The sequence below is a fragment of the Varanus komodoensis genome, unplaced genomic scaffold (assembly GCF_004798865.1).
Source record: "Varanus komodoensis strain SLA01 unplaced genomic scaffold, ASM479886v1 scaffold4, whole genome shotgun sequence".
In the NCBI taxonomy this organism is placed as follows: Eukaryota; Metazoa; Chordata; class Lepidosauria; order Squamata; family Varanidae; genus Varanus; species Varanus komodoensis.
The window spans coordinates 20,238,071-20,303,271 of record NW_025335941.1 but is presented as its reverse complement, the minus strand read 5'-3'; the positions used below and the strand labels follow the sequence as shown (position 1 = coordinate 20,303,271).

General features: G+C 39.6%; 2 protein-coding genes across 2 annotated transcripts in view; one reads left to right on the top strand and one right to left on the bottom strand.

Annotated features, from left to right (window-relative positions):
* The first annotated feature begins 4,676 nt into the window (after window positions 1–4,676).
* On the top strand, window positions 4,677–35,679 carry CHODL (chondrolectin). The gene is made up of 7 exons (XM_044441753.1): window positions 4,677–4,773; window positions 28,187–28,499; window positions 30,684–30,841; window positions 31,515–31,562; window positions 31,955–32,041; window positions 32,535–32,637; window positions 35,595–35,679. Exons 1-7 carry the CDS (start codon window positions 4,677–4,679, stop codon window positions 35,677–35,679), a joined length of 891 nt encoding a protein of 296 aa, XP_044297688.1.
* A 6,822-nt stretch (window positions 35,680–42,501) lies between these two features.
* Window positions 42,502–65,201, bottom strand: part of TMPRSS15 (transmembrane serine protease 15) — a 66,887-nt gene continuing 44,187 nt past the window's right edge. Inside the window, exons 15-26 of the mRNA XM_044441752.1 lie at window positions 63,894–63,983; window positions 62,352–62,477; window positions 60,457–60,597; window positions 59,708–59,818; window positions 56,768–56,900; window positions 54,339–54,434; window positions 52,711–52,760; window positions 50,710–50,884; window positions 46,577–46,758; window positions 46,259–46,354; window positions 43,260–43,399; window positions 42,502–42,657 (exon numbers count right to left, since the gene is read on the bottom strand). Coding sequence (XP_044297687.1) covers window positions 42,502–42,657; window positions 43,260–43,399; window positions 46,259–46,354; window positions 46,577–46,758; window positions 50,710–50,884; window positions 52,711–52,760; window positions 54,339–54,434; window positions 56,768–56,900; window positions 59,708–59,818; window positions 60,457–60,597; window positions 62,352–62,477; window positions 63,894–63,983 — 1,496 coding nt within the window. The remainder of the gene's footprint in view (window positions 42,658–43,259; window positions 43,400–46,258; window positions 46,355–46,576; window positions 46,759–50,709; window positions 50,885–52,710; window positions 52,761–54,338; window positions 54,435–56,767; window positions 56,901–59,707; window positions 59,819–60,456; window positions 60,598–62,351; window positions 62,478–63,893; window positions 63,984–65,201) is intronic.

The window sequence follows — 65,201 nt, the reverse complement described above, 5'->3', positions numbered from 1 at the left end:
AATTGTAACTTCAAAATGCTTTTCATTCACCATAACTCCCTAGGTTTGATACCATGAGTAAGCAACCTTTTCTCTGATGAGCTCTCCATTTCTTTGCTGTTTGGGATCATGTGGATGGTTGGCAGGGTCAGAACCAAAACAATCCTTTTCTCTTTCTGCTGCTTTTCTCTTTCAGGCATCTCTTTCCTTCCTGTCCATCAGGCTGAAGGGATATATTAATCTTTCCAGAGGTCTGAACTGATTAAACTCAAAGGACTTTTGAAATTCAGTTGAAGTTGCACATGGTCTTAGAGTTGGACATGTTCTTAGACTTGTCCACCTTTGACCCAATAATAATAGACCTCTATTTCAATCCAGCATGCATGGACATTGTAAGAGAAAGGCCCTGGATCTTTAGAGCTGCCCAGGTGCCTTTATACAAGTCTCCTGAGCAAAATAGCCTTGCAGTTACCAATGACCTTAAGACTCACTGCATAAGCAGACTTCTAGGGAATGTGGCACGAAGGTGCTAGCCTTTTAATGTAGAAGGGAGTCTGTCACCTTGCCTTCTATAGTCAGTTGGTTATTTTCATTAAGTCTAGAGTTCAGCATTTTCTAAGAGTACCACTATTACCTGGCTTTCTCAGAGGCTGTGTTTGCACTACACAAGCAACCCTGCACAGTTATCATATTTTCTGTCTGTGTTTCTGTGTTTATCATAATTGACCTGACATACAATCAAATAGTTTTTATGTTATCCTGATTTCCATCCTTTCTGCTCAAACTTCCCAGTGTTGCTAAGTATCCCATCAGTCACAGTGCCTGGAATTCAATCCCAAGGCCATGTTTCCCTGCCTATGTTGCCTTCCTCTTCCTCAATGGTCAACACATAGAGGTTGGATGGCTAGAGCAGCTCCTGCAGTTGCCACTCTTTCCAGTGGGCTCTGTGGTTGCAAACTGGACTGTTGAAACTACAGTTCTGGGTCCAGACAGCATGACAACCATACTCTTATTCATATTGTCTCTTACATACACATGTACATGCACACATGTTATAGCCTGAGGCTGCTGGCTTAGACTAATTATTTCTAATTCTGACCTATGCAGATTTATGCAATGTTTCATCTTATGGACCTAAGGCCTGGCTCTTTTAGGTACTTAGCACCTCCATTGCCATCATAGCATTTCTTACGCTTTATCCTTTGCCTGATAGAGCTGTGGACTTCCAGTGATCAAAGTGCCAGTGGTTGACTGCTGTGTAATGACTGGGTTCTCACAATCACTGTAGCACAGTGATATGCAAGGTCTGTTTAACCATTACATAGCCTACCCTCACTGGGTTCAGACAACCTGATAAACCAGACTACCAACTTGCTGTAGATTGAATATTCATTATGGCCATTGGCTTGCACAGCTCCCAGTGTAGATAGATAAGTCATTGTAGGCCATAGCATATAGTGTAAGGGCTATTTAAGGCTACCTGTGTGTACACTTACTTGAGAGTAAACCTCACAGAAAACAGTGAGGATAATTACTAAGTAAACATTCACAGGACTGGACTAATTGTGCTGCTTTCTCCTTAGTCAGGCCTGTACAAATGGAAAGGAAACTTTATGCTAATACTTTGTTTTTAGATTGTTAATCATGCAAAGATTGCCAGACAGGGACTGAGCAGCCTCTGTGTAATTACTTGGTTGGCTTTTTGGCTTATCTTAAAAGTACCATCCTGTGGATTGGTGAGAAATGCAGCCATGGCAATGAGGTTAACAAAGATTTCAGCTCCCCAGTGATTGTATTAGACCTCTTTATTCTCCCGTGGCTGCTCATAAAAGGCAGCTATATCATTATCTCAATCTACCCATGGAACTATAAAGAGTAAGCCAGCATTTTATCTATTTCTTTTCAAAGTCTCCTAATAGGAGGATATGTTAATATGCATCTGAAACAGAAAATGCATCTGAGGTTTAAATGAGTCACAATAGCAGATGCCCTGGATGGTGGACATTTCAGGTGACTAATCTTGTAGTAACAATAACTCATTCAGGTCAATGTGTTGTTGTTCATCATTTAATTTCTGTTGGACTTAATAGTCTCTATACTGGTTTTAGGTGACATGAGCACTATACAGTGAAAGGGTGCAACTGTAAATGCAGGATACAGGAGGATGAAAGAGCAGATTTCATCAAGAGTGAAGGAATGATGTCCTCTTGCCAGCCAGTACCCACCCAGGTAGAGTTCATACTCTCTTCTGTCACTGAATGGGACCTCCACTTGCGTTTGCCTGAATGCAGATAAAACACATTTGTGAATAGGACCAGCTGCATGATCAGAATCCCTTATAAAGATATGGGAAGGGTTCTACTGATGTTCAAGCAATTATGAACAAAATCCACTGCAGCCTTCCTCACTCAAGGCAGCTTGGGGATGCTAAGTGCAGCTTCATCCTCCTTATGTGTGTTGCTTGCACACTGTGCAAGCATCAAGGCAGCATCATATGCTGAACGAGCAGGCATGCCCACAGAATGGCTCACAGCAGATGTGGAGAAGCTTGTTTTCTGTAGTGGGCCACATTCCCTCTGGAATGATATGTGAGGGACCATGCACCAACAGTGGGTGAAGTTAAAGCCCAACACAGTCAGTTAGTGGTTGACTCCCTGTGTGTTTCTCACTTGATGGTGCCTCAATCAGATATGAACAGATAGCTTGTGGTGGGTGAAAGACACCTGTGCCCCTCGGGCTGCAGGTTGCCCACCTGTGCTTTAAAGATGTAGAATTCTGCATCTGGATTTGAAATGATTGAAATATAATGCAGGCTACTTTATAAAGTGGAAGATGCTTCATTAATGCAGCAAAGTGCAGTCTTCGTTAATGCAACAGCATGGATAAAAGAGTAAACTTGAATAGTTGCATAAAAGGGTATGTGAAAGAAAAGGGGAAAATTAGGTAGAAATAGGAAGCATTGCTTATAGAAAGATAATCTATAAACAGGGAGTGGCTCCTCAGCATAAGAACAGTTCAGCAATGGAACAGATTTCCAGCAGTGACCTGGAAAATCTTGGGTTCAAATCTCACATTAGCTTAAAACTCTCTTTGTGGTCTTGGTCAGTCTCTCAGCATCCTGCCTCAGTCTCTCATCAGCAGTAATAAAATGAGACAAACTTACAGATGTGTTAAAATTTATGTGAACACTTAACTTCAGTGCCTGACACTGCCTAATCATGGAAGCTAAGCAGGGTCAGGTCTGGTTAGAATTTGGATGGGAGACATGAGTCCTGTGTTCAGCAAGCGGTTGTACCCAATGGCCTTTCCAACTGTATAATTCTATGGATTTTTTTGTATAATGACATGTAGAAGGGAATATTCCTCGACCTGGTGCCCTCCAGTTATTTTGGACATAAATTCCCATCAGTCCAAGCCAGCATGGTCAGTGGTTAGGCATGCTAAGTTGTAGTCCAGGATACCTTCAGGGCACCAGGATGGGGAAGGTCAGTTCAGATGAGGTACTGAAGTAGTGGGTAGAAGGTAGATCTCCCAAAATTTTGGACTCCAACCCCCAAAAGCCTCTGCCAGCACTGCCAAAGGTCAGGAATGCCAGGAACTGAAATCCAAAGCATTTTCAGATTCAGTTTCTGCAGGCCTCCTATTTGCTGAATACCATTGTTCTAATCTAAGTCAATCTAAGGGCAAGGAGAGGCCAAAGCTGGCTTGTTCTTCCCCGCTTTCACAGAGCAGGGAGAGAATCTATTCCTACTCACTAGGTGGTACAAGAAAGGCACTCAGGGATATTCTTAATCATTACCATGGCATGTTGCACTCTGGATTTCAGTGTGAGCTTTGCTCCAGCGAAAGGCAGGGGAGCCTAGCAAGATAACCGAATAAGCCCATAAAATTAATCGAGAGCAGGCTTGCGGGAGGAGGGCAGGTACCACACGGTTTGCGGAGGTATCCCCTTTGATCTGGGTGGTGGGAGAAGGGGCTCGGGGCAGCTTCCTTCTGCAAGATCTCTTTTGGCAATGTCGTCCCCTTTTAATCACCTCTGCAGCAACGCTGGAAAGGGAACCACTCCGGGGTGGGCTGTAGTTGCGCGCGCGCTGAATCCTCTGCTTTCAGACACCCCATCCCAGCCCTCTCCCATCCCAAAGCTGCGGCGCGGCGTCTCAGCCTAGGAATCAATAGCGTGGCTTTGGCTTTTCCTAAGCCAAGACGTCGGGGGGACGGGAGCCTATAAAATCAGCAGCAACGTGCAGCTCATTCCTTCTCTGTTCGGCACCGTCGCCGGGCGCAGGCAGGGCAAGGCAAGCAGAGACCCGCGGAGCGGAGCGGAGCCGCCCCCGCCTCCCCGCCTGCCCACGCCTCTTCGGAGCGGACTGGCCTTCTCTCGACCTCAGAGCTGGAGAGGTCCGAGCCGAGAGCGCCCTCCTCGCGCGGCTCCCTCCAGCGCAGGGGCATGAGTGCAGCGGCTGCGGCCAGGGAAAAGGCAGGCGCTGGGGGCCGTCGCGGTGTCTGCCGCTGCCTGGCACTTTGAGGGCGCCCGCGGCTCAGGGGCGAGCGCGCTTTGGAGACGCGTCCGCGGAGGACTGGGCGCCGCGCGCGGGGCAGCGGGAAGGAGGAGGAGGAGGAGGAGGAGAAGCCGGTGCGCGCCCGCCCGTCCACCCCCGCCGCCTTCTGCTGCTCTTGGGACTCTGCGAGCGCCGGCGATGCTGCCTTCCCCGAGCAGAGGGTGCCCCGTGCCGCTGCTGCTGGGCGCCTGGGCGCTCTGGGCGCACAGCTGCCTCTCCCAGCGGGTCCTCAGCGGTGAGTAAAGGAAAGCGGAGCGAACTTGAGCCCAACTTCACTCATCCCGCAGTCGAGTGTTCCGCATTGCCCGGGTCGCTCTTCTTGATTGCTTCACGCGACTCAAAGCCATTTCTTAATACCGTGGGATGTCCCTCCCTGCTTTCCAAGTTGTCGCTTCGCGCACCTGTTAGGGGCTTGGGTGCTGGGCTTTCACTGCTTTCTAATCACAAAGGTGGCTCCCCTCTGTCTTAATTCCAATCGGGCATGGACTGTGTTCGTCCAGAGGCGAAGCCGAATGCCTTTTGTGCACTCTTTCCTCTTGATTTACTTAACATGTAAATGGCTATGCCATTCCAGGCAAATTTCAGAGAGTTGTTTTTGGGGCTCAGATACTAGCCACAGGTAGATCAGCCTCCCAGTAAACATGCACAAAATTCCAGCTTCAGCCTTGAAAATTCCCCGGTCTTCCAACTCCTCTCTCCTCACTATTGCATTAATAGCATTGGTTCCCTTTGTTCAGTTGTTTCACCAAAAATGCCATTTTTTTATGTCAATATATTTTGCTCTCACTTGTCCCCCGTCTAGATAGCATTGTTCCCTTGATTTAAAGCTCATGAGCAAAGAAGTATGTTTTTCTGTCACTATGGTGGGTGTATTAAAATACCAAATTGATTGTTTTAAAATGGGATGAATATCTTTAACCTCAATACAATTGATAATAGCTAGAGAGTGGGAAAGAGATTGGCATTTGCCAAGTTTTTCTAGTTTAGACTGATGTGTTCTTATCATATTCATCATGCGTACTTTGTGACAGAGAAAATCGAGTTATTCCTTTTCCCATGGAAATGATCTCATGGCAGCACCAGCACTGCAGAAACTTCTGATTTGAAAAAGTGCTATCAGGTACAGAACATCCCCTGAACAGTGTATAGTAGTAGCATAATGTTCTTGGCTTGAACTTTCACAATTTCTCTCTCTTTCTAATTCTCCCCTTTCTCCCATGCAATGGAAACAACATGAATTATAGTTCAGAAGCAAAATGCTTCTGTTGCTATGTGTGGGGCTCTAAATATGATTCTCCAACTTTGAATAACTAATAGAAGTGGAGTGAAGAAAGCTCGTGGAGATCAAGTTTAGACACAATAGGCAAGGAGGGGTCACTACAGTGAGCTACATAGAGAATTCCTCTGAATAAGCACAATATGTATTTTTGTCCAGTGAGTATCCAGATGTGAAATACAGCAGCTATGGCACACTGGAGGTATTTTCTCTAGCATCTTTCTCTAATGTCTTCATCATAAGTCATGTGCACCTGATCTCTGGGTTATGAAGTGTATAAACAGAAAGGGATTGAATCCAACTCACTCCCCAGGTTCCCTATTCTGGAAGTTTCAGTAGCATTTACTTTTATTTTCTGCAGTAGTTTTGGTGGACTGTAACAGTGGGTAATTGCAGAACTAGAAAACATTCACCAGCATATTCTGCTTTGCAGCTTCTTTACCTAATTCTCATCTAGTCTTTTCTTGAAGATTTGTGTGCAAGGAAAGAAATACCAACACTTCCCAGTGAAGCTTGTTAAAGGGCTGTATCCAGTGATAGTCCTACTTAGAACACTCATTGAAATATATGGAACTTATGTTAGATTCACATTTAGAAAGTTCTATCCCTGTCTCCACTAACCCAACTTTGGTGTTCCTTAAGCTGGATTTCACATTACGACTGCAGATCATTAGAGATGTCAACTGCCTAACTGAGAGAGTTAAAAGGCATATTAGTTTCCAAACACATTTTTGAAACATATTTTATTACATTACTGTGGTTCCCCAACAGGACTCTACTCATATGGCTATGGGAAAGGGGTTTCCTGTGGGTGTCAGGAAAAGGTCTTCTTCCACCTCTCTTATGGAGCTTGATAGATTGCCATGACTAGGGAGGATATGTTAGACTAATGCAAAAGCAAGCCAAGAAAATGGTCTTTTGCTAAGAACAAGTCTAGCATTACACTGACAGTGCTGAATCTCTTTTTCCCTGGTGAATAAGCTCCATGAGTTGGAGCCATTACAGAGTGGGTTTCTCCATCCATGCCTGGAAATTACATAAAGGAAGCAAGAGGAGTTCAGAAGCCAGATGTGGTTCTTGGTGGTGGCAATAATACCTAGTTCTCTGTAAATGGACTGGAGGGCTTCACAATTGCAGCTACCTGACATTTCTAAAATAACATGAGTACTTATTTGAAATTGAATGCAAGGTGTGCTGGTTTGCTGTTTATTTTGCTTGGAAACTGGTGTACACACACACAATCCCCATTCAGTGTACTCAAGGTGAAAAACTTCTGCATTATATATATACTGTTCATCATGTTTGGATTCAGACAACAGGACAACCCAGACTCAAGGGTCAAGAATGAGCTGAGTGTGGGTTGTCTTGTTGTCTGAACCATGGCCTGTTAACCATGAAAACCCATAGAAAGGACCTATGGTTTATGGTTGGGTTGTGAATTGTGGGTTGTACACCATGTTTTGCTAAATTCACCTAGCTTCAGACAATATAACCCACATTTCATCAACAATGCATAGCTCAATGACAATCTACACCTAACCCATGTTCCACCCTTGAATGTGGTTTACTGAGTTGTCTGAACCCAGTTACTGTGTACATCCAGGGCACTGGACTTCAGGGTTGGGGGTCAAATTCAACCTACCTGGGGTTCAGCTATCAGAAATTCCATAGATGGCGACAGTGTTCCCCACAGGACCAGCTGTTAGCACTCCACTGCTAACTCTTTCTTAGTTTCAGCCTTTGTACAACCCCATTTTAAAAGATGCCAGTGTGTCCCCTAATAATAGTGATTGCCTTTGATATCTCCCCCTCCACTTACACACTTTGCTTCCTCTACCAATCAAAGAGTAACATCCAGCTATATTTCTCATCTCTGGAGTTCTGTACAATTTTGCTGCTGTACATCAAGCACAAATAGTTCAGCAGTCCCTTAAAGACTAGCAAATATATCTGTGACATGAGCTTTGATAGGCTCCACTGAGATTGTAAAGGAAAACGTCGACTATGTTTCAGTTTTTCATACTTAGAATGGAGTCCCAGAACAAGTGCACAAGAACCAAAAACTCTGAGTGTGGAAAAAGCAGGACATCCCCCCGCTCCTTTTTTAAATGGAAATCCTTCCTGGGAGCCTCTTTCAGGAACGACAGTCCTGGTGCTTCACAGCTATTGGTCACATGGAGCACAAAACCTAATGTTTTACAGATATTTGTGTCAGTGCCAGGATCAGCACTACTGGGCACCTGCCAACAACAGAGGGGCTGTCATTGCTCCTTAAGAAACCTCTGGCTCTGTTCCCATTTACTGTTTCTACCATCTCCTAATAGGTAAGCAGTGACAAGAATGAAGGAACAGCAACCACCCCTTCTAGACCCTGATATAGAGGAAGAAAACAAGTAAATAGGCAGTGGTGAAAATGGAAAGAAAGGGAACCCACTCAGGGAGAGGGATCCACTGAAGACATGTTTCTCAAGAATCCTTTAAAGTCTGGAGCCAGTACTGGTACCAGTGGATGTGATGGGGTTCCATGCAAGAATCAGAAAACAGAATCTCTCTGGTAGGCATCCTGTCCAAAAATAATTAGATTATGCAACCTTAAGAGAGAGGTGATTAACCTCATTTGCAAATGCAGCTTGACAGTTTTCACTTAGAGATGGTGTCCATCTCATGAAGGTTCTCCCGTACGGAGAGTCTAGATCTATTGCCTATATGCAACCTATTGCCTTTCAGAGGTTTTGAACTATGACTGGTAATGATGGGAGTTGTAGTCCAAAATATCTTGGAAGTGGCAGGTTATCTAATGATAGTGATAGTAATAGTAATAATAGCAATAATAGATGACCGTTTTGGAAGCTGGCTTTTTGCCTATAACAAAAACATGGAGATGCTCTGGTGGCCATTCAGGGATGTGGAGAAAGGCACTACCAGTATGATGATAACATCTAACTATGCTTCTCATCTCTATCTGATTCAGGTGGTACTTGGTGTTTGCATTTAGTACTGATGTACTAAATGAGGGACAATAACCTGAAGCTCAATTCAGCCAAGTTGGAAGTGCTGAGGGTGGGTGATCTGGTTTGTCAGGGGCATGTTCAGCCATGAGGTGCACTCCCCTGTCTGATCAGTTACAATCCTGAGCAATCCTACTGATTTATATAGCTTTGTCTGTATAGGTGCAAACAGCACATAGTAAGACTGAGGTGCCAGCAGCAGCCCCTCCTTAAAAGAGATGATACATGATTAAGCATGCATCCAGATTTGTTTTATGTGAAGACTCAGTGGAAAAATGGCAATACGGCTCTGCTGCTTTCCTACTAACCAGGAACAGCCCTATGGAGTTCTGAAAATATTGATTGACTGGAATTCCATTTAAAAGCATAATTCAAAGTGTTTGTGCTTACCTTTAAAGCAGGGATAGGCAACCATGTTTACTTCCTGAGCTTCTCTTCAGGTTACACTCCATGGGGTACCTGAACAATTTTAGTGGTTTTTCCTCTGAATTTCAGAAGCAAATGGCTGTGGCATGTATAATAGGTAATAGTTAGCTTGTTCTGGACTTCAGAACAAGCTAACTATTCAGAACAAATTCAGGCTGACCAACTGAATGTTTTGGTGTGCTAAAACTGGATTTTTGAAAAGGCATTGATTTTTATCCAGCCAGATAAATGGGATGACAAAGGTTGCACATGGTCCATGGGCCACCTGTTATCCATCCCTGCTGTAAAGACCTTCATGGCTTGGGACTTGGGTATCTCAAGGATGGCTTACTTCAACGTGCACTTGCTTGTGTGATCAGTCATGGTCAGAGACCCTTCTGCAGGTGCCAAAGTTATCCGAAGGTACATGGGTATCGCCTTTCAGTTGTGGTACTTTACTTATGGAATGTGTGTTCCTAGAGCTATTCAGCTGGTGCTGACTCTGATGTCTTTTTGGCTCCAGGCAAAGGGTTTTTTAAAACTTTCCCAATTTAACAACAACAACAACATCAAAGATGCCTATGCTGGTCCACAAGGGAATAACGTCTGAATCAACAGTTAGGTAATATCTTTATTAGGACTTACTGATATCCCACAAAATTGTGTCTGAGTTCTCAGAACTCTTCGTGAGGCTACCTTGCCTGACTAATGTTCTGGAGAACTTGAAAGCTTATACACTTTTATGGAAATTCCATCATTCCTAATAATGTTATTGATCAACTGTGGATTAATTATTCCACACATTGGACTCAGGTAACTATTTCCACCATTCTTTGTTTCCTGTCCAGTGCACAGTCAATAGGATCTTCATTACTGTGTCTAAATAAATGTTCTCTGAAATAGTGAAAAAGCAGCTCCAAGTTCAACAGGAGCCAGTAATAAGAATTCATGTGAGAAATGCAATCAAGTGGATCAAGCTAGGCTAAGATCTCATAAAGAGGCATAATTCTACCAGTTGCTTTAGAAAACAATAGCCTATGCTTTTAATTTTTTAAAATCTCAAGCACGGAACTGTGTGCCATTTAGGATAGCTGCATATCTGAAGATGTCTCATTCTTGGAAACCTGATTCCAAGCCAGTTTCAGAGAGTTTTTTCCAATGATAAGGAAAAGCAGGAGGTTTGAAATTACTATCTTGACAGCAGCTGGAGTAGAAGTCACCTGGTTACTGTTCTCTCCCACTATGGTGGGTTTTATTGTATTTCTATGTAAGTTACAGACATTATTTCTAGATTTATATCTATAAATGTAACTTAGCATATGCAGCTTGTATGTCATTCTCCTGTAGAACCAGCCTTGAATAATGAGGGTGAAAGGTCTGTGGGTGCCATAAATGAAACCCAGGTATTGCAAGCTCCTTCCATCTCAGAAGGATAAAATATGTGACTCTATTCTATCTTGTTCCTTTTGGCAACACATAAGCAGTCACCCTAGATGAATTACATTCTTTTCTCATTATAAATTAGCTTCTCTATGCACAATTTTTCATTAGGATCAAAGAGGAATGAGCAACTTGATCCACATTTTCCCTTCATTATCTGTGCAATCATAAGGGCAACAAAAGAAGAAAAAAGAATTTTCAGGATCCTGATAACAGTGAAACCATCACAGCAGTAATGCTGCCTCCAGGATTTTGCAGGCCGCTGGGCTTGTCGTGGCACCCTCAATGGCATCCCTAACCTGCAAGAATTGATACATGCAAACTGAAGTGTTCAAAGCTGCATCTCATCTGCTTGGATACCATATACAAAATGGAAGTAATAGCATTGTTATGATGATGGGCCTTCTAATTATCTAGGGAAATGCACAAACACTCCATCCTGTGGAGCCAGCCATGAATGATGAAGATGAAACTGATCAGAACTGCAAGTTCTATAAATGAGTCTTGGGAATTACAAATTCCATATCTCTCAGCAGAACAAACTATTCTCCTCTTTGTCCTGCCCTGCTCTTTCCACCTTCTCATGATGATTGAGGAAAGATTACAGTATTTTTACATTCTTCCATGCCTTGTTTAATTTCTTCCTAAGTGCTCTGTAACTATTTTACACATTGCAATGGTGTTATGAGCCATAATTTGGAAATGAGCACATTATACCTGGATTGTTTTACACAATCATACTGAGTTATTGTCTGTGCTCACTGTTTATAATGTAGTAGGTAGCTTGAGCTGGCAGAAGAATAGTCTTTAACAAAAAGTGCAAAGGAAGGGTCAGGAAAAACTGCTGAGTGTCACATAATCCACATTGCTGTCCCCATGACTTCATAAAGTACATAAAGTGATGATAATGCAGCTTGCAAAAATGCAATTACTTTAAGTATCTGCTGGGCAGAAAAGTGGGGAACTACTCTTATCACTAGCCACTTAACAACCAATGTATTAATCAAAGACGTTATGCCTCAATGACTACTGTTTGTTTTCCATCTACTTTTTGCCTATATATTGGTGACATTTCCCTTGATTGTGTCTATCATTCAATGACATAAGATATCCAAAGACTGAAAATAAGTCAGTGGTTTTATATATACTGCTTTGGTGAATGGATAAACAATGGACATGCAGGACTTTATCCTGAAGAATGTGCTGACTTGCCTTGTACCATAGAGAAGGGGGAGTAACTCTCTCAATTTTGCTTACAGCTAGCAAGACCTCAGTGGTGGGGAAGTGAAGTTATGGCAGTTCATTATGATTCTATTGCCTTTTCTTGGGGCCTTATCCTGCAGTCTTCTACATTCCAGTGTATGTCACTGAAGCTGGGTGCTTGGGACAGAACAGGGATTGCATTAGTGCATTGCTCGTCTAGCTGTCTATCAGTCTCCTTTCTTGAGCTAGCCAAAGTGATCTTGGGGTTGGGGCTGGGATTTCCATGGCTTGTTGTGCTGGGGAACTTTATAATACAGGCTGGCAACGCCTTTTTGGCTGTGGCTGAAAACTTCATGACCAGCATGGGTCTGTCCTAGTGAGTATATGGCCCCAATAATTTAACAGGGTAACTGTTTAGGGCTGATTATGATGATCTGGAGGTGACTTTCTGGGACTTGGCCTCTGAAGTAGCAGGAGGCCAATTAAGATAATCTTTCCCAGGAAGATTGATCACTACAGAGGGTTTTCTGATGGAGCTTGTGAATTCTCTTGTTATCTCAGCAGGTGATTCTCTTAAAGTCAGAGCTGGAGTAAGACGACTTGCTGCCTGAGGTAAAGACCTTGATGGTGCCCCCTCCAATTCTATGTATAAAGGTCTGTCTCAGAAGAAAACCATTTTGGTGAATCCAAGAGTACCAATAGGTCATTCTTCCCCAACTCTCTCTCAGCATAGGGCCTCATAAAGTTGCTTCCATGCCAAACCTTGGCCTAAACCTCAAAGGAATTGGTTGCAGACAATCCAGATAATATTTAAATTCAAAAATAAATGAATAATCACTCTCATCCAAGAAGACCTGGAGCTGCTGCCTACACCTGCTTAAGAACTTTGTCCAGGAAGAGAATACTTTTTACCAGCCTAAAATTATTGAGATCTTCTGTGTCCTGAAAGGAATTTTTCAGGAGTGGCCTCACCACCACCTGTATCAAGTGGCATCAGAAGATTCCTTGTAAAGAAGCATTAATCCCTTTCCAGACCCAGCTGGCTGTCCTTCTCTATTAGCTTTTATTAGCCAAAATATTCAAGGATCCACTATGGACGTGATTACATGGGTCTCTCCAAGTACCTTGTCAGAATCCTTGAGCTGTACTAACTGGAACTCATCCAAGAAAACTTGACCAGGCTGTGCTCTGGGAATTGTGCCTGATTTCAACTGTGATAACATTGGAGAGGAACTTCCAGCAGATGCAAGACATTTTGTCCTGAAAGTGTCTAGAAAATGTCTCTAAGATGTTCATAGGGCCAACACATAGTTGGCTCTGGACAACCCTAGGGAGGTCCCCTCTCCAACAAAAGAAAGGAGGCAATCAGGTATTATTTCTTTGCTGCTCTCAGTGCCCCCAAATGTATTTAACCATAGGCACATACCAGACTGCATCCACTAGGAGTTTTCCTGCATCTTCACTCAAGCTGTCTCCATTGATCTCATCACTGGGATGTACCACAGAGCCATCTAAATGATACTACAGAAAAGGTGCAATTGTGTCAACTGCCTGGGCCATCTCTGTATCACAAACATTGACAGGGATTCACTAACCAAATCAACTGGAACACACCAAAAGCCCTCTGAAAATCTTCTGTATCCATCATCCTGCTGGGGTAGATCATCTGACTAGGTCCCCCAACCCTGCAAAAGGAAAAAAGTCACCATTAATTTAATTCTCAGCAGACAGTGATTTGACCAGGACAAGGGGAGCATTTCTGAGACATTATCTTCAGATTGTATCTCCAGGTGATGGAAGTGTGTGCGTGGATATGCTGTGCCACATGTATTGGGACAATGACATACTGGGACAGTCCTATGCATGTCATAGAGTCCATGAAACCCTGAGTGCCCCAGATAGGGCTCCCTGGATATTAATGTCCCCCAAGATCAGCAGCCTGAAGGACCTCAACATCACAATCAAAACAACCTCTGTCACCTCGGGTAGGAGGACTGTTGGGTCATAGGTCGGATACTCTACCAGCAGAAACATCAATGCATTCTACTGGCCTAGCATGAAATGCAAACACTCTAGACTAATATTCAGATGGAGAGAAAGCACCATTTTGAGAACGTTTGCTAATTGAACTGTTTATAAAAACTTTAAATAAATAAAAAAATAAAATTGTAATAATTCCTCTAGACCACAGCAATCCCCTCCCCCACCAGCTCCTCAGTCCTTCCTGATGCTGTACCAAGTACCATGATGGGCAGAGTTAGGAGATGTTAACTCCTTCCTGTTCACTCACCAAGGTCACAATCATGCATGCCAGATTGCACAACTCATCTACTATTAAGTCATGGATGATGAAGTTCTTATTGTGCACCAATAGTGGCACTTAAAAGTAGCATCTGGAGACCTGAGGAGAGGCTAATAGGGTAACCTCCAAACCCGCAGTTGAAGAGCGGGCTGGAACACAGCACAGTCATTAACTGCCTGAGCTGCATTTCAGTTACCTATCTAACCCTCCACCAAGTGCCATGTTTCCGACTATTCATCCCTAAAATAACTGGTTCCCCATCAGCCCCACCTGATTCCATAATGTCCCTCTGTGGCTCTTATATGGGTCCTATGAAAGACGGGCAAGCCACCCACCTCCAAATTCTAGAAAATGACAAACAGGCAGACACAAAATCTTCCTTCTCTGCTGTACCATTGTCATTCTTGGCTTATAAATGTTACCTGCACAGAGAGGGGATGGGATGGGTGCATAATGGTAATTGTGAATATATCTTTACTGCAATGTACAATTCCATCTTGCCTAGGAGGTGGTGGAAAGACCGTGGTCAGAGCAGAGCAGAGCAGAGCAGAGCAGAACAAGAAGGTGATACTAGGAATTTCTGTGTGACAGTGTGAGTTTCTGGAAGTAGTATGCTCCTGATTTGAGTTGTGACTAAAGCAACTGTCTTGCTTTTGGTAGAATTCCCTTTCATTTATCACATTTGTATCATGCCCTTCATTCAAGATGCTCAGAGCAATTTCCTTGGGACTATTAGAGCCTATCTCTCAAAAGATCACTGAGAAAGATTAGGCTGAAAGACAATCATTTTCTCAAAGTCATTTTTTATCTATTAAGCTTGACTTGACCTCATGTCTCCAAAATTCAATAATACAATCACTAAGCCTCACAGATTAATTCTGGGTGTGATCTACTGGTTTCCCATTTGCTTTTGATCCAATCAATTTCTTCAAAAGATTGAACAAACTTCCCTGAGGAGCAAGCTTAGAGATAAATACCTTTTCAAGTTTTTACAGAAGATCAGATTGGTTGGGATGGAGCCTGGGCTTCCATCTGCCCACTGCACAATATGCAAAATGTGGCTCTCAAAGTAATATCCCTTGCAATAGTTTGGCTTTCTGCATTCAGGTCATATATTTTGGAAAACCATAGGTACTTGATTAAAACAAAAACTACTTCTAAGAAGCTCTACAAGAAAGAAAAGCAAAACAAAAATTTGACTCCAATACTCAACATGCAGATAATACATCCCATTACACGAAACAGTTAACATAACAGTAAACATTATACTGTTTAGGAACTTGGTCCCTGTCAAGCAACATTGACATAGATTTCCCAGGATGACAGCAAAATCTACTGAATAATGAAAGAAAAATGTTTTATCTGAATCCACTCCCAGACCTCTGCTGTTTGTCAGAACCTTCTCACACTGCTGAATAGGGGGTCTTTTGAAGCATGTGAAGTTTGACAGCATTGCTTGGAATATTCTACAGCTTGTGATCCATGAAATCTGATTTATTTATAAAGTGGTATAGCTAAGTAACCTTGGACACTACACTTAATGGCCTCATATGCCAGTAACTAGATCCCCAGTTTCTGCATTGCTTCAATAACGAAGCATATATTTATTTGGGAGTAAGTACTATTTTGTTATAGATAAGGAAAAGAACATAAGAAAAGCCAGGCTGCATCAGACCAAGGGTCCATCCAGTCTCATATTCTGCTTACATAGTGGCCCATCTATGAGTGCAATGCCAGCCTCCTGGCCAGTTTCCCCAGCAACTGGTGAACATTGTTGCTGATATTGGGGATGGCATCCAGGCATCAGGACTAGAAGTGGTCCATAGGGAAACTGGGCTCCAAGGGTGTCCTTGAGCTACTTTATCCATAGGCCCATAGTCCAAATCCTCATGGATTTGTCTAAACCTAATAAAATGAACATCTATAATCATGTGGATGTTTGGTCAGCAACCCCTGATTATAAAATGTTTTTATAAAGAAGTGGTGGCGAGCACCCTCTGTCCCAGCCTGCCTAGATGTTAATCTTGTCTGCCACTGACCCCATTGCCATATCAACATAATTCTTTGGGTGATTATTTGAGACCTTCTTGGGCCTTTTGGCCCTAGACTTTGTCCCCTATCTTCTGCACTGTGTTTAGAGACAACCAACCTAGAGGACAAGTAGGCTGTTCATTCTTGATGCTAAGCCAACAGGGAGTGCATGAACAGAGCTGCTGAAACGGAGTTCAGCTGCAGCCATCACGCTGTTGTTTGCATTGCTTGAAGTCAAGTGAGTACGGCCCACTAGATAACCGGAGGGAGCGCTGTTAAACTCAGTCATCCTTTTCAAAGCCATCTTCACAAACATAGTAAATACGACAGAGAGCAACCTAATCAGCTCTCTTCCCCGGGAATGAGGCAGAATTCTGCATAAAAACAGCAGTGCAGTGATGCTGTTTCAGGTACTTGTTTACTAGTGGGTCCTAACCTCAGGTGGTAAATTAGGGTCTTCCTTATTTTTCAGATCTTATTTGTTTATTGATTGTCACATGTGTATCTCATGTTTCTTCCGAGGAGCTCAAGAAGACTTTAAATAGGTCTTCACAACAATCTCGTGCTATATTTTGGGATGATAGTCTTATTCTATGAACTTTTTGGCTAAGTGAAAATTTTCCTGTTTCATGGTCAGCAGCACCTATAACTCTTTCAGATGTGTATCTTCCTGCTTTCATTTGTGAAACAAGGATACAGTAAGGGGGTTTACATTCACTAGAATATTCCAAGGCTAGAATCTATGTATGGTGACAAATACAGAGTCCTTGTAAGCATCTTTATTCTACATAGAAGACTCTAAGCATACACAAACCTCTGAGAATGCACAAAGAGAGATGTTGAACCCTCTCTGTGTCCCCCCTTTCCTCAGCGCTTTGCTTATGATCCCTTTGGGGCCTGTCTCCGGAAGGAGGAGCACTGGAACCGGGTGCACCTGCATTCTGCATGTTGAGCCCCTAATTGGGCCAGCCTGAGGCTGTGATGACACGCCCTCAGGTCCACCTCTGCAGAAGGCTGACTTTCTTCATCTGAGAGACTGCCCATTTCCCAATATCCTCCCTCAAGATGTTTGGTCCTTCATCTCCTTCATTCCCACTAGTGGGGAAACTGGGCCCCAAGGGTGTCCTTGAGCTACTTTATCCAGTGCAGGCTCAGACTGGTACTGAGAGCTTGGGTCTGCAGGTGCAGGCCTGTCCAGTACAACAACAATTTTGTTATCAGAGTTTGCGCTCTGAGCATCCTCTGCTTTAGCCAGCTCCCTGTCATCCTCACACTCTGAGCTATCAGTCCCTCCAAAATGGTCAGCTTCTCATGTGTGCCTGGGAGTCTGTAGGGGAGAGATAGTGATTATGGTACAATGCTATGCATTCACCTTGAGTTCCAGGCTCAGAGACAGAAGTCATCTCATATTGCATGGCTTGTCTCTAGATTGGCCTTCATCAATCTGATGTTGGGCAACAACTTCCGCAGCCAACTTACCCCAGCCAGCCATGCTGGTAGTTGTAGACTAGTACTGTATCTGGAAAACATCTGCTTAAAGAAGGCTGTTCCAGATCTTTGTGAGACCTCAGAGGCACTCTGGGAGTATCCTCAAGAGATTTCCCTTTAGATAGATCTCTGGCTGCCTTCCAATACTAATCTCCATTTACAAAGTCCATGAGATCAAAGGGGTGGGAAAAGGCATCTATTACAGAAACAACTAAATGAGGTCTCAGCCTTTCATTTTATAGCATCTGAAAATATATGGAGTAGAACTAATGCCAAAGGATTCCACTTAGAGGGAGAAGTAAAGCTGTCAGAGTTTTAATAGTTTGGCGTACAATTGCCATCAGGAAATACTGTAATGCATAGATTATTTTCCTTGATAAAGGTATACCACTTAAGCCAACAAGTAAAACATTTCATTTCATTTGCTCCTTCAGCGTATCTATTTGCTGGTTAAAAAAAAAGTTTAGGTAATTTAGGTAATTAGGCTTGCATATTTCTTCTAGAAATTGGTGAATGAATGCTAAAATACTGATGATCAATTTTCACCAGTCAGATGTGCAAATGATCCTAATGTGCATTAAGATGTAGGGAAAAAAAATCACTTCTGTAAGAGATAGCTTAGTGGAAATTAAAAATTGACCTTTGGATGGCCAGTTCAGATAATCAAAAAAGAGAAAATGCTTCACCAAAAAGACAACACAGAACTGAATTAAAATACATGTACTAATGTATAGGTATTTATGCAAACTTAGAAATAGTTACAATAATTTTAAGAGAAATGCAGTATATCTCACTGTAATATGGAATACCGAGCATGTGACCAGTGTGCCTCTCACTCTATTGTCTAGGTTGTTGTTGATGGGTAGCTTCAAGGCCCCTGTTCCCCATTCTTAGGGCTCTTTAACTTTAGGCTGGCTGGGTTTGGCCCTTCAGGGACGTAAGAATGCTCATGCTGGATAAGACCAAAGTCTTTCTAGTCCAGCATTCTGTTTACACAGTAGCCAACCAGAGGCCTATGGAAAGCCACAAGGGTTGTAGAACGTAAGTGCATGGCATGAATGCAATGGCATGTTCCTACCCATGTTCCTTTGCAACTGCTGTACATGGCATATTGTCTCTGATACATGAGGCAGCATGGGGCCACCAGGACCTGGAGCTATCAATACCCTTCTTTTGTATAAAGTTGTCCAATCCCCTTTTAAAGACATCCAAATTGATGGTCTTCACTGTATTTTATGGAAGTGAATTCCATAGATTAATTAGGGTCTCTGTGAAGTAGTCTTTCTTTTTATCTCCCTTCAGTCTCTTATCAGACAGTTTTATGAGATTACACCATGCTCTAGTATTGCAAGAGAAGGAGAAAAATATCTTTGCATCCACTTTCTCAACACTGTGCAGAACTTTTTGTATTTCTATCATGTATCCTCTTATTTTCTTTTTTTTCTAAGCTAAAGATTCCTAGCTGTAATAACCTTTTCTTATAAACCTTTGCTTTACCGCCCTGATCATTTAGCACTTCTTCCAGCTCTACAAATTAATGCACTTTCTTCCAACTCCATACTATCCTTTTTTTAGGTATGGTAACCAGAACACTACACAGTATTCTAAGTTTGGTCACCATAAAGTTATATAAAGGCAGTATGCTGTTGGCAGCTTTATTTTTGATACTTTTCTTAGATAACACAGAATTTGCCTTTTGGGCCAACATTTTCACTGAGTTGTCAACCCTAAGATCTATTTCTTGTTTAGTCACTGCTAGGCCACATTCCATCAACTAAAACTTGAAGCTGGGATTATCCCCCGCCCCCCGGCATGCATCAGTTTACACATGCTTACTTTGAACTGCATTTTGATGTCCTTTTCTTCATGATTACTGATAAAAAATAGATTGATGTCACCAGCAAACTTGATTAATGCACTGCTCATCTCTGACCCCAGATCATTCATGAATAAGTTAAAGGCACTGTTACCAAGACAAATACCTATGGGACCCCATTCTTTATATCCATCCATTAGACAAATCTACCAGCCTTTCAGGGAGAGGAATGTCCATTGTAAAGTAGGATACCTGGCTATCCTAGTTGGTAATTCCATCCACACTGCAAATTAGACACTTTATTTATTTATTTATTTATTTATTTTTCAATTTATCTCCTGCCTTTTTCCCGCAAAGGGCTCAAGGCAGCTTGCATCATTCTCCTCCTCCATCTTATCCCCACAACAACAACCCTGTGAGGTAGGTTGGGCTGAAAGTCTGTGACTGGCCCAAAGCCACCCAGTTGGCTCCATGGCTGAGCGGGGACTAGAACCCAGATCGTCTGAGTCCTCGACCCATGCTCTTAACCACTACACCACACTGGCTCTCCAATCTGATGCCCTCATATCTGATGCCCTCCAGATGTGTTGGGTGAATGGGTCATGCTGCAAGTTGTAGTACAAACCAACTTCAAGTCAATGTCATCTCCAGGACAGAACCATCAGGCATCTTTGACTGCAACACTGAGGCCAAGACTGACGGAAATGAGGAAAAATCAAAGGCTACTCAGGGGATGGTTGGATACTGGCAAAGTGAGGCAGTACTAGAGGTAAAAACAGAGTTAGGAGTAAGCAAAGGAGGAATAGGACTAGAGGCAAAGACACACAAGAACACAAGATAGCCACCACAAAGATGCAAAACTGAGCAGAAATGGGAGGTCTTTTCTGGGCTTCCTTTGGTTCCCAACTGTCTAAGTAGACTGCTGCTAATCCTATGAATGTTTGCAAGGTAGAGCAGGTTGCCTCCTAATTTCAGGGGAAGCCGCAGCTCTTTGCAGACTGAACAGATTGTGGCAATAGGCCATCAGGCTGGGAAATGTCTACAGTTCACACACGGATGCTGGTCTTCATCAAGTGGAATTTGAGGCCTGATCTACTCATGCAAAAGAATGAGACAGGAGAATGAACAGCACCATGACATGCTAGAGATACTTTAAAGCAATGCTTCTTCATGTAGTCACTTTGTAGGTCTAAGTTATTTTTGCTGAGGCAAAGAAATTGTCTTTATGAGACTTTGGCCCTGGCCTGATAACAAGGAAGAGAAAAGTTTTGCTACTTGGTAAGAGTCTGAGAAGGAAATAATTAGATATCACAGCAGATGGTGAAGCCATAACAAACTGCGTAGACATAGCATTGGTTCTGAGGTGATGCTGAGGCAGAACATGTTTAGGAAACCATGGGAAGACCATGCAAGACTTACAGAGACTTCCTTTCTTAAACTTTAAGAAAGTTAAACTTTCTTCTGACAAAATGTGAGTTAATATTAAAAGGATTGCATGGTTCTGGGGAGGCTTTTTTATTGATTCCCATGTGATCCACAACCCTGGGAAACTGTGGGGATTAAAATGCTATGATGCTTGGAATGGGTTAGCTTGATTTAAGTAGCTGGAGCTGGTGGGAGTTTAGGATGATGGAACCTGCTATATAGTACAGTGTAACTTTATTTACTTGGTCTCAGTTCTTTATGGCCTCTATTTTCAGTATCTTTGTTTAAAACTGTTATTTATTGTTTTTATTCTTTCTTTATCCTCTGTTCGTATGCACTTGACAGTTTTCATCTTATTTTCCTATGCAGTTATTGACTCATATAATTATTTATCTATTGTTCTTGTATAGGCCATTGCATATCAGTAAACTACTTCCCTATGTCAGATACAATTGTGCCTGTAGCCTTTGTTACTGGCTTAACATTATCCATTATTTGAGCCTAAACATTGACACATTTGCTGGGAGCCATAAGACTCATGACTGATGCATTTAAGAGAATCTTTATGTCTGGATGTTTGGTGGGACATTCTTGTCCTTAAATTCTAGACACTGAATGTTTAACTATGGTATTTGTATTCTTAGAAAATATATTGTCAAGAAGCATAGCACATAGTTAAACTGGTTCAATTCCTTATTTTGCCTACCCAAATCAGATTGCCATCCATCCATGGTGACCCGCAAAGAACTTCATAAATGTTTTGTTGACTGCTCAAGGCTGAAAAAAATGGGGCCATTACCAGGCTACTATACATGGCTTTTGTTTACCTCTGTGAGTTACATATTGAGTTATATATGGGCTTGTGCAGCCCAGCATAGGATAACCAAAGCAAGAAGGCTGATAGAGCAGTCTAAATGGCAAAAGAGGAAGATGGGACTTGGCAGAAAGAAAGCTATTAATTTCTATTTGTTTCTTTTACTAATGAATATAATTATGAAATTATGCTGCACTAGAGTTTTTGAAGAGACATAATGTAATGTGATTCTTTCTAAAATGCAGATTAATCCCATCAAAGGGACAAAGGAGACGATGCTGCAGTAAAACATCAATAGTACTTAATGCAATTCATCACAAGATTGGCTTCTGAATGAGATCAAAGTTCCGACAAGATGATAGGATAGGATGATTGCTAATCATATGGTACATATGGATGGGTCAAATGTGGCTATAGAGATCTGTTCTTTCTATTTATCGGCTCACTGCTGCATTTTCTGTTGCACATTATTAGCACTCATGTTGAAATTGTGTGTGACAGTTGAGTAGTCTGGGCCACTTGTAGGGGAGAGAAAACAGATGTAATTCTCTACCTCACCAAAGATATCAGCAAAGTTGTTATTACCCCTTTCAACAACTGAGAAGCCCCTGTAAGACTGGATAAGAAAGTCCCTATTATTTAGTATTTTAAGTGTGTCCATTATTTTTAAATGTCATTAGTCCTATTCCCTTCCTATTCTCCATTTTCTCTCTCATTTCTCTACCCTTCCAGTAATTCTCATGAAGCCACTTTCATTTGATTTCAAAACTCATTGACTTTTGTCAAGCGCATTCTTTACTTGGAGGGTGAGCCAATAAAATTAGTTTGGTAGGAAGAGGCATCAAAGGCCATTTTTAGGTAAAAAAAGATTCAGTTCATGGAACCTTAATATACTGGACTGGTTCATGCATAGCACTATTGAAATCTGCCTTGCCTGAGAGCATGCTCACACATCATGGTGACCTATGGATTAAACAACACATTGGATGTTGGGATTGGGCCCACTGCCTTCAATGTGCCTACTATTACAACCTACAACCTACTACAACCTACAATCAGCAACCTTCAATTGGCTTTTTTTTTTTTTTTTTGGTATGCAAACTCATATTATACAGTTTTTTTATGTACAACCCAGCAATTAACACAACAACAAGCCATGGCTTAACTACTAGGCTGTGATGTCCTCAAGCAATCTAGTGGTCCATGTTCACATGTCATGATAACCAACCTCTAAAGAAGCTAGTCATGGATTACCAAATAAAAGCAGAACTGTTTGTGCACTGCAGTCAATGTGTTCCATTTCTCTCACTTGTCTCTGACAGTCCAGCTTATCATGTAGACTGGGTCATTCATTCCCAAAAATGGCTTGTTAACTGTCTTCAGGCCAGAACGAGAAGCCATGATTGGTTATAGACTTGCAAAACCTGGCTGGTTTAAACCATGTTATCATGATGTCTGAACCTAGAACTGAGGCTTATCCTAGGTTTATTTGTGTTGCTGCCTGCCCCAAACAGTGGTCAGCAGGATCAGTTCAAAAGCAAAACTGCTCAGAGGGGTAGGGAAGGAAGCAATCCAGAATTAGGGATAATAATATGGAGTTTATTAGCCTGTCCTTAAAACAATTTTTGACTAAAGCAACAAACCATAGCTAATATGAACAATTCACTAGCATTATGTGCAAATGTAGCCACTATGACTAAATGCTACAGTGTGCAGGGAGGAAATAGTTTGAAGGAACAGCTCCTGACTGTTCCTACTTCTTTGAGTCATCCCTTTTACTCTCATTGACCTTTAAACAATGGTTTTTATAAACAACCATATATCCCTGGCTTCAGGAGGAGCCCTCTGATTATCTGATCAGTTAATTAACAGACTGTGCTGTAAGGAAACTATTTGTATGCCGCTACAAAGAGTCTTGTGGTCTTGTTAAAGTTGGACCAATTAGTAGTGACAGCCTGTTTGGACTAGAGTCCAGTTCATCAGATGCATGAAGTATTATCCCAGCAAGTCTAGCTGACCACCTACCTCCCTTTCCATTCATCCTTCTTTTTACATGCATGAAAGCATAAATGTGGAGAGCAAAACAGCAAAGAAATAGCAAAAATGTGATCTGTGAAAATGTATATGCAAAGCATAAGTTAAGCAACTGAATATTCACAATAGCAGTAAGTAGTGCTAATGCCATAATATAACTTTTGTTATGTTAATTAACACCTGTAGTGGGGCAGAGAAAAAACATTATCAAATCAAGCACGAATGGAATCAAACATTTTGTCTTGTTTTCATTCAGCTGAAATCTCTCTTTGAATTTCTTCTGTGGTGAATAGTAGCTTTCATGTCAGTAGTAGAGTGACCAAGTTTCTGAATATTGTCATTTCTGTTGAGCCCATTAACTTTTTTCCATAGAGACTGAGCTGATTGCTGGTGATCAGCTCCAGCCAGCAGGGCCAATGTTTGCAGCTGATGGGAGCTGTAATTTAACATCTGGAGGGCCACAAGTGTTTCATTCGTTGTTTAGTTGCACCTTTGGTCTTTCTGCTACTGTTTCTGTACTCCTTGCAACCTCTTGTGCTGACATCAACAGATTATGGTAGTACAGGGCTAGAGTGTCTATATGATGCTCTTATCAAATAAGTATTGTGCATGCTTATGCAAGAATAAATGCCTCTGAGTTCATCAGAACATACCCCCTAAGACGAGGGTTTAGGATTAAAGCTGAAGTTATATGGCCTATTAACATAAAATAGTAAAATGAGGTAGCTGCTAGTGGTCACAATTCATACTGGAAAATATTTGAAAGAGGCAAATAATGCTGCAAGTAATGCTTTATAGGAGTAGGAAGGCTGCAGTCTCGGCTTGTATCCTATCACATTTATTTGATGATTCCCATTTCATCACACGTATCCAACATCTTCTTCCAAACAGTGAGGAAGGTGGGGATACATGGGGATATCTCAGTTAAACCTCACACTAACCCTGTGAGATGGATCTAGGTGATAGATAGCCACTCACTCCAGTCCAGGCAGGTGATCTTCATGAGTGAGTATGGATTTGAACCCAAATATGGCTTTGATTTAATGGGGAAATAGTGAGGGTTGTTGGTATAACATGTATGGCACTCTGCGCAGACAACAAAGTGCATTAGACTCTTAATCACCTTAATTCCCAATCCTGTGGGGTAACTAGAATGGAGTGGTAGGAAGTTTTAAATAAATAAAATAAATCTGAATAAAGGATACAGAGATCTGAGCATAGCTCTTTTCAGATGCCGCCTCCATATATAGGCATAGGCCATGTATCTGTGGAGGAGAGAAAGCACAAGTTCATGATCTACTTCCATATTTATATATTTCTATGATGCTTTCATACCACTTAATATAATGAAATTTCTGTGGCTCTCATCAAAATGCATATATAAAACAATATAAAGTGATAAATGCTTAAACCAGTATAAAAATACAATAATACAATGGGAAAGTATCATAAGGGAGCCTGTGTAATGAAATGCATTTCCAAGAAGTGCTATATTATCACACCTGCTTCTTAATGGCATCAGAAATTATTTAAATATGGGGTGGGGGTGGGAATAGGAGAATATCACAGCACTGGTGGTCAAGTAACAGTTTAGGAAAGAGCCTTTGAAGAGTTCTGACATTAGTTCAGGATATTTAATTTACGTGATGACAGAGACTTTTTCTTTGCAGTGTTGGAATGAGTTTTTATACAATTCGTTTATGAAACCAGGCAAGGAAGAAATGCATGCCTGCCTTCATTCACTGTTTCATGCTTCTGCTATGGTATTTGCTGACATTTCACACATAATGCGGCTGAAAGGAAACTTTCTGATCTAAATTATGTTTTCATGGGAAAATAGGGGGTGGAATTAAAAAGATGATGAACTTGTACAGGCTGAGTTCACATCTGAGTTTGCCATACATTTCATGTTTTCCTTAAGTAGTTTGGATCACCTTATTTCTGTACTCTAAACTGTATTATGTATTAGGTTAAAAATACCCTTATATAGCTATCATCTGCATCTGTGTCTTCTATGTGCATCAGAGAAATATGAGCAAACATATTTGCAGAAGAGTTGGAAACTCTAAACACAATTAAGTAAATTAAATTATATTTATATCCCAATTTTCCACATGAAAATAAATAAATGAAAAACAGATTCAGCAACCCAACTATTTAAACTAAGACTAGGTAACTGGTGGCCATCCAAGATGTTTTGGCCTGCAACTCCCTTTGGTCATAGCCAGCATTTTCACTGATGTGGGCTGATAGGTGTTGCTGCCCAAAAGATCTGGAAGGCCACAAGTTGCCTATGCCAGACTTAAACAATGTAGCATAATTGGGAAAACAACAACAAGAAAGTGAAGCAGAGGTGGCAGGAGAACAATTCCAGAACCAAAACAGCAGCAGCAACGACCTAATTATTCTTGCCATTAGACAGCCCTTTACTCTGTTTCTTGCCAGATAAAAACAGAACTTTCAGATGAACCTCTTCAGATGAACATAGAGACTAAACAGCCTTATAAATGCATCAGGCACTTAGGGCTATCGAAGTAAGAGCTACCACTGTGAATAAACCCCAAATGTTCAGGGTGATTTCAAAATGGAGAATGAAATGAAATGTGATAATAATTAATTAATGTGCATCACATCTGACCAAAGCTGGAGGCACAGTGGGCCCCTTCAGGACATTTCTGACACTTCCCAAGGTGAAAGAGGCTTCCTTCCAAAGAAAGAGACAGAAACCAGACCTTAGCCTAGACCCTCAAGGGGCTTTGTTTGCACTGTCCTTCTGGAACTTTGCAGATTTCTTGCCTGTAGGCATCATGATGGTGTGTGCTGTTTTTTGTACAAATTACCCTGAATATAAGGGAGGGAAGATGGAAATGAATCATGCACAGCTCAGATGTAAGGCCTACATACCTTTCCACAAGAAGTGCTTTACCTATCCTACTGAAACTTTTCAGTTTTCTTTCTTAGAGATGCTCTTTTTTGGAGTGGGGGAGACTTTCTGAAGAATGGTTTACATAAAAGCACATGCTGGTTTAGATACACTCAAAATGTACAGGCTCCTTTTGGAAAGATGCCATGAACTTACATGACACAGTGGCCATAGGAATTATAACCATCCCTGCACATTTATCCAGTTCTACAAGAGCTATTTTTTAAAGATACAGGCAGTTGGGGTGTGTGTGTATGTACCACTGGTATTTATTATTATTTTTTAAATTCCCATGTTCATCAATGGGAGACACAAAGAATGGTTTCTGAATTTCAGCATGGGTTCTGTACCCAAGTCGAAGTAGATGGCATCTGAATCAGTCTGAGCAGAATCAGACCATTTTCTGATGTACTGAATAAGGGTCCAAGTTGACTCTCTTCCATTAAGCATTTGTTGACTTTAGTTACTTAAACAGACTGGATAAATTTACGTTCATATTCAGGCCATGACAGAGAAGGCGAATTTTAGACACCATAAATAAATTTCCTAGAACGGTTGGTCATAGAACCAACCAGCAGGGAGGCAACCTTGAGCTTAATATTTATTGGTGGTTTTGTAACTAGTATGAGATGCAAGATGTACATAGTTACTTATTTTTTTAAAGTTTTTAAAGCCACTTTTCAGGGAAACATTTCCAAGGCAGAATATGTACCAAGCATAGCATAACACACACGCACACACACACACACACACACACACACACACACACACGGTAGGAGACACTGAGCACAGTGCTATCTAATGTTATTTATAGGTAAGCAGTCCAAGAAAGTCCAATATAGTCGCTTAGGACTCCAAACCACAGTAACAGAAATTAATCTTTCCACAACTTGTTTCACTGGTCCTCTCCAAAAGTCAAAACATAGTCAAAGTAAAGGAGCCTCATGTAGATCCCATGATTTTAATTTCCCCTTCTCCTGTGTACCAGTTGTATCTTGTAGTCTTCACTCATAGAATAACCAGTGACCACAACAGCTATTCTAAGGTCAGCATTAACTTTCTTGCTCTTGTCTGGAGGTTTAGACAATTCACAGAGGTTTTCAAATGGTTTAACTTCCATGTGGCTTATCTCTGATAGCATAGATGGTAAAAATGAGTTAGGAGGATGAAGGTAAACCCAGTGTCATACATATACTCTTTGTCATGAATTAGACTTCTAGTCCAATCTCTCTCTGCTTTTAGGAATGAGATTAAGGCAAATCTTAATTTGGCTATTTAAATTTTTGATATAATTTGTGAATTTGATTTAAGGTGCAATCCCATGCATGTTTTCCATCTGAACTTTAATAGGATTGGGATCTTAATATTTCTTGTGTCTTTTGTTCTTGTTCCTATATATGTTTTCCGAATTTCTCAGAAGTGCCTTGGGTGCAGCAGAAAAATGTAATGAGCAAGTACAGACTATTATGTTTTTGTTTTTAAGGTCAAAAGATATGCTATGGTGATTCAACACATCCCTGCTACAAGATAGCCTATTTCCAAGATATGTCCAGGCGTGTGGGTTTCCAGGAAGCTCTCCATGCCTGTGAGATGGATGGTGGAGTACTCCTAAGCCTTGAAAGTGAAACAGAGCAGAAGCTAATAGAAAGTATGCTGCAGAATCTCACAAAATCAGGCCCTGGAATTTCTGATGGCGATTTCTGGATTGGGCTATGGAGACGTGGCGATGGACAAACTACATCAAGTGCCTGCCCTGACCTTTACCAATGGATAGATGAAAGCAGTTCACTCTTCAGGTAAATGTTTGTGACCGTTTCTCAAAGGCTTCTATTGAAAACAAAGGTTCTTTGCAGGAGGACAAAACAGGTCTAAATATTTATTTATTTATTTTAGGTATTTTTACCCCAATCAATAAGTTCGGGTCTCTGGATGGCTTACAAGTCAAAATCCAATAAATATATATAATACAAAATAATACAAAATATAATAAATAAATGCAGCCATGTCTGCCTTACAGCCCCCAAACCACTCAGAACTTTCTGTTGTGCTGATGTCTTTCCGCCTTGCTTTCTTGAGAAACCTCATCTAACCTGAGCCCTGATTAAGAACCAATTCATAGCAGAATCCTGCAACCCAGGATACAGCATCCACAAGATCAATGGCTTGTATCGGTGCAAGTTGTAGCTGAATAGGTAGAACTATTTAAGTCTGCACCTTCTTTCTCCTCTAGATTTTATCCTCCCTTTGCTCCACTGGTCAAAGCGTCATTTCCCTTTCTTTATGTTGTTTCCCAAAATTCTTCCTCTCTTCTCTTCTGTCTTGTTTACCTGTAGCCCATTCTTGTTGCTGTGTCATGAGATGCCCCTCAAATAGTAGAAATATGTTTGCTGGAAACACATGTTCATGGACACAGGCGCTAGGGATGGGTTACTCACTGCATAATAAATAGTGTTGCTTTTGTTTCCCTCATACAGACCTTGAAGAATGTGTCCCAGTTGCCCCAAATCCTGCACTGTCACATGCTAGGATTTTTAAACAGTATCTGTAGAGACAGTTGTCAGTTCGGCATGACTTCATTCTTCTTCATCATTGTGTTGTCATAATCATAGTCATTATAACCTCTTCATTGAGGTTTCCAGTGGAAAGGTAGCAAATAAAACAAAAAGGAACAACACAATAGTGTATTAAAATTTAAACTCAGTGACTCGGTAATCACACTGCACACAAGACCTCTTAAGCAAAGAACTTCTCTATCCTGTTATCTGATGTCCGTTTAAAATGCTGGCAAGAACTGAGACCTTCATCAGAGGAAGCATCAAGCCTCTGGGCCCCCAAACTCTCTCTCTCTCTAGCTCAAAACATCTACAGGAAACACTGTTTGGATCCTGGGGCAGTTCTCAATAACATTATCCTCACAGTAATTTCTGCCCTCTTCAGTAACTATGCCACAACAATTGAAGCTTTCAAGGTTTCTGAAACTGCTATTTCAGATGAATTGAGACAGGCTTCATGGAAGCTTTAAAAGAGTACATTTGGCCTATCCTGAGCAATTCTGGTTAACATTACTATGACTGGAGCTACCTTGCCTGACTTTGAGAATTCTTTGGCAGGAGAAAAGGGAACTTTAATGTCGTTATATGGGATTTCATGTATTTAAAACATTCCCATTTTTCTCTTTATCAAATCAGATTCCAGAGTTCTCTGCAACAGTCTAATGTAATGTTGAACTGCAATAGTAAAAGACAGCAAGTAATTTTTTTGAGGTTTATAAGAGCTGAGCAGGGCTGTCAAAGACAGGATGTTTGTTCATAGGGTTGCCATACAGAAGATGTTATGGCACATGACAATTTATTTTGAGGCATACTGTTGCATTATACAAATTCAAATGCCTTGGTAAATAAGAATGTCTCAAACTGGCACTGAAAAGATGGTAAAGTAGGCAGCAGACTTGCCTGTTTCAGAGTACACTGCAAAGCTGTGGTACAGTCACCAAGAAGGCCATCTCCTTGGGACGACATAAGGTATTTCAAGCAAGGAAGGCACTTGGACTAGGCCCTCAGAGGAAGATCCTAAGTCATGACCAACTTAATGTTGGAAGTGATACTCCTTCAGGTAGATGGGTCCCAAGAATCTAAAAATTTAAAGGAGAATTGGATTCAGAAAGACATAGGGAGCCAGTGCATTTCTTCTAAGTTTGGAGTGATAGGAACACATCTAACGCTTCCAGTTAAAATTGTGACAGCAAAATTTTGGCACTACTTGAAACTTCCAAATTATCTTCAAGGGCAGCTCCATGTATAATGCACAGCAGTAATCTGTAGCCAGTATCTCTTTGTATCTCTTCCACAAACTGGGTTCAGCAGACAAACTAGCAGAAGATATGTCATGCAACCAGTGCCATCAGACTTCTAGTGCTAAAGCTTACAAGTTAGCAATCCTCTTTGCTAATATGTTTTTGTTATATTTGGACTTTGTAATAGAAATTGGTATACAGATGAGCCTTCCTGTGGGAGCGAAGCTTGTGTTGTGATGTATCATCAGCCAACTGCAAATCCTGGTTTGGGAGGGCCTTATCTTTACCAGTGGAATGATGACAGATGCAATATGAAGCACAATTTCATCTGCAAGTTTCAACCAGGTAGGGAATTCCGAAGCCAAGCTGCACATGAAATGTATGATTTTGGCTTTATTTTTAAGATTATCTTGGGTTGTCAGTGACCTATCTATTACATCTTTCCAGAGGTGAAACAAATATAACAATTCTTGGGATTCAAAACTGAGGAGGAATTCTATACATCCCACCATGAATAAGTCCTTGCTTCTAAATACCATGACTCTGTCCATCCATCATCTGTTGCAAAACTGCAATGAGTACATTGCTGTGACAAATCTTTGAGCAGCCTAGTTACAAAAAGAATCCTAGGCAGAGCTTCTGTTGAGCTGCAGAATAGTTGTGTACATTCTCATTGGTTGGGCATCTCGTGAATGGAGGTTAGGATGAAAATATGTAACAACAGTGTGATCCTATAGAAGCTTACCTTGAAGTAAGTACCATTGTAATCAGTGGCGCTAACAGGGAATAGAATTCCAAACCTAATTAAGTACCATTTAGGTGGAGGAACTTTAAATTGTCGGTCATATGTTGAGGACACAGTCACATCCTGTCATACATAATGGTTCACTTTCAGTTTAGCTTAAAGTATCTGAACATTCATTTTAAAACTGAACATTGTCTAGATTTTTATCCATGGTCACACTGAAAAATCATATAAGTGGTCTATTTTTTCATTATTGGCTGATTTATTTAACAGATGACATCCTAGAAAAAGAATTAGGAGACAGAACAGATCCACATTATGGTAAGAAACCTCTAGATTGAGTAACAGTGGTAAAGCAATATAATCTGATTAATCATTTTGAAAACCCAAACAGTCGTATAGATGAAAAAAGCAGACTTGTGGTGGAATAACTGACTGATGACTCCTGGAGAGAGTAGTGTTTACACTGTATGTTTTGCTAAGTATATGAAATGGGTATGTTTTAAAACATAGTAGTTTGTAATTCCTAACCCAGATGTGATTGCAACTTTACAATAAAATCCTATAGACAAATATTTCATCCACACTTATTCCATTTTAAAACTGTTTAAGTGTGGGGTCTTCATTGTCCTTTCAAAGTGTAATAATGTTACCAGAAGCTATAGCTCAGAAAATAGATTTCATTTTATTAAAATATGTAATTGCTTTCTCAGAAGTCCAAGCAACGGTTCCATCTGGGAAGCCTCATGATTCAAGCAAGCCAGAAGATCATTTGCCAGTGGTTGTTACTGAAACGGGTGGTAATGTATATGATGCTAATATCTGAGCAGTATTTAAGCATAAAGCATAGGTTATATAGACATGCAATAACATTTTTTAAAGCTTTCAGGGAAGCTTTTCTATTTTGAAAAACCTTCTCATTGAAGCTTTGAAGTAATCTTAGGATTCCCGGAAATACAGCTTAAAAATCAAAACCAATGAAGACTGAACAATTAGGTACCTCTTGTGCTTTAAGATTTCATGGTCTTGAGCCCTCTTGATCACATAGAACAGAAAGAGGTTCTAGGCACCAATTGTGCTGGTGGTGTTTAATACAGAGACAGGCAACTTTTGTCTGTCCAGATAACTGGGCCTGTAAGTCCCCTGAGTCCTCTCTTTTGCCTGTGCTGGCTAGATCTAGTGGCTATTGTAAACTAGAACATCTGGAGGGCCATGCTGAGAGAATTTATATATACCATTTTAATGAGATGAAACTGGAACTCTCTTGTTTCAACAAAATGATTTTTTTTGTAGGTTTAATTCCCAATCTAATTTATGTTGTTATACCAACTATACCACTGCTGTTGTTGATATTAGTGGCTTTTGGGACATGCTGTTTCCAGATGTTGCATAAAAGGTAAATATTATACTTGGAGAAGCATAAACCTTGAAACTTAGGTTTGTGGGTGTTAGGTACTGTAGCATGTTCCATTCATACTCACTTATTCATATTCAGATCCATTCCACATGCAATGCAATGCTATTCACCTCTGACCTGTAACATTATCACAGTGTAATGCACCAAACCAACAGAAGGACACATGTAATTATGCATATACCTAAAAATTCACCATGTGCTCAGTAATCCTAGCATGTTAATTAGCCATGGTACCTCTCCTAAATAAATTAACATTACTTTTATGCTAGTATAAATATGTTCTTGCTTTTTGGTACATTAACACTGCTAGTAAAATGTCACCCCAGCCAAATACTTAAACAAGAAAACTTTGCAGTATAAAAATGGATGCATTGTTTTTTTCTAACCTTTTCCCACATCTAAATATTTCCTTTCAAAGTTTTACTTAAAAGATCCAAGGCAGTCAATGACTTACTCAGCTTTAAAAATTGGCTACTTTCAGTTACTGAAAGGACTGGAGGAAAGACTGTTTCCCAGGGCCAGATCTGTTGATTCACCTACATATATGTTCTTAGAATATTATGGTTACTGCTTCCTCTGGTCCACAAGTAATGACTGTTTAGGCATGAAAGCTACTGCCACCCACCCTCAAGGAGTAGCAACATCAGGATATAACTAAAGGTGACCTCATGTTGAGTTCCTCTTTCACCTCCCCTGTCCCATTACTGGCCAAATGTGCCATTTCTCCAGTTCCTTTGCCAGATCGGCATTAGGCCATGTTGGGAAGCTAAGGTGGTGAGACACAGAAATGTTCAGCTCAAAGTTACAAGAAGGAAAGGAAATGACCCAAGGCTTCCATTTCAGTAGCAGGCTCATGTCAGGTATGACATCTGGCTGTACTCTATGGGAAGAAAAGGTATATTGCTTCTGCTCCTGTAGGGAGCATAACTTTTGACAGAAGCACTGACAACTAAGGCAAGGCATGAGAAGTGTCCAGATGAAATGAACATACCACCCAAAGCCAAGCATTTCTCCTGTGCATTATGGCAAATCAACAACAGCTTGTTCATGCTTAGCGGCTTTCCGTTTCCTTTCTTCTAGGGAAGCAAGGAGAAACTGCTTCAATGAGTCATCTCCATTATCATCTGAATGCCTTGCAGAACATTTAGATTCTAACTTGGTATATTTCTCAGTTTTTAAGATTGCAAGCTACAGTTCCTGAAAACTTTCCCAAATACCTAGAGTTCTCCCCAAACACTTTGCAGAGGGACAGAATCTCCTCATTTGGTATCATTTGGTTTCTTTGTGAAGTTATGACAACCTGTATAAGCTCTAGACATACAGTTCAAAATGCCCTATTTTCTGCTCTAAGTTTTAAATCACCTGATAGCTGCCAGCATCACCACACACATTCTGGATAACCCACACATTTCTCTGGCCATGCTGCTGAAATTTTAAATGTTAGAACAGTGCCTTGGAACTTAAGCCACAGAGAAGCAGCTTCTATACCACTGATGTAGGGCTCCAAGTTAGCTGCAAAATGCATTTACATTACAGGATTGGTTCCTAGGTTTAGGGTAGTGGAATGAGGAATCGAAGGCATTTTTCATTTTTTTAATGGCCATGAGTGTGCTCATGATTTGATGTTTATTATTTTATAATTACATTAATTCTAATAAACTTTGGATCATGGTAGGAATCAATAAATGGATGTCCACAGGTAAATTTAATAAAGAGGGAGTTAAGCACTCCATTATCCAATGAGGCAATTAGACATATACTTATTTTTTCAATAACTCAATATAAATAAATTAATATTGTATAAACTATACTAAATCTCCAGTTTCCTCAAGTATATATTTCTGAATCATTAGCCCCCATTAGTAATGTTAGAGGTTCAGAGATAGTCTTACTATACAAGTAGAACTGACATGCCAGCTACATTCATTGCTCAGGTCATGGTGATTCTCTTTTCCCATAGTCTTAAAAGTACTATGACTGAGAAGAATGAAGTCTAACTTCATAGTGCAGGGATTTATAACTTGCCCACACTACTCGGTCATCTCTCAAGATAATTTACAGAGGGATAGAATATCTTCACCTGTATCGGTTTATTTTCAAGTGAAGACCTTGAAGATATGACAATAGCTTTGAAGATACAGTTCAAAGTGCACTGTGTTACTGCTGTAATGTCGGAAGGGTTCTTACACTGTGGATGAGCCCATTTGGGCTATTCTTCAATGCCCAATTGTCTCCAGCTGCACCCCACATGTCCTGGATGGGTAACAATTGCCTGGCAGGAGTTTACACTGTAGTCCTGTATTGGCCTCCATCTTCTTTACCATTTGTTCTGCCAGCTAAAGCTGATGAGAGTTGTGACTCTCCAGATGCTTTTGCCTGCAAGTTGCCGACCCTTGCCTTAGTGAGATGGCGCACAGAATCTAAGGGTGCTTCTAGATGAGACATACATACATCATGAAGTCGCCTTGCCTTATCCATAGGATTTTGCAGGTGCATTCAGACTTCGTTATCTTCAGTGCGTAAGCCCACTGCCACGTTTTCCAAATCTTCTTCCATCTTTTTTTCTTTTAAAAATATGTAAAGTTACAAAAGATGGAATATAGTCACTCAATGTGTTTTGATTGGTAGTGTTAGGGACCCTCCGTCTGAAAGTGTCCATGTCATTGGGTGTCTAGGGTGGACACAGCCTTCCTTTATCAATGTTTCTTTTAGGAAATATATGATCTTAGGTCTGAGACCAGTTTTTATCTACTAAGTGCACCATCATTAATGGAAAGCTAAATGAGAAAATTTAGAGAATACTGAATAATTTTATTTTATTAGTTATATTGCATCATCCATCAGCCATTATATAATTCATGAATGTATGAAGAAATGTATAATGCTGTAAATGAGTATATACAGTTATGCATACATAGACCTTTTTAATTTTCCAGTAAAGGAAGAACAAAAACCAGTCCGGACCAATCTACACTATGGATTTCTAAGAGCCAGAGGAAAGACAGTAGCATGGAGGTATAAAAATATGACAGAAATGAAAGCAGGAATGACACTTTTTCATTCAGGATTTATTATAATGTCATGTCAGATATTAGCTTGGAATGGCTTGAGTTGAAATGGCAATGGATCAGCAAAATGAACTGGAAGCTCCCCCTTGAGGCAATTGTTCAGATCATTTTTATATGCAATGTTTGATTTTTAATTCAGTAGCAAGACATGGCACTCTAAAAGAAAAACAAAGAATGCATTTATTTTGCTAAGGAAATGACTCCGCTACAGATAGTAATGTGATGGACAGAGCATTTGGAATATATATATGTGAGAAATGTCTATTGTATGTGTCAGTTCTAGAACAACTCTTTCTAGTTTGTTACCTTTTTTCTTGTTAGTTTCTCATACATTGTACTATTTCTCATTAATTGATGTCTTGTAAATTCAGTTAATATAAATTTGCAGTGTAACAAAATAATTTATCTTTGCATAAAATTGATAAAATATTAATTGTAGATGTGTTTCTTTGTGTTAGGAAGTGTTTTGACTTCTGCTCTAACTTTGGTCCACATTAGTAAAGACATCTGACAATACTGTGTTATTCTTCTGTAAAACTAAACATCAAAAACCTGAGGAAACCAAGAGATGCACTGTAAATAATACACATTTCTATCAAGTGAGTTTATTTTGATGATGATTTGTTTAGAATCAAAACAAATCATTCTGGCGAGGGCAAATGATAGGGGATTTCTCTTCCACTGTTGCCATCACCTATGGGAAAACCGTTCCTTCACGTATGAGGTTTCTTACTTATAGATACAGTTTATATTTCAGGAACCAAGGAATCACCTGTCTCTATAACCCAGAGTTCCACAAGTTGGTCTTTTTCTGTTACCATTAGTTCTGTTAGAATGTTCTAAAGCTTCCTAGTACTTGGCATAGGCTTGAGATGGGCACTAATGCTAGACACTATCTGAGCAATCAAACATATAATTTATTAAAGGTCCATAAATGGTACCACTATTTACTCTGGGCATTTCAAAAACCTGCTTAGTAGCAATTTATTAGGACTCAAGAGACACCATTGCTCTTATCCGAATACCCTTACAACAAAGTCAATCTTCAGGATACTGTCTTCCTCTAACATCAAAGCTTCTTCCATTGTATTGCTAGTCTCTTGGATGGTTCATCTAGGTTTTTACTTCCTGTTTGTATAAACTTCCCCTGACAAGCTCTTGGTTGCCTCTTCGTATGACACAGGCTTATACTCCCTACCTTGATGTTCACCAGACATAACTTATCCTGCACCTTAAGTGAATATCCACTATTCACCTTAAGAGGAAGAATAGTGTAGTATTAAAATTTTAACAGTCCCCTTAGCAGTCCCTTAGTCCTTCTCTTTAAAGCATCACAAACCAATCAGTGGAATGCAGCTCCCTGCTGTCAATTATCTTATTTTAATGGTCATTTCCCAAGTGCTCTTTTCCACCTTGCTAGAATCCCCAGCCAATCAGAAATGACCTGACTAGCCATATTATAAAGGTATCTTCTCTGTCTCCTCTTTCAGAATGCCACTGAGCAACTAATACACAAGTCTTCCACAGCAACAAAACTCTAGTCAGATACACTGAAACTTCACAAATAACATATTACAGAATGACAAATTTATATATAAGCATTTCAGTCAATTAATGTGGCCTTTAATTCACAGAGGACAAATTAGGGGTGTAACTTCAAAAAGCTACTTTAGAATAACTCAGTTTAAAGAACTGCTGACTGTAGGAAAAGAAATGAACTACCTCACTCAATGATTTGCTATGGTCAAGGAAGCAGAAATTCACAGGTTCTGGTTTTGAGGGGACCCACTTTGTTACAAAAGGATAGCTTGACTCCTTGTTTTGCTACTTTACCTGAATCCTGTACTAGAAGGGAGAAGACCCTTTCAGTGCAGTTTAGATGTTGTGCCACTGACCTTATAAAACCCTGAGCAGCACAACCCTACCATACCTGGACTGTGATAGTTTTGACTTGGGGTGATGAAGAAGCTACCAACTGTTCCTTATGCAGTATAAGACCACATATACACACCGCTCTGCTACATTGGGTTCCAGTGGCACAGCAGTAATGCCAGGTAGTGGGTATATCCTTGAATCAAGCAAGAAGATGACAAGATTCTGGGTTTGTTGTTCTGTAGTTCAAAGAAGGGAGGTTCAGGCCCACTTACCTGGCTCAGGAGCAAACTTGACCAACAAAAACCTTTGCTTGCATCTTTGGTTCAGGATTTGAGATTTACAGTAACTTAAAACTTATAGATGTGAGCCGTCCTGAGGCTTTTGCGACAGGACAGCATATAAATATTTTAAATAAAATAAATAAAAGAATAAATAGGTTGGATACATTATCAGACATTTTATGCCTTGTCATTATGTCATTTGCAGATGGATGTGGAGGGGAATTTATTAAAAGGTATTGTATTCAAACCAGACTATGAAACTGCTGTCTATGGGGTTTGATCAGGTTTGGGTGCTTCATCACCTTGTAGCAATTAAGAGATTAATTGGAAAACCAAGTGCAAACTTTAAGAAACAAAGGTCATATTCAGCTCTGAGAAATATACATTTCCAAGCCTAGACAGTGTGGTTAGGTTGACCTTGGACCTCTGTTCCTCATTTCTAGCATGGAGTAGTTTCTTGCTTCACAAAGATATCATGGATGTTTATGACATAAGGATAGGAAAAAGCATTACACAAGAATTATGGCTGGTATTATATTAGGAATGCAATATAGAATTTTCTGTTTCTGTTTATACCTTAACAGCAATGATCTGCAATAACATTAATATGAAATATTGTCTTGAGCACTTGGTCATTATATAGTTCACTTAAAATAAGGGCATGTCTGTATGCTGGCATGTGGTGGGATCAGTTTGAGCATAGTGAGTTGCCTTGCCCCTTTGGCAACTTTTACTAATTTTACACTTCTCAAAAATAACCCAAGGGCCCATTATAGGGTGTCAGTACCTGTGCACAGAACCCTGATCACATTAGGACTCAAGTACATACAAGAGCACTTCCTCCAATATCAACCAGTCATTCCTTTAAGATCACCCAGGAAGTTCTTGCTTGAAAGTCCAAGAGGGGGCATGGCCAATGATGTGACGACGCAGAGTTTTGAACTTGCCTTGCATCCTTGTTACTTCTTGATTGTGTGTGTCCATTCTGCAATGCTTTTTGGTTTGATTATGAATAAATCATGGTTGATTGTCCTATTATTTATAAATAATGCATTATTATTATTATATTACTACTACTATTAATTCTTATTATTTTCTACTCTGAGGAAGGGCACAATACATAAATATGATGATGGAACTTCAGGAGCCATGTTCTGAAATATTAATGTGCTTATTGCTGAGCAAATGTACATCAACCAATACTGCTCCTCAGCCTGCATCTTTTCTAGTAGAGCTTACATGTTTTTTTCATGAACATGACTCAATTAAATCAATAATGAAGATGACGCATCTTGTTTTTTAATTAGAACCAAAAGTAGTTTTTTTTTTTAAAGTAACTGTTTACAGTTTGTTCCTAAGCTTTGGAAACTTCTGTCCCAGCAGTTACTTCTAAACAAGACACAGATATTGTGATAAGACTTCACTAGTACAGCATCATTGTTCTAATTGGCTACTGTTAGATACCCAAAGTACTGATATCAGTGTCACATTGCTACTAGGATTCAGCATTTTTCCATTCTTTGTGCTACAGATTTCTTTTCTGAAAGGCTTTTATTTACCAAACTGTACCTTTTTTGGTGCACCTTGAACCATTTCCCCCCTTGGTTTGCAAGTGAAAAATCCCCCGTCTTTATCATCTCTAGTTTGCACAGCTAACAAAGACTCTTTCTTGAGACTCTTGCTGCATCTAGTCAGAGCACACCATTCTGGGATAGAAGAACTAGTAGCTGACCTGTGTGTGTGTCATGATGTATACAAATCTGGATGCCGTTCTTTCCTAGGATTTGGGAATATGTCTGCTCAAATTAGTCCTGCTTGCTCTAAATCATAGGCAATATTCAAGTCTACCTACACATCAGTGGAACTCACAGTTAGTACAACAAGAAGCTAATGATTTGATAAAAAGGTAAAGGTTTCCCTTGATGTTAAGTCCAGTCATGCCTGACTCTAGGGGGCGGTGCTCATCTCTATTTCCTAGCCGAGGGAGCCAGCGTTTGTCCACAGGCAGTCTCCGTGGTCATGTGGCCAGCATGACTAAACACCGAAGTGCACGGAACGCTGTTACCTGTCCACCAAAGTGGTACCTTTTTATCTACTTGCATTTGCATGCTTTCGAACTGCAAGGTTGGCAGGAGCTGGGACAGAGCAACAGGAACTCACTCCATTGTGCAGATTTAAACTGGTGACCTTTTGATCTACCAACCCAGCAGCACAGCAGTTTAAACCACTGTGCCACCTGCAGTCCCAATGATTTGATATACAACCAGAAATAACTGGGCATGCTCATGTTCCAAAATAGGTGGAACCCCAAACTAAAAACAAACATTTGTGCATGTTTGCTTTTTGAAATGCTACCTTTTTGTGATGAGTCCTGCACATGCAAGAGTTTGGGTGGGGATACAGCAGCAGTATTGCATGTGTGCAGTTTCACTTGCAACAAAGATAGCGCCACAAAAATATATAGCTTGAGAAAATATGAAATTATATAAATGAGCACATACAGTAAAAAAGAAGAAAGAATGAAAACTATACTCAGTTCTATATAAACAAGTTGGAAGAATTTGTTTTCTATGGATGGTTCTTCAATAAAGTTCAATTTCTCTTTCTCAGAGAAACCTGGAATAATTGTACTATTTGGGACTTGCTTTCTTAAAGACTTTGGTATGTGACAATTGTATACAGCACAGTCCAAATTAAATGGAATGCAGAAGGAATCCACAGATAAGAAAGGCTGACTTGTTTACAGTGGGCCAATGATGACATTGTAGTATATATTATAATTATTATTCTTTCTGAAGAAAAATGCCTGCAATCATAAAAGCAGAGTGAGAAGGTAATGAACTACCTATTTATGAAGAAACCTTTTCAAGGGCAAGCATTTGCATGTCACATCTGGAAGTGCATCTAGTTAACAGAAACTGTATAGGAAAGCAACTTTATATAGCAAATGATGAAGAAGAATAGAAAGAACAGAATAAGAATGCTGCCAGTGCTTCTTAGGGTTACAGATTTAACTGGGTTGTTAGCCTGTATCACTTTCAGGTCACCAATTTAGAAAGCAAAACATTCCCCCCACCCCTCCACCTTGTCCCTCAATCACAATTGCCATTTGAATCTTGACTTACTTTTCTGGGTCAAGCAGTGCATTTTCTTTTACTTAAGAATGCAATCCTGTGAAACTCTTCTTAAAAGTAAGAGTCATTGGCTTCACTGGGACGCACCCTCAGGCATGTCTTTATATAATTACAGTCTCAATCATGTGAGTTATTGCAGGTTTCAGTGTATGTTGCTCATAATTTAAGGCACTGATGATACAACACAAATGAGAGCATTCACTTTATTGCAACCATATATTAAAATATTCTGAAACGTGGAATTGTTTCAGAGCATACTCAGGTCATCTGTATGTGATATTACATGAAGAGGTATTTGCAATTCAAAGTGGGCATATTCCCTGAATTATAGAGGGGACCATGCAGCTTTAAATACAGTATATTTTATGCTTCAAAGATAACCTAGAATGATTGCTTAGGTATCTGAATGAATTATTGATCCCAGATCAAACATGTCTGTAGTTTGGGCAAGACAAAAGAATTTCTCTTTGTCAGATTTTGGGGTGTAAACTAATATCCTGGAAAAAATAATACTACAATAGCACCTTTCATTAATTCCAATGGAAAAAGGTTCCTTAATACATCACAGCAATAATAGTTGGCTTTTCCATTGCTTGGGGTCAAAGTGTTATGGTAGTTCAATTGGTCAGTTGTGCAAGTTCTTGCCATCATAACTTAGGGTAGTCATGAATTCTACTTCAGGTAGGACTTGCAGAGGACAGTCGTATGTTAAAAGCCATCTTTTATATGGAGGACTAAGTCTAGCGTACAGACAAATAACTCAAAAGAAGGGAAAATGGGGGCCTTGAAGTGGCCCATCAGCAGTTAGCCCCTGAACAGCAGAGTAGCAGGAATGCAGGGCATCTGGCCACTCTTCTCTACCATAGTGTTATGGACTGTATTTCTCTGTGTAGTATTTATTTCTAAATTTGCATTATTTATATAAATCAGAACATGCAAATTTGGGCATATCTGTTTCCACTTATCCCTCTTGTTTTGGTGGTATATTTACTCTTTTTTGACAGTATGTAAGTAGTTAACCTCTGTGCACTTCAGAAAAAATTGAATCAGTTGATGCTTCTTCCATCAACAGCCTATAGACATTTGTCCTTCAAAGAAGAATTAGTTTGCGAAAGCCTCAATAACTTTGTGTGTGGACCTTTTAGCACTGGAGTTTGTGATAGCTGATTTTCAAAAGCATATATTAAGCTTCAAGAAGTTGTTTTAATAGTCAGAGCTGCAATGTCAAATAATTGCTCTTCAAGATGCTCTTCCCACATTTCCCATTCCAGTCTTAGGAGAACAGTTTGGCGGTAAAGGTCACCATGCTAGGCCCAGCTTTAGTCATGGAAGCTTTAACAAATTCCTTGGATCACCTTCAAAGATAACCTCTGCCATGGTTTGAATTGTTACAATTACCCTTTTCTGACAGATGGTGTGGTATGTATGTTACATGAATATCCCTGCCCTTCAAGTCCCATTGTTTCCAGATTTTTGTGAACACTGCTAATGAATTATTCTTTTTATCCAATCAACAAATCTGGAAACATTCACATAAACGCCAGGCCGATGTGGGAGTGCACACTTGTAGCCAAAGGATATCACGCCAGCCAGTATCCACTTTTCACTCTCTTGACACATCAGTGGCCCACCGGAATCTCCCTGGAATGACAAATAGAAATTAAAACATTCTTACATGGATTCTTTTTTTTTGAAAAACAAAAGTATTTCTAAAGGCTAGATGAGATTTGCTATGGCCTTAAGCATTCAGTTAGATGCCTGTCTGTTATGTGCAGTGTTAATGCAGCCCTCTGTATGCTTTTCTAGTTTAAGCTAAATTCTTTGAGCATGCATGAAAGTGTGTCACAAGAGCTTTTGTAAACACTGAAGGAATAGATGCTGCCTTTCTTAGACTCCAAAGCATCTTTAGATGCTCTCTGCTTATGACAGCAGCCCATGGCCTGTAATGATATTTGCAGTTGCTTCTTTTTCCCTTGGGTGGTGGGGCTGGATACGGTTTTTTTCCATTAAACAAATTCAAGGATGTTAAGGTCACAAATAGCAACAAATGAAAGCAGTAGGATGACTACAATGACGATGCCACTGCCAGAGACGAGGCCTCACTTCCTGGCAAGTTAAGTTCTACTTTTTCAGCCATCAGTATTGTTAAACCCCTGTATAAAACACCTAGTATCACAAGTAATGATCAGAGAATCAAGCAACAACTCACACTGTAGCAGAGAAAACATACTGTTTCCATTTACCTGGCAAGAATCAATTCCTCCTTCATCATATCCAGCACATAGCATATTTCCAGTAATATTGTACTCAGGCATCTGCTGCTGGCATTTCTTTCGTGTTATAAGAGGAACTACTGCTTCTTGTAATATATTTGCAACAGAACCTGTTTAAAACTCAGAAATACATACATTTAATCAGTGTCTTATATAATGCCTGCCAAGTTCTTCAAACAAGGTTTTCATTTGGACAGTATTAATTTCCATTAGGAAGCGACTGAACTGCCTAAGTTATCAGATTACTAAATTCAGTGAAGTATATACTGGTAGCTGAGCATCGCAGTCCTTACCTACTCTGTGGGAAACAGTGTGCAGTATCCTGTGCTGCTCATATACTAATAGAATGGACTGTTAGCACAATAGGAACTTAGATTTGGAGCTCCTCTGACTTAGCCCATTTTGGAAATGAGCTTTTCAGAAAATATATCAGGATTTTTTCAGTAATCATTAGTTCCTGTTGTACTAGCAAAGATACAAAATTAATATAAAATATGCCCAATGTTACTTCCAATATTTTCTTCAGAAAGGTGTGAAAGGAATAAATACATGTTCATGCATATTTAAATAGCTGGATACCCACATATGGAAAATCTGACTGAAGATATTTTGTTGTCCTAAATAAGAAACACAGGGCAAGATGAGGCCACTGTTTCAAATGTTGATAAGGTTAACATATGAAAAAATTTACTTTAAAGCTGAACATTCATTTCTGCTTATATATTTGGAATTTAACTGGGTTCCATAGGTAGTCAATAAGACTGACTTGTACCAGCACTCTTTCTTAAATGTGCTGATGTCTGTGTTAATGCACAGACTAGCTCGAAGTTTGCACTTGCATTGCCATGCTGGGTTTCTCATTCTCTCATTTCATTCTGTTTATTTCAACCAAGAATCATCAGAAATCATTGACATGCACAGAAGAAGTCCTGGGGAATGGTCTGATAGCACATGATGAAGCCACCTTGCTTAAGTGAAAGAGATCTGGATCTGGTCATTATATGGATGGCAAATTGCCCAATATATGTTGAGTTTCATGATGGAAGAGAGGTAGAATTCAATTTTGATAAGTTGTTTAACACCACTAAATCCTAAATAATACAACATTAAATTTACTTGGTGTCAAATATTATTTCTTCCTGAATCTTGTATTATATTCTACTGAACTAAGAAATATTCACATTTAAGTTTGTATATGATGTCTGTAAACAAAACTGTCCTAATTCTATATGTTTATCCTGGTTATATAAGAAAGAATGTGATTTGCCATGGTAATTCCGTATAATCTTACTTATGTAGTTTATAATTGAGTGGAAAATAATAGAAGGATAGACAAATTTCTTTTGAAGTATAAACAACTAAGAATGCTAGTTAGATTGATGAAGGTATAAGCTTTTGTTGCACTGCCCTTCTGTTTACCATTTTCATCACCTGCACCCATGTATTTATCTGCCAACTGAAGATAGCACTTCAGTAATCTGATGAAGTGGAATTAAGCCCATAGAAGAGTGCACCATAATATGCTAGTTTTTAAGTTGCCACAAGACTCTTTGTAGTTTCTGATTTATTTATTTAGAACATTTCTATGCTGCCCCATTCGCAAAAAGCCTCAGGGAGGCTTACAAAATAAACAAACAATCATATAATTAACCTTAAAAATCCGGAAACATCTCAGCACAAGCATAAAAACCCAATAAATACAATCAATAATTAACAATTAAAATAACTTTTAAATAAAAAGGTTTTGGCCTGGTGCCGAAAAACAAATAACAACGGCGCCAGTCGGACCTCTCTGAGGAGCGCATTCCATAGATGGGGCGCCACCGCAGAGAAGGCCTTCCTCTGGGTACTCACCCTCCTAATATCTTTCATGGAGGGTTCCCGGAGAAGGGCCTCTGCCGCCGATCTCAAGGGGCGGAAGGGCATATATGGATGCAAGCGCTCCTTTAGATAACCAGGTCCCAAGCCGTTGAGGGCTTTATAGGTGATAACCAACATCTTGAATTGGGCCCGGACTTCAATGGGAAGCCAGTGAAGCTGACGGAGGACTGGGGTTATATGAGAACAACGCCCAGTCCCCGTCAGCAACCTGGCAGCTCTGTTTTGCACCAATTGAAGTATCCGGACCGTCTTCAAGGGCAGCCCCACGCAGAGCGTGTTACAGAACTCTGTAATTTAATGGAATCTTTAAATACATCCCCCACTCAAAAAGGGCAGTTTTTGAAGGCATAGTCAAAAATTATAGAACAATATTCCCTGTATCAAGAATAACACGATAGAGTGGAAGAATGCCACTCTGAATTGAGGAAACTTGTCACTTTTCCAACTTCATACTGTTGAATGGGTGACTGACTTTTATTTATTTGGTCATATGTGGTATGTAGGTGTGGGCATAATTCAGTTGTGGTTAGGGTGCTGAGTATCCATGAGCACTTTTATGTTGACTGGAAATTCCAGAGGCTTTATGCTCAGGGTTTTGTGGCCTTGTGTGGAGTGAAGTTGACACCTCACCCACTTTAAATTTTGCAATTCTGGGAGGAAGTGATGTGGGAAGTCCTCTGTAGCCTGCAGGCACCATCTGGCAAGTGTGAGATGTCTTGCTTGATATTATAGTAACCTGTAAGACTAGTAGCCTGTACTACCCCAACCTCTGGAGATCTGTTCTTAAGAAACAAGAGCACAATTTATACCAAACCATGATGTGTCCCTCTCTTTTTTGCTTCTCCCATTCACTTAGTATAGTTAAGTTCAGGCTCTGCTGCAAAGTTGCTGTAATTAATCTAATTTACATGCATAATATGCATAACATCATGCATTACATGTAAATTATGCTCTTATAATTCATTTGTATTCATTTTCACCAAGTTTTCTTGTTGTGATTGCATCAGGACAATTCCAGAATATGAAGAGAACAGAGTTCTGCTCATGCTGTGATTCCAATAAGACTTTTTAACAGTGTGATGACATACCTTGATGTATGATTCTTCCCCAGCCAGCAATAGAACAATTAGTTCCTGGCAAAAATTGTTTGCTGTTGTCTGGTAAGCAAATAGGCTGAATGTAATCTGAGAAAAACAAATGATCAAACAGTTTTAGTCCCAGTGTCCAGTCTTTCATGATGGCATTATTCAAGCAGTTCCTCAGAGTCTATGGTACCGAATTCTAGTTGCATCAAATTCTTCTTCTGTCTGAAATGTGCAATATCTGGATTTTCTGAAGTTATTTTCTCTTTGGACCTAACTCAATTCATTACATGAAGGACAAATTATTAAAGAAAACAGTCCTACCTGTGTAATTCACTCTGAATTGAAGATGCATCAAAGCAATGTCACTGTCTTTTGTTCGCTTATTGTAATGGGGATTTATGATAATTTGATCTATCTCTTGGTTGACTGTTTGTGGATATGATAAATTCAGTTGGGTATGCAATCCAAGATGTGCTTTCCACTGAGATGGATTTAAATTCCTTCTGGAGATTACAATGAATATTCTGAGTCAGAATCACCCATAGTTAATAACAAACCCAAGCAATCAGTGATTTATAATTTTTGTGCTTTTCCATTCTAAACCACACTGGCACAATGTACTCATGTGCAATTTGCATTCACAATATGGCTTGTGTTTTCCATGGATTATGTCCCATGTCCTTTTCATGTTGTTCACATTGCTGATTTTGTAAGGACTGGTGACAATATAAATTAGTGTTCCTCAATTTTTTGACAACTGGAACACAATTGAAGAGACACATTACCTTTACACTCAAAAAGATACATTTACATATTGTTGATCAGTTCCCAGGAAGAGCATAGGCTGATCAGGATAAGATAATTCAGTTTGTCTCTTGCTACCCTCCTCTTTGCCCATTCGGTTTGTATTGGATCTATACCTGCTGCACAATTCTACCATGCCTGTCACCTATGATGTGAATGGCATTATGGGGTATCTTTGTTTTCTCCATCAAAGTTGCAATTACACATTATACAAATTAATGCAATATTTTCATCATACTTGCATATGACAAGCAATGCAGATTAGTACACATTGATAATATTCATGCCTTATAAATAACCCCAAGTATGTCTGTTCTGTTTTAATAAATACACCAAAACATTGGGGCAATGCTTTCCTATTTACAAAGCTTTTCAAAATTTTGATTCATAAAACATTGTTTCTATTTTTAAAGACATGTGGATACATTTTGACTTTTTTTTTTTATCAAAAGTACTCGAACATAATCTTACTTATGCATGCTTGAGCATTGGGGCTCATAGTATTGGGAAGTGGGATATCAGTGCAGAAATGTGGAACTGCTCCAATATAGTTAAGATTTGAGGAAAGAGTGTGAAGGCCTACTTTCAGATCAGTCAATGGGGCAGGACTGTACTAGTGCACATTGGGATATATTAGTGCAAACCTGTTTGCTTGTTTATTTGCATTTTAATGATGGAAGGGGAAATTAAAGGTCAGTCAGTGATCATTGAGGAGAACTAGATGTTCTGTTCTACTTTAACTAGGGGGCCATTGCTGAAAACTGACAAATAGGAACGATTTGGATTCCCCTCTCACCACCCCTTATGTGGCTTTTGGTCTGGCTGTTATGCTGCATCTACCTTTATAAGATATGAGGTCACACCACTGGCAACACATTGGATGAGTAATGTGGATACTCAATTGACTCTAGATAAAATAGGAACACTTAGCCTAGTATAGCATATTTAATGAAGATAACTTTACATTAATCATTCTTTATTTGCTTACATCCTATACTGTAACTGTTGAAAGATGAGGCTACAAGTAAACTGAAGAATTGCCAATTTGGATTCCATTTCAGTGGCAAAGAGCTTTGAATATATTAAATACATTACAAGAAATTAGTTCACATTTTCATGTTATGTAGAAGGCTGTAGCAATTATAAATAAATGGATTTATTGCATCTGATGAATAGATGCAAAAAACAAAAATCCAACCGTTTAAGAGTATATAAAGCAGAATTTCCTTTTATCTCTGTAATCAATGCATTGAAGGAAGGTATAAATATTTTAAATTTTGAGGTGTTGTATATGCAGAGGTTTTAAAATCTTGCCTAGGCATGAGAAACCTGCAGATCAATCTGTATCCATGCACAGGTGGATTGAAGTCATTTGGAAGGAACAGCAGGGTATAAATGGCCTCTGCAGGAATGTGGGTTCAATGGGCTCATTGTACCCTTTTCTCTGCAGTCTCACACATCTGGTCGTACTTTAAAGAAGTCAGTGGGAAAACATTCAAACCCAGATTTGCACAGTAAATAAACCTCATATTCTTCTAACCTATTACTTTGGCTGGATAGAACAAAGGATTTGATAGAACAAGACTTCATGTATCAGAACCAACGTGGAGGGAAAGCAATCTCATAAGATCTACTGTTTTTTGAGAAGAAGGCAATGGCCACCAGTCAGGGCTGGGTGCAAAACAGTGGTTTTCCTTGGAGGGTGGAGCCAGGTTCAGAATTACGGTCTAAGAGCAGAGTTATACAGAACACTGCATTCCCAGGGGTGGGCTTCTGCTACTGCCTTCTCCTCTCTGGACTAACCATAAATAGAGCTTACTGCTGCAGTATGTGTGGGTGCTCCCACTACTTTCTGCTCCTACTATTCTGAGGAAGAGGCCCCTCTGCCTCAAATATTCATATTCTAGTAGTTAACAAACTTGAGACAGTACTTGCCACCTTCAGAGCAAAGGGACACACAGACCTGACACTCTCCGAGGCTACCTCACCCACAGGGACTTGCTCTGAGAAAAGATCACTCAGTCATTTATGCACCTGTGGTTCGGACAGCCCTTCAGGACTGACATTAGGCACTTTGATGAAAAACCTGGTTGCTGCAGTGCCTGTGGTGGTCTAGCTGGTGGGCTACTGGACAAGTGTTGGAAGCAGCTGTGGGTATGTGTGCTGGCAGCAGCATGGCATAGGCAAACCCTGTGGGTGCGGATGGTTGGGCACCTTCACAATCTGCCAGCCGAGCAAAGCAGCCCATGATGGCTCAGGACTGGTCCAGTCCTGCTTGAGGATGAAGCAAGTGACCTTGCTTCATCCCCATGAAAAACTGCAACATACGATCTACAGCTGGGAAAGGTGGTATTTTATTGTTGCTGTTCAGCAACTGAAAGTCAGAAATCCTCATCAATCTACCACAAATCATTCAGGGATCTACCATGGATTATTAACTTATTATCATTAACTTCCATCCACTCCTTTACTTTTGATTTCATGGGTGCAATATGTTTCCTATCCTACACATTGCCAAACTCAGCCTGCATTCAAAAAATAAAACAGCTTCTTTTTCTGCATATATAAGAGAGGTAATTGGAGATTTGTGGCATGTTGTAAAAGGCCAGATTACTTATTTAATATAACCCTGGGGAGTGCTGTCCTCTCTCAGTCTTACAGAAAAGGACTGCATAACCTTATTGTGACTGGGAGAACCTTATTTCACTCTATGCTCACTTCCTCGGTGCTCTAATATGACCATGCAGTTGCTTTTAATGCCACTTTAGCAACCACTTACATGTCCACCACAACCATTGACACCTCATTAACACATCACCCCATCTGGTTCCAGTCCAAGGGCGTAACTGCAAGAAAATGGAGCTATTGCTTTGCCTAAGCTCTGTGGCCAGGTAGAGTCTTGTTAAAGGAAATAGGTACCAACAGAAACTGTGCTAGAGGCATGAAATATAGATAAAACACCATGATACTCCTGGGAAGTTTGGAATTATGTTACATGAATATAGCTCAGCTGACACTAACACGTCATTAATAGCTCAATACATGTCATGTGGGAAATTGGGAACCTTGAATGGTGCTGCAGTTCTGTGTCATGCTTATCAACACAATATTATATATAAGTAGAGTAGATTAAAAGTTGCCAGGCAAATCTTCAGCACATTAATAAATCTGGATGGGAAAATAACATGGGCTATTGACATTCTTCAATCATCAGTTAACTTTTAGAAAATACCTTAGAAGACATTACATCCTACTATTTTGGTTTTGCATGGGGAAGAAGCATCAATTTTGTGTGAAACTGTGCTTTATTGTCTATTTCCTGTATAAGTGTTACATTCAAATGCATTGCCTAATAGCATGAGAATCAAAAAGACAGGCTCAGTGTTTATGGTGCATTTTCATTAGCGCTAAGCTAAGCTTCTTAACCAGTTTTATATGATTGATGAAACTGCATATTTTTGAGTTTGGAGATTCTGCAGTGTCAGACTCTTGGGCAAAGTTATCACATCCATGAAATAAGTTTAGGGTGGAATGAACCAGATCTTATTGTTATCTGTGAAAGGGCAGATCAGCACTGACAAAAACATTCTGAAGTAAACCGTGTGAGGAAAAAGAATGAAGCTTATAAACAGATCAAGGATTCAAGTTACCCATATACACAGTGTGCAGCTGAGACTAGCCATTCATTGCTGATAAGGGAAGCTCCACAAGTTGGCTTGGAATTGAAACTTAGTGAGACCATCCAAGGCCAAACGCCTTCTTGAGCATCAGAGCCACCAACAATTTTTGTGCTGTGTTTCCTGGGAATCAATCTTTCACCACAATCTGTGTGTAAAATAAAAGAAAAGGTTACAATTAAGAGCATGTCAGAAATAGATTTGGTGGCTGGCCTTCCTCTGTGATGGAGATTGGTTTAGGCTTCTCTTACAGATTTCTCATTCTTTTCTTGTTGCTTTTTAATGTCTTGGACTCACTAAATTAGTTATTTTAGACTCACATATTAGTTATTTATTTACAAGATTTATGTGCCACTTTGCATCCAATAAGATTTCCAAGTGTTAAACAATCAAAGAAGAAAACTGAATCAAAATACAAAACAAAATATTTAAAGATCAACTTATAGCAATACAACCCTGACTGGTCAATCAGGGGAGTCTTAATTAAATAAAAAAGACTTCAGTGGGAACCAAAACAATGTCAGTGCCCACCTGAGCAGTGTGTTCCACAGAGATGGTGCCAGTACAACAAAGGATGTATTCCAAGCGAACTCCAAGTAGATTGGAACCACCTTATTGGATGACTGCAGTGACTGCCCAGGTTGGGAAGGGAAAAGACCCTCTGCCAAATATCCTACACTATCTGCAGGTTCTGAATGAGCCTTAAGGAAAACCCCACACAAAACATGTTGTGATAATCTAGACTTAAGGTTGTTAGCTCCTGTACCACTGTGTTCAAGCTATTTCAAAATGGGGAAGGAGGTAGCTGGCATACAAGTCAAAACTGGTGGAAGTCACTCCAGTAATAGAGTTGGATCCAGGAGTACTACCACATTACGTACCTAAGCTTTCAGAGAATGTGCAAGCCTATTCAGAACAGGTAATAGTCTCATCTTCCAGACCAAGAGATGACTGCTCCCCAAGGTCTCTCTGTCTTACCAGGATTCAATTTCAGTTTATTGGCCCTAATCCAGCCCATCCACAAGTCTAAGCCGTTATCTAGGGCTTGTGCAGCCTCAAGTGATTCAGATGCTACAGGGAGACAGAACTGTATATCACCAGCATACAGATAGCCCTTTTCTCCAAATCCAGTAATGACCAGAAGTTTCACCCAGGGCCCAGTTTATGGAACCAGACCAGAAGGATATCATGGTTGATGACTTTAAAAACGCCATGAGAGACTGAGCAAAATTAACAGGCCTTGTACTTCTCCTGTCCTTCTCTCCATAAAGGTCATCTATCAGGACACACAGTTGATCTAGTCTTGTGACCAGGCTGAAACCCATATTGGAATGGTTCTAGCTTCTCCTTTATGTCCAGATATGATTTCTAGGATTACCAAGAACAATCTTTCTTGGGTGTATAGATGCAGGGAAGGCTGGTGATTCCTATGTAGAGGGAATCATTCTTTCAAGTTTTTCTTTTGAGCATTATTTATTTTATTTATTAAAACATTTTTATGCCTCCCTATTCGCCGAAGCCTCGGGGCGGCTCACACATTATATGCGTAGGAACTTTATAGGAGCTTTCCATGGTGCTAAACTTCATCCCCCTTCATCACCACAGGAACCATAGTTAACTTCTATAAACCTGCAATGGATGAGGGACCCCACTAACATAGGTGTTCCCAGTTTGCTGTGTACATATATCAAAACATATGTACATCTTGCTAGCTGTTCATAATAGTGAAAAGCCTTTCCTTTGGAGAATCCACATAATATGAGATGGGATACCTACTGGAAGCTCTGAAATATTATCTTATGTGGTCTGTTTCTTTCGGTGTCCTAAAATGAACCAAGAGAATACTTTTGGTTTCTGTTGTGTCTTGCCTATTCATGCTAAATGTGAAAAATACGCTGGGACATTTTGGGTGACCATAAAAAACATACCTGTTTAGGTCTTCTGTATTGAACTTTTTATTTTTCATGCACTTACGTTTATTGTTGCATTGCAGGTGTATCACCAGGTTACTGGAACAGTGTAGCCTAGAATGACAGAATGAATACATTTGTTTTTGTTGTTTATGGAGGAGGGGCAGTAAACCATTTTTTCTGTTCAAGGCAGCATTCATTGGGGCAGTGCTGAATCCAGCTGAGGGCAAAGGCCAGAGCCAGAGGTGAGTAGGAACACTCCTCTTCTCTCTCTCTTTCACCCATCTCCATTCTCCTTCCCTGTCCTGCTCCCCCCTTTTCTCTTCACCCAGCAGGATGCTCAGGGGAGGGACAGATTACTTTTGAAAGAGGTCTAAATAGATCACCCACAGAAGGCTTTTGACAACACTATGCAATGCCTGTTTTTCACAACTGACTTTCTTTAACTGTTGGAAGACTACAAGGTTATTAACATTTCACTTTTGCTTCAAATTGTTTTTTAAAAATCTGATCCTAGAGAGTCAGTAAAAAGTAAAACAAAGAAGCCTCTGCCAAACCCCACAAATTCATAACCATGTATCTGATGGAAGATGTGCATTTCAGTATACTCAGTAGTATTGCTTCTTTATATGTTCACATACCGATTTGCCACTAGAGATCAGTGTGGCCAAAGATTTCAAAATGTTAGCTTGATAGAAAGCAGAGCCCAATTTCAGATACAACTCTGTTTTTTCCAGGTCTACCATAGCTTTATCTAGAAGCTTCATAAATATTTGGCTAATAGAGAAGACAAATTCCAGTACAGCAAAAGACCAAAAATAAAAATTAGTGGTATATTTGTTGTCTAGCTGCTTGAAAAACCCATTAGCCTACATTCAGTCAAATGCTAGCACATCATGGATCTAGCCAAACATTATTATGTCATGGATGAATGATGACATATAAATACAGCATAATTGCTCAAAAGAGAAATAGAGCATTGTTCCCTTTCCATGGGTCATTTCTTTATTAATGGAGAGTGCCCAGTTTTATTTTCCCACTGGTACAGGAATCTTATGACCTTATCTTCAGCCTAGTGTTACTACAGTGGATGTTTGCTACACAGCTGAGTATTTGAACTTTTCTCAGTACAGTTAGCTGACTGTTTAATGGTGCACCATTTTGGTTCTGGTAGACTGAAGGCCTGACCAAGGATTCTAAGACCTCCATACCAGCAAATGCCATTTTTAAAGATAGTTTGCCTCGTATGCTCAGGATAGGTCTGAATCTCATGGTGACCATTTCATCTGAACATTTAGTAGAAAGGGGAAATGCCCATTGATGAATCCTTCTTTCTAATTCAGTTTTGCACAGGAGGGAAGCATTTGATGTTGAACACTTCCAAATAAATCATTCCCTAATCTATGAATTGGCACACTTCTCTGCCAGATTGTATCATACTGATATTTTGCTCATCTGCAGCCAGAAGAAATTCTCATGAACACAAATTCTCTTCAAAAAAATGGAGAGTTTATCTTTGTTTTAAATGATATGACATTCCGACTGCAAATTTGGTTTATGTAGCTGGCCACAAGCTGTTGACAATTTCTTGGTCATAAAATGTTAAAGGATCATGCATTGCATTTAAATAAAACATAAATGTATGCTAAATATAAGGTCAACTCCTCCTCCTCATCATCATCAAATGCTTACCTTGGTATTAATATTAAGCTACTATTGGCTGCTTTTTGAACTCCTATGAAAGGGCCAGTCCCATCAAATAGAAGAGGGAATGATGTATTTGCATTCCTACAAGGGAAAACAATTCTTGAGATACATTATTTCAAATAATAAAACATTCTAGAAGCAATAATAATTAAGACAAATATACATAATTATATAATGATATAGCAAATGGTTTTATTAAGTACTTTTCCTTTTCCAGTTCCTTTTTCATTTTCTCACTTCCTATCTCTCAGCTGAGGAATTCCCTTTTCATAGACACTTTTCACACAGTGTCTGACTTAGCACTCATATGAAGCAATGCAGAGGTTAAATGGAATGATCAGAATATAGTGCTCAGCAATTCCTGTGACCACAATGAAAACCAGCCACAAAATGGCAGCACTTGGAAAGAAATATTTCTACCACTGTGTTTTGCCTTTTCTGGATTGAGAATGCAAATTAACTTGTCAGAGAGAGAATCAGGTCAGTCAATTTTAAGAAATCAAGGGAATAAATCCACTTATTAAATCAGAGGCAAGAAAGGCAGAAATAGTAATTGCTTTTAGACTGTGCCCACAGCCTCAGTCTAGAAACTGAACTTATGTAAGTGGCTTCTGGGACCAAGTGCCTTGATCCAGCCATGGACATTTCACATATTTCAGTTGTTGGTATGTGCACTTCCTCATTCAGCAAATAAAGCATGCTTCTGCACTGGCTTTCCAGACCGAAGCAGAAGTGCATAGTTCTGTATGAAAGCAGACATTACCTTGTAACTCCATTCTAGTTTATCAATGCTAACATGCTTTAATTTGGCAAATAAGGATGGTGACCTTTAATTTTACCCACCACTGACTTAAGTCAAATCTAATCTTAGGAGTTTTACATGCAAGTTCAAACACTATTTGATCTGGAATGCTGTGGGAGAAATTCTCTGTAGGACCTCTCTACACATTGGGATAAAATCAGCAGAAGACCAGACTGCAGGTTGTAATATAATACAACAGAAGTTGCTGATTAATAGGCAGAATGTCTTGGAGGTTTAAAACAAGGACACTTAAAGGAAATGTGCAAATACTCATGCAGGATAATCCAACATTTAGCTGGAAGATGGACTAAAGACCCAAATGCCCCCCCGCCCCCCAGTTTATTTGATTTTATGATTGCCTTTGTTCTTGCCACTTTACAATAGTGTATGGAACCAGCAAGTTTGTGCAGGTATGTAAGGATCTGGCTGAGCAAATATAAGAGTAGAGTGTAGTGATCTTCCCTCACTATTTCAAGCAAAGGGGACACTGTATGCAGTTAACAGATGTACACACACTGGGCTAAAATTGGCCTTAGTTTCTTTTGCTCTTCTGAAAGTTTAACAAGCTGTTTCTCAAGTTGCTTTCAAGGAGGATGATGCTGAGCACACATAGTCCCTCTGATTTACTTCTCCAAGTCACTGTGGAAAGACCAGACATTTCCAATTTCATCTGTGGTTAGCCATTTTCCTCAGGAAAAGGGGAGATAGAAAGCAAATTCCTCTATAAATCTTGACTGAAAAAGTGAACTTCTTTCAAAGATTTCCCTTCTTCTGCTGGTGCTGCTGTTCAGTTTGGTTGGTTTCTTATTTAAGTGCTACTGAAATGGGACAGAAAAAGCTAATGTGGAGTGTTTGTAAGTTTTATTGGTTTTAGTAGGAGAGTTAAAATGCACAATATGGATAATCCCATGGGATTAGAAGTGACAATGTAACTCCTTTTGAAAATACAAAGGATTATGTTGTCATTGTCATTTTTCATGGTATCATCATCATCATCGCCATCATCCTCAATATCATTTCTACACTGCTTAATAGCCAAAGCTATCTGTGAAGTCTGCAACAGTTCAATACAAGTGCATATTTTTTTTTCAAAATACAAAAACGTACACATTTGTTAAAATGTTATTATTGTTGCTAGTAACTTTATTATTGCTGAGTACCTTCTGCATCATTGAGTAGCATTTTTAGGAAATACCATTACCCACTTCCAAAGACAGAAAAGAGAAAGGAGATGGAATGCCTGCTGATACTGGTTTTTAGAACTATTCAGCATTTGCTATACAAGCTTCAGTTATTTGTAATAAAACTTTTGGAACCTAATCTTCTGCCACAGACTCAAACATAAATCTGGTACATTATACTGTGCACACCCTTATTATTTCTCTTGCACTTCTGCTATTTCTTTCAAAGAAGTACACCTTCAGAAAGAGCCTTAGTGGAGAACTGACAAGAAAATATGGTATTTTTTTCACTAGAAATGACTCCTAACACTTTCAAATGTGTGCATTGAAAAACCTCATATCAGCACACTGCCTTTATAATGTTGGCTATACTTATGGCTGTGCACAATACAATATACAATTCACAAAGCATAAGCAATTGCCTTACTTACCATAGTCCCAACCAGTGGCACACACTGGTTGACAGTTGTTCGGTCCAACCATCTGCACAAGCTGTATGCCATTTATTGTCAACCTTGAACTGGACCAGCCCATTGATGCTGAGAGAACCATTGACTAAACGCACTATTAGCAAACATAATAGGAGTAAATATTGATTGTAAAACACAGATTGTGGGTCATTTCTACTTATTAAGAAGCAGTATAGGAACTTCCATTCTATGAAGGAAATATTGGCAAAGGGAGTATGGAATTTAGTACCACTTTTTGCTTCATTTCGGAAGCCTCCGTGGGCAAGGTGGGATTGGATTTGAACCAACATTATTTTTGCCATGTACCTTTCTTCTGCATCCCACCAGATATGTTTAACATACCACAGAGGACAAACTCCAGCTCCTCAGGTGGGGCAGCACCTGAAGGTGGTTTGATGAGCACCCGGACCTGGTTCATACTACCATGTTATTGGACAATAAGGGACCAACTAGAAAGACCAGCCCAGCATCCAGAGTACAGGCAAAGGAGGTCTCTCATCCCATGATTGAGGTCTAGATTTTATTTATTTATTTATTTATTTATTTATTTATTTATTTATTTAAAATGCTAAACCTTCTCATTTTTTTAAAACAAGACAGTGTGCAAAAGAATTAAAAACATTAAAACTAGGCAGCAGTACTTAATTTAAAATACAATAGATAATATTGTATTTTAGATTGTATATATTGTATATAATAGATTAGACTAACATTTTAAAAATGGCTCAGTAAAACGGTTTGGCCTAACTGTAACCCATTTTCAACATTTGGCAGAAATTATTATAAAACATTTCAGTGTGATTTTAACTCTCTCTCTCTCTCTCTCTCTCTCTCTCTCTCTCTCTCTGTGTGTGTGTGTGTGTGTGTGTGTGTGTGTGTGTGTGTGTGTTTAGTATGGATGTCATATATAACCTGCCTATCCAACACAGATTGAATCTCTGTTCCCTTCATTTCTTTCAGGTGCCTGGGAGCACTATTGTCTTGCCAGGATTAAGCTTCAATAATGAGTGCCTTTTCCAGTGTAAACTCGAATTTAGTTTCTGCCATAGGAATAAAGAAAACATTTTTCTCCTCCATCAAATAAGCAGGGTAAGTATTTTGCCTCTGGATCCATATTCAACTAATTATGAAGTCCAAGATCTCTGCCAAGACATGTCTAAAGGTTTCAGTACTAACAGTTATGATTTTTCTCACATCAGCCGAGGAAATATGATTCCAGATCTAAACATCCACCCACAGAAACATTTGTGTCAGACAGCACTTTGACTGTAAGAACACTTCCTTTTCTTTTCTTACAAGACCTCAGCATCATTTCCACGTATGTTCTGCATATAAATGATTGTGCAGAGACCATTATTTCTGTTTTATGTGAAATGGAGCTATGTATGGAACATTTAATTTTGGAAATAACTACCTCCACAGATGGTGCTATGACAACAGCTGTCATTGTTGTCAAAGTAACCCACATATGTGTTGTGAAACAGTTGAAATGCTATTCTCCACAGCTGTTTTATACTCCTGTCAAACAATTTTTTCAGACTTACTCTTGATCCTAAACTCATTTCCTTGAAGGCAGGCTGAAGAACTGAGCCCCAAGTATGTCTTTTGAGCACACACTGAAGTGGATAAATAGGAATTTGCACAGACAGGAACTTCAGAATTCCCATGTGTGTAAGAAGGCCCCACATCAGAATGAATACATCAAAGTTCAGGATATTCCTTCTTTAGTCCTCAACAGTTTCTTTTTTCATTCTAATAGAAATAGAGCTGCACAAGCATTCTAAACAAAGCCAGACTACATTGAAAAGATCATGCTCACTCTCTGAAACAGCCTAAAAATTCAGAAAGCACATGTGAATGTACACAGAGCCTGCAAGCACCAATGTACCTTTGAATTGTCACTTCATAGCCACTCTGCTGTAAGTCTTGTGTGTGTGTGTGCACTTTATGAGTGTTACCTGCACTTAGATCTCGATTCTTAGCCTGTGTAAACATTTCTGTTACTTCACATACACCAGTGCGTAGCCCAAACCCATGGAAACAGGATAGCTCATACTGCTAAAAGTTCACAAAAGCCCATCACTGGCAAGCAGGAGATGTGATTGTGGGGCAGAACATCCTTTCAACTGTATTTTGCCAACATTTGTCATCAAGATTGCTATGACCAGACCAGAGCTCACCTGAAGTTGTTTGATACTTTTTCATCATATTAGCTCGCACTCCTTGGCCTAAGGACTCTAAACTTCTATCATCTCTAAACTATGGGCCATCTAATTAGTGATCTATAGTCTAAGTAGACTGAAGAAAGGGTATCTTAGTTCTTCCTGTGTTTCTTTAATGCTTAAGGGATAGGAGGTGTTCTGCTACAGTAGACCAGGCAAGAGTTATTATGTCAACACCAAGCAAGAAATTACAATTGCTAATAAAAACAACAGCAACAACAAAACAAGAGCAGTAACAAAATGAAATGAAATGAAATGAAATGAAATGAAATGAACTGTGGGTTCAGATAGCATAGTAATCCACATTCAGGGGTAGAGGGTGGGTGCTTTTGAAAGTGTTGGCAGAACCCATCCAAGTTAATAAACCATGGTGAATCATGCACAGTTCACAACCCAACAACAAACCATGGGTTCTTGACATGGGTTGTTCATAGTTAACAAGCCCTGGCTTCTTAGCGTAGCTGAGTTAGGATAGCAGAACCCACAGTTCAACAACAACCCTCATTCAGCCCTTGTTGACGAACATTCAGCCCTTGGCTGGAATGATAATGCAAAGACGTTAAAATTGACAGTCTTCCTTGAAGATGTTCTGTATACTGTATCTGTTTGGCTATACTTTTTTCATAAATGTCACATGGATTTGAATAGGCTGTTGGTTTTTGATATATAGAATATTTACCACAGTCGACTTCGTCAGAATTATCTTTACAATGCTGTGATTGGTCACAAAGGAAAACCAGAGGTATGCATTCTCCACTTCCACATTGATAATAATTGGGTTTGCAAGGATCTGTGAAATTGAAAGGCATAACAAACAAACAAGAGGAAACCAAAAACTAAATAATATATTTATTATAGGGCATGATGGATGTAGCATTTATATAATAACCCGGACTGACAGTTTACTCAGGACAAGAGTCTTAAGATCTCTCATCATTGCCTCCACTTGTGGGCAGAAGCCAGTAAGCAAATATGCAAGGTCAGGTAAACAAGCTGGAAAGGAAGAACTGGGTGCCAGGCCCTGGTCAGGGGCAGAACCACGCCTATCCTTGATGCCAGCCTAGCTGTTTTCTTCTGGGCCCCTTTCCTTTTGGGAAATGAGGCCTATGTTTGTGATGCAAACACACAATGTTTGCAATGGTGTGATACACAGAGTTACAGTGTGAATACAACAGGAGGATAAGAATCCTTCTGGTCCTTCTTTGGTGCAAATCATCCCTTCCCAAGGCTGCTTTGGAGCATAGAATTGGCTGTTGATCTAATGCTAGAGTAATTGAAAGCTGGTGTGCCATGTGCAAAATAGCTCAAGAGAGGCTCTGAGAAAGATCTACATGGTGAACAACAAACCAAGAAATATTTCTTCAATGTTTCATGTGCCATACATTGTTTTACACTGTAGACATTGTTTATTGTTACTCTGAAACTCACCTGGCATCCCTAGATTGTAGCCTGTAGTAAAATTGGCTACAAATCCTTTACTAGTTCCAGACTTGTCAGTAATGAAGAGCACAGTCATCTGGTGGGTTGTAGAGAATATATCTGGCACTGGGAATCTTCCTGTATAGACAGCTAATCACAAAGATAAAACAGAAATATATTTTAGACTTAGCACAAACTATTTCTGCTTGTAAAATTGGTGAAGTGTTGTTTTAAAATTTAAAATCAAAATTAGGACATGCCCCCTCAAGAAATGTTTATGGATAGGAAAACAGTAATTTTCCAGTAATTTGAATATATTCAAACCTATTGTTGAATATATTAAATATTTTGACATAAGCTAAACTTTAAATATGTTCTATCTTTAAATTTGTATTTATCTACAGATGGTGCTGAATTTACATGTTTTACAGTTATGACTTGGTGGAATTTCCCTGGAATAGAGCCAGGCTTTAAGCTCTATCAACGGATCTGGTCCCAACAAATTGTGTATTCACCACTAGGACTTGCCTTGTGACCATTGGCAGGGTGGGTATGTTCTAATATATCTGTGAATAGTGGCATGAAACCCTTGTGTACTCACACAATTCCACTATTCCACAGTACTGCCTGTTTTTTCATTCCTCATAACTCTCTGGCTGTTGCCCTATCATTCCAAAATTATGCAAGTTTCTTGCACAGAAACACTTGTGCATTCATATCATTTTTATACAAATCCTCCATCCTGCCCCCAATTATAGATGGCAAAAGAAGAAGGGGACGGCAGAGGATGAGGTGGCTAGATGGAGTCACTGAAGCAGTTGGTGTGAGCTTAAGTGTACTCCAGGGGATGGTGGAGGACAGGAAGGCCTGGAGGATTGTTGTCCATGGGGTCGCAATGGGTTCGACACGATTTCGCGACTAACAACAACAACAACAACAACTGCACCTTGTGATATTCTTTTCTAGTTTGAACCACTTCTGTACTATAAGCCATGTTCATAGCAATTACACATGACAAGTGCAGGCATCCTTTTTGCGGGGGGGCATGGGGGTCAAATGTAAAGGCTAATCTTGTGCAAAATCTCTGAACTTATTTATTTGCAACTGGATAAGTTGATTCCCTCAGAAGAGGAAACCATGCCTGAAGATTTTATGGAATTCTTCCAACAAATAACACAATGGCATTGACCTGCAACTTGCTTTAAAAAATGCAAAGACATGTATAATAACCCACACTTGACAGGTTTCATCCCAGAAGGACCTATACCTTTAATCTAGTTTTGTTGATTTCCAATTACTGTTTCATGTTGTATTTAATTGCTTAATTGATTTATTGTATGTATTTCCTGTATGCATCAACGTAGTTCACACAATAAAACAAATTTAAACCTTTAAAAAGAAATTCACCGTAATAAAAATCTGAAATCCAATTGCCTAGGGGAAGATTTATCTTTTTCTCCAATGTTGAAAAGTAATTGTGGCTGAGCCTCTTTCAAGGCATCAGTCTCTTGATTGACATCCTCTTTCAAGACAGTCCTTGTCTCTTGACATCCTCTTTTTCTCACATTCAATTTCCAAATTGAGAGCCATCCTCAGAACTGATCTGAGATGAAGCAAGCCGTTTTCTGAATTGTGGTGCCAAATGAATCTTCATCCCTTCTCTAATTTGGGAAAAACACCCTTTCAGAGGCTAGAAAGGATATCCGAATTTATTTATTTATTCATTTGAGACATTTATATCCCACATTTTTCCACCATTGATGGGTTCCTAGATGTTCCTCCACTATGTACTGGCCAGACCCAAGCTTGTTTAGCTTTAAATTGCAAATAATCAGTTCAGAGGTAAAATGCACACAATTCTAATTCTATATGATTTATCAAATAAATCAGCCGATTATGCTCACCTAAAAATAAAGAATCAGCTCCTTTGCCATCTCTTATTTCTACAACATCATAAATATTTTCCAAATTAAAATACTGGAAATGAAGTTGGATATTTTTTCCTTTTTCTGCATTTAAATACCAGACACCTAGAAAATAAAATTCAAGAAAAATAATGAAACTATTCATTTTTTGAGTACTAATTTATCAGCATATTTTTAAGAAGAGGTAGGAGCAACACTTGTGCAAAGAGAGGGGTATTTTTCATAGATTTCGCTTTCAGTCAGAGAATGAAAGATGTTTAAACTTCACTAGGGATGGTGACAACAAGGAGAAGGGCCCTTTCAGTGGTGGACTTTCCATCCCAGCTATGGAATGAACTTGTCTAATAAAGCTTGGTAGTTTACTGTCTACTACTTGTGGCAGTAAATTACATAGCTTAATTATGTATTGTAGGATACAACAACTATGTGTTGTATCTTGCTCTGAATCCTCTACCATGCAACATCTCTGGATAAGCCTGGAATCTAGTATTATGAGACAGGGGAAAGTTTGTATTTTCTCTAACTTAGATAAAATTTTGTATATCTGGATCAAGTCTCCTTTAGCCCCCGCCCCCCGGTAGTGTCACCTTCTGTCATAAGGGACTAGTCACAGTCTCTTAATTGCTTTAGTTGCTAATTTGGGCACTTTTTCCAGCTCTACAATATCCCTTTTGACCAGAATTCTATACATTATTTCAAGACTGATTGTGCCATAAATTGTATAAAGGCATTGTGATACTGGCATGATTTTCTGATTCTTTTCTTAAGGTTCTTTAATATGCATCATTAGCAGCCAATGATAAACAGCTTGCTGACATTAACAAACATGGCCACTTCACTGTTCACCTTCAATTCTTACTCATTTATGAAAAAGTTAAAAACCAACAGCTACAGTACCAATCTTTTATATTGTATAATATAATATAAAATTTAATATATACTGTCATTAAAATACTGTTTTTATTTGAGTACTTTAAAAACTCTCCAATGGATAGCATTGTTCTGTTTTCAATTTATCACCAAGACCTAGAATTTCATTTTTTTAAACCATTCTTTGGTTCAAATCCTAAGATTCTCTTCCAGAAATTATCATCTGTCTTAAATCTTCTGTGGTGGATACAGAACCAAAGAAGCCATTCGACTTTTTTGCAGTCTCCTTATCATCCTTTGGAATCCCTTCAACACATTTGTCATTGAGTGGTCCAACTTCCTCCCCTAGGCAGTTACTTGTTTTTCAATTTTTGGAGTTAATGTTAGTGATGACAAAATCCTCTCAAAATCCTTTTGAACATCCCATGTCTGCTTGCATTTCTTTTGTGTATGTTTGCTTTTCTATTTGTACTCCTGGTTACAGAAATACTTCCATTTTCTGAAGAAAGCTTTATTTTTTCATCCTTGATGCTGGTAACTTCCTGAGATTAGTTATACCTGCCCTGAACGTGTGTGTGTGTGTGTGTGTGTGTGTGTGTGTGTGTGTTTTCAGTCTAATACCCTTTTACATTTTTGAGACATATTACTTACAAGAGGCTTTGTTTGGGTATTTGTTGGGAAAGTTTGGTGAATTAAAAGTCGTGTTTGGCTCCCACAGATCAAATGGCCCTCCACAGTCAGCTGAAATGAGAAAAATTCAGAACTGAGTATCCTCTTTTTTATACAATCATTTTTACTTGGATTGAAAAAAATAGAAGCAGTATTTCAGTCCTGATCACAGCACAATGCTCTTTGATTATCAGACTAGTAAGCACTATTTTGTCCCATTTTTACCAGACGACTCCTCTCTAGCACTGAGGATTCCCCATTCATACCCCATCTACCTATTCATTCATTCTGAAGAAGGGCTTATTCCCATACAAGTAAAAGTAGTTTTCAGATGTTTCTTGAAATAGTAGTAATTTTACTGTTCTAGCTGTAAGCCATAAAACTGAAGAAACACTCATTGCTCTCAAATTCCTGGCAAGCGGAGCAAATAAGACATGTAGAAGGTAGCATCTTTTTCATTATCAAACAAAGTAACTAGGGATACAATCGTATGGTCTGCCATCATTTTCTGGAGAATAAGTCAGAGTCCCAGCTCTGATCCTACAAAATAGCTGGGAATATAACTTGGGAAGACCCTCCCTCTTCCTGTGCAGTCAGGACAGTTCTTTCCATGGCAGCTGGGGCCAAAGACATGTGGAGCTGGTGTAGAGGCAGCTCCAGGGGATGCACCAAGACACTTCTGTCCTTCAAAGAATCCTGAGGCTGTCACAAGAGGGGGGAAACTCGGAGTGTGGTGACTAGGGGAAGGGCCCTGTCATTAGAACAATCCCCCTGATGAAGATCTTCTGACACCAAATTTGCCATCTTTTTGGTGCCAGGTTAAGGTGGCTTCTTTGTGGAAACCTTTAAAGACCTCCCTGGTCAGGGCCCTGACATAATTGGTTGCGTACTTTTTTTTAATTCTTGGCCAGATCTTTTTATCATCTTTTATGTTGTTTATCGTATTTTAAATTTGTTTTTATTCTTGTTAATGTTTTAATCTATTTTATTGTTTGTATACTTTATTTTAAACCACACAGAAAGCTTTAGCTATGACAAATATAGACACTAAATAAATAAATATTATAACAACTTTAAATAAGTAAATATTATAACAACTTTCTAATTCATAGTGTGCACAAAGGAGACACTTTGAAAGATTCTTTTAAAAATTCAGGTAGAAGTTAGGAAGCACAAAAGTTAATGGATTTATTTTAATAGTTCCAATGGTTCTAAAGAAAACTTGGGGAAAGGAAACCAATGTCATGAACACTAATGTGCTTGGCAAAATTACCACCCTCCCTAATATCT

Excerpts from the sequence above, each read along its gene's own strand:
- CHODL (XM_044441753.1), top strand. The coding sequence starts at position 4,677 with ATGCTGCCTTCCCCGAGCAGAGGGTGCCCCGTGCCGCTGCTGCTGGGC. Across the intron at positions 31,563-31,954 it reads CAGAACAGATCCACATTATG|AAGTCCAAGCAACGGTTCCA; the intron begins GTAAGAAACCTC and ends TTGCTTTCTCAG. Across the intron at positions 32,042-32,534 it reads GGTTGTTACTGAAACGGGTG|GTTTAATTCCCAATCTAATT; the intron begins GTAATGTATATG and ends TTTTTTTTGTAG.